This window comes from Dryobates pubescens, chromosome 18, assembly GCF_014839835.1.
Source record: "Dryobates pubescens isolate bDryPub1 chromosome 18, bDryPub1.pri, whole genome shotgun sequence".
NCBI lineage: Eukaryota > Metazoa > Chordata > Aves > Piciformes > Picidae > Dryobates > Dryobates pubescens.
The window spans coordinates 23416588-23475650 of record NC_071629.1 but is presented as its reverse complement, the minus strand read 5'-3'; the positions used below and the strand labels follow the sequence as shown (position 1 = coordinate 23475650).

Below are 59063 nucleotides of genomic sequence, written 5' to 3'. Positions count from 1 at the left end.
TGGCTGAATCCCTGTGCCTGGAGGTGTTTCAGAGAGGCAGAGATGTGGTGCTGAGGGTCATGGTTTAGCACCAGCCATGACAGGGTTAGAGAGTGGTTGGACTCAACAGTCTGGAAGGGCTTTTCCAACTAAAACAAGTGCATGCTGCTGCTGGGGCTCACCCACAGGCAGCCAGTCTCTGCATGAAGTCACAGGACACTGCCCCAGGGAGGCTCAGTACCATGTGCAGCACCAGCTCATTTGAACTGGTGGTCTCTGTGCAGCTTTGCCCAAGCTGTGTCCCTGCTATTCTAGCTGTGTTCCTGTAAGAACAGGCTGGATCCAGAGCAAGATCTTACTACTGACCACCCCCAAGCAGTCAGGTTTGCTACAGAAATGTGCTCTGATGACAGAGGCCATGATTCCATCAGCCTGCCCCTCTGCAAGAGTGCAGTGGAAGAAAGGTTCCTTAGGGCTGAGCTGAAGTCCTGGTCCTTGTTGCTTTGAGCACTGGTTCTAAGGATGATTGTTTTGGAAGTATAACAGAGCTAGAGAGAGCCATTGATCCTTCAGGGCTTTGTATGCCAAGGCCTTGCTTTTAAATCTTTTTACTCCTTTTATTGTGTGCTTTGTCTTCCCAGCAAGACACTGAGTTGGAGAGAGTTGCCCTGCAGTGCTGCTGATGCCATACGATCTACAGGGACCCAGCTGGAATTAGAGGCATGCCAGAGCTCACACAACATGCAGAGGAATGGTTTGAATGGGGAGAGCCAATCTGTAGGGGGTCATGAATACAGCCATTATGAGCCAAAGCCTTCACAGTGTTGTTTGTGACTTCTGAGCATGCCAGCCAGTTCTTGTTCTGCTTTGTAGCAGTTCCCTGAAGGGGCAGTGGGCACCATTTCACAGAATGATAGGGACTTGGAAGGGACTTCTGGAAATCAGAGAGTCAAATGCCCCTGCCAAGGCAGGGTCACCTAGAGAAGGTCACACAGGAACACATCCAGGTGGGTCTTCAGTATCTCCAGAGATGGAGACTCCAACAGTTCTCTGGGCAACTTACTCCAGGGCTCCATCACCCTTAAACTAAAGAATTTCATCCTCATGCTTAGATGGATCTTCCTATGTTCTAGTTCCTACCCTTACCCATTGTCCTGTCACTGGAAACCACTGAATAAAGCCTGGTCCCATCCTCCTGACACCAACCCTTGAAGTATTTATAAGCATTGGTAAGAACCCCCTCAGTCTTCTCTTCTCCAGGCTAGAAAGCCCCAGGCCCCTCAGCCTTTCTTCCTAAGAGAGATGCTCCAGTCTCCTAATCACCATTGCAACCCTTTGCTGTACCCTTCCAAGCAGTTCCCTGTCCTTCTTGAGCTGGGGAGCCTCAAACTGAACACAGTACTTCAGATGAGGGCAGACTAAAGCGGGAGGAGAACCCCCCTCAACCTGGTTGCCACACTTCTTCATAGATGCCAGGATGCCATTGGCCTTCTTGGCCACAAGGCTACACTGCTGGCTCCTGGTCACCCTGCTGTCCCTTAGGAATCGCTCTGAGAACTGCAGTGTTTGCCAAGGGGCTGAAAAGTGCTGTGTGATGACCACTTGACAAGGAATAGAATCATCCCCACAGTCCCCATCCTTTGTTTTTCCAGTCAGGAGCAAAAAATAGTTCCTCCTGAAGTTACGAGCTTGGCTTAGTGCCAGCCGGGGGCTGCTGCCCATCAGCATCCCACTCCACTGAGCAAGGCAGCCAAGGAAGGCCAGGGAACACTGAGGCTGTTTTTTGGAGCTAAACCTGCAAACAAAAGGGAAAACAGAAGCAATATGAAGGACACATCACATGAGAAGAACATGCAGAAAGCTATGTCTCCCTCTCAGGAAGGCCAAACACCAAAGTCTCAAGCACAAGGAGGCAAGACAACAGCAGCCACAGCACCACTGTGACTGTGCAGGGGTAGTGGTTTTTCACCTCCTTTCTCAGAGGGAAGAAAGGTTTCTTCTGGTTCATCAGCAGAAGGAGGGCAGCCCAGAACATGCAGGGGCATTCTGGAGGTGCATGGCCTCAGGTCACCAAACTTTCTGGAACTCCTCCTGCCATGAGGAACTCACAGACTCGCCCAGCAGTTCAACATTCTCAGCTCTCCACGGAGACTGGAGCATTAAGGTCCCCACTGCCACTGTCCTGGGCTCAGCTCTTAAACCAGGGCAGGCATTGTGAGCTTTACAAAGCATTGCTGCAGTCACTGACCCTGACCACAGCTGCAGCTGAGGGCAACGAGGCTGGGGAGGGGTTTGGAGAGCAGGCCTCATGAGGAGGGGCTGAGAGAGCTGGAGCCATTCAGCCTGGAGAAGAGAAGGCTGAGGTGAGACCTCCTTGCTCTCTACAGCTCCCTGAAAGGAGGCTGCAGTGGGGTGGGAGCTGGGCTCTTCTCCCCTGTATCAGATGATAGAAAGCCTGGAACTGGCCTGAAATTGTGCCAGGGGAGGGTTAGGCTGGAGAGGAGGAAAAATGTCCTTGCTGCAAGAGTGGTCAGGGGTTGGCACAGGCCTTGACCAACCTGGGCTGGTGAGAGGTCTCCCTGCCCATGGCAGGAGGGTTGGAAGTAGATGATCTCTAAGGTCCATTCCAACACAAACCAGTCTATGATTAAATTAATTTTGCAGAGAACATCCTCTTGTGCTGACAGTGGAATCCTTCCCAGTCCCCAGCAGCACTATAGCACAGAGGATGCATTAAGGAGGAATTAATCTCTTTAGCTAACATCTCTCTGCCCTGGAACTATATAGAGAGGACTCCTGGACCAGCTTTGAAAACCTCCCAAATGAGTTGAAGGCTTAGCAGCAGACTTTGGATTCTGTTTCTCCTAAGACATCCAAGATAAAAGGCATTTAATAGGATTAAACAAGCATCCTCTGCTTTGCTGCTGCCTTCACTGCTTATCTGTGGGCATTTGCACCATCTGCAAACTGCCCCAGCCCACAGGAACACTGAGCTCTGGGATTACCCTTAAGCTGGCAATCAATCCCAGTGGATAAGGGCCTGCATTCCCCCCGCTGATCGGCAGCACTCAGCGAGCCAGCCCCACACAGGCTTCGTTTGCAGGGGGCAGAGAGAGGATGATAAACACCACTACACCTGCAGTTTGCCTGCTTCAGAAGGCCTCTGAGATACAGCTGGGATGCTCTCAAATACATCAAGATTTAAAACACTCTCAGAGTCATAGAACTATTAAGGTTGGAATAGGCCTCTAAGGTCACCCAGTCCAACCAGCAACTCAACCCCACCATGGCCACTAAGCCATGGCCCCAAGTGCCACGGCCACAGGATTCTGGAACACCTCCAGGCATGGGGACTCCACCACCTCCCTGGGCAGCCTCTGCCAGGCCCTGACCACTCTGGCACCAAAGACATTTTTCCTCCTTTCCAAGCTAAGCCTCCCCTGGCACAATTTCAGGCCAGTTCTTCTCATTCTACCACCTGATCATAGGGAGAAGAGTCCAGCCCCCACCTGGCTCCAGCCTCCTCTCAGGGAGCTGTAAAGAGCAATGAGGTCTCCCTCAGCCTCCTCTCCTCCAGGCTGAACACCCCCAGCTCCCTCAGCTGCTCCTCACCAGCCCTGTTCTCCATAAAACAAGTGGCACAGTTGCCTCTCCTGATACCAAAGCCAAGACACAGACTGCTCCAGGCCACAAGAGAAGCACTCCTTACGTGATGCTTTTATCCTGCCCACTGACCCTTGTCACTTTCCCCTGGAGCTGTCCGTGGACTGTCAGCAAGCAGCTGCTTACTGCTGCCTTCTCCGTGCCTGTGAAGAGAGCCTGCTCTGGCTGGGCAGCAGTGCACTGCTGCTTAACTCAGGGCTTCCAAGCCCTGGCCGTTAAAGGGCTGCCCTCTGCTGCCTTACCCAGGGTTGCATGGGCACAGCTCCTTGAAGATGGAAGCTATGACAAATCACAGAACCAGGGAAAAGATCTCTAAGATTATGTCTCCTCCCCTGTGGGGCCAGGCTGGGAGAGTTGGGGCTGTTCAGCCTGGAGAAGAGAAGGCTCTAGGGAGACCTCAGAGCAGCCTGCCAGGACCTGAAGGGCTCCAGGAGAGCTGGGGAGGGACTTGTGACAAGGGCTGGGAGTGCCAGGATGAGGAACAATGGCTTTGAGCTGGGAGAGGGGAGACTGAGCCTGGAGATGAGGAAGGAATTGTTGAGAGTGAGGCTGGGGAGACTCTGGCACAGGCTGCCCAGGGAGGCTGTGGCTGCCTCCTGCCTGCAGGTGTTGAAGGCCAGGCTGGATGAGGCCTTGAGCAGCCTGTGCTGGTGGGAGGGGTCCCTGCCCATGGCAGGGGCTTGGAACTGGATGAGCTTCAAAGTCCCTTCCAACCCAACCCATGCTGTGACTCTATGATAATGTAACTACTGCACTTCCTCACTTGTGAGCACACAGACTGATGGATTAGTTTCTTAACCATGATTAGAGAAGAGAGCCTGCTGTTGCCTGACATTAAATTCACGTTACAAAGACTTGTAAAGCTGTGTGCTAAGCAGAGTGAAAGTCTGGCTTCTGAACAGCAGAGCCAAAGCCTTTTTTTTTGTTTACACAAAATAAATGAAGAAAGAGTCACAGAATCAGACAATTGTTTGGCTTAGAAAAGGCCTCTAAGAGCATCAAGTTCAGCCATGAACCCAACACCTCCATGGCCATCAAACCATGGCCCCAGGTGCCATGGCCACAGGTTTCTTGCACACCTCCAGGGATGGGCACTCCACCACCTCCTGATTTGAACTCAGTACCTAAGCTGAAAGCAGGATGATGGCACAGAGCAGTGCCAGCCTGCTGCCTGGGGCTGTTGTGTTCAGTGCTTTCCACCAGCCCGGGTCCTGCATGGCAGCCCCCTGCAGACTGCGCTGTACGTGCACGTGGGCCGCAGCCAGGTACAGCAAACACTAAGATAAGGTTGCTATAAGAAAAGCTTTTCTGCTGTAAGGGCACCAGAAAATGTCCAAATGAGCAAAGCTGCCCAGAGAGCAGAGGGAATCTGGGCAGAGCTGAGTGAAGCTTCCATTTTGATTACAACTCTGTCCCCATGATCAATTCACTTCAGAGTGTTCTCAGCTGAAGCCAAGTGCCCACTTCGAGGTATCAGCTCCCAGCGTTCCTGGCTGTTCCACAATGGATCTACTCAGGTCACCATCACTGCTCCTCAGGCAACCACCCACTTCCAGCCCAGTACCCAATGCCTTCAGTCTCTCACAATGAGATCACAGTATCACAGTATCACCAAGGGTGGAAGAGACCTCAAAGATCATCGAGTCCAACCTGTCACCACAGACCTCATGACTAGACCATGGCACCAAGTGCCACATCCAATCCCCTCCTGAACACCTGCAGGGACGGTGACTCCACCACCTCCCTGGGCAGCACATCCCAATGACGAACGACTCGCTCAGTGAAGAACTTTCTCCTCACCTCCAGCCTAAACTTCCCCTGGTGCAGCTTGAGATGGGCCAGCTAGCCCCCTCCTTGGCTGCCCTACCTTTGGAATGAAGAAACCAAAGCAAAACACATGCTGGGCTGCATCAAAAGATCTGGAGAGGTGTTTCTGCCACCTTGCTGTGCTCTGCTGACATATCACTTGGAGTGCTGTGTACAGGCCTGGAGCCCTCAATACAGGAAGGATGTGGACCTGATGGAGAGGGTCCAGAGGAGGGGTCCAGATCAAGGGGTTGGAGCAGCTCTGCTGTGGGGACAGGCTGAGGGAGCTGGGGGTACTCAGCCTAGAGAAGAGTCCAGGGGGACCTCAGAGCTGCCTTGCAATACCTGAAGGGATCCTGCAAGAAGGCTGCAGAGAGACTTTTCCTGAGGGTATCTGGAGAGAGGCCAAGGGGGAATGGTTTGAAGCTGAGGAAGAGCAGGGTTAGAGTGGAGCTGAGGAAGAAGTGAGGCTGGGGAGACTCTGGCACAGGCTGCCCAGGGAGGCTGTGGCTGCCTCCTGCCTGGAGGTGTTGAAGGCCAGGCTGGGTGAGGCCTTGAGCAGCCTGTGCTGGTGTGAGGGGTCCCTGCCCACGGCAGGGGGTTGGAACTTGATGATTTTTAAGGTCCCTTCCAACCGAAACCATTCTATGAATGAACTGTTGAGTTGTGAGGAGGTGGTAGTGGAGCTGTGGTTACAGGTTCTTTGTGCTGATGGCCGTAGCTGCTACATCCCCTTTCCTAGTGACTCACTAACGGTGCTGGCCTGCTGCCAGGGTGCTCTGGAGCCTTTTAGTTCCCTGCACCATGGCAGTGCTTTCAGCTCCCCCCAAACCATCTGGCTGACCAACCAACAGAAGCAAACACCTCCATCACCTCCATCCTTCCTGACCTGAGGAAAACACTGCCTTGAGCAGCATGTGGGAAGCAAGGGTCAGCGTTCTCCATCCACTTGAGCTGCTGGGCTTGTCCCACAAAGCTGGGAGAGAACAGCTTTGCTCCTGTTCTCAGCTGCTTGCTGCCACAATGAGATGTCAGGAAGCAGTGACAGTAGAAATGAGGTGTGGAAGGGAAGAGTTCAAGTGAACTACAACACTCCAGCCAGCTCAGGTCATTGATTCTGGGGAAGGGACTGAGGTCATTCAAGCATCTCCTGCACCCAGCTCCTCCTCTACAGTGATGATTCCTCACTTCTGCCCCCTGGGATTTCTCAGTCATCTTCTGCAAGCAGCAGCATTTTGTCCATGGATGTCACAAGAGCTTCTTAACAAGAGGTTAAGCAGGCCCTTGGAAGCAGCAACCCAGAGAGGAACACTGTAGCACAGGGGGAAGTGTTTAATTAACAGGTCTCCATCCCTGCTTTCCCTGTGCTGGAGGGAACAGCACTTCCCAGCGCACCACTACCTGCTGGCCACCACTGAAGGCACCTGGCTGAACCAAGCAGGCTCAGCAGAGTAACTTGGAGGGTCCAGACAGAAGGAGAACCCAGACAAGATCAGACAGGACACAGCACCACTCAGGTTTGAACACAGCTGAACTGAGGCAGCTTTTAGAAAGAGAAGGAAAGAAACCTGAACCATTCAAATACCTGCAGCCCAGTCCAACTGGGGGAAAGCATCAGTAGCAGATCAGTGAAGTGCTAAAAGCTAAAGAAATCAGGCTTATTCCTGGATCAGGACCAGGAAGTCAGGCTTATTCCTCGGGATCAGCTTTGTTTGCTGCCCAGGAAGATCCTCAATAATGAATAATTGCAACTTTTTTCTGTGCTCACCTGAGCACTTACAAAGTCCAACACTGCAGCTCAGCAGAGCTTCTGCTGCTACAAGGCAAAGCTACAGTGCAGCTTAGGTCTCCAAAGCAGTCATATAAAAAACCCCAATCACTGGAATGTTGTGAGGGTACTGGAGCAGGCTGCCCAGAGAGATTGTGGAGTCTCCTTCTCTGGAGATGCTCAAGACCCGTAGTGAACGGTACCTATGGCCAGGATTGTGCCCCAAATATTTCCAGAACATGTTTCTGCATGTGTGGCTCAAAACCCCCTTCGTTCCCCCTCCCTTCCGGAGGCGGCAGGGGGGATCCGGGCGCCACCGAGTCCGGGTAAACAGCCTGCCTGGGCGGGGTCTGCCCCCTGCGCTCCACACGGGCCAGGCTCTAGGTTTGTTTCCCGGTTCACAGCACACGCTTATGCCGTAGTCGGTAGGTGTCAGTTCGCCGGTTAGTCTGGGGGTTAGCAGCAGATGCTCACCGGGCCAGTATTCACCGGGGCAAATGGTAAGTGGGGGTTGTTTGGTAAATGAGCCCCCCACACCGGTGTTGGAGCCTGGAGCTGTGTGCGTGCCGGCGCTGCCCCGCTCCGCCTTGCCCGGGACTCAAAGCAGCTCCAGGAGGCCTGGCGGTGCTTCGCCGCCGTCACCCAGCTGCGTGCGGTGCCCTGGGCGGTACCCCGTGGGATCAGCTGCTGCGGGACCCGTCGGCGCAGGAGAAAGCCTGGCAGCCCCTGTGAACCAGCGCTGTGCACTGCCACAGCCCCCCCGAGCGGGGACCCTTTGTGCCCCGGGAGCAGCAGCGGCCAGGCGGCACAGTCTGTTTCCTTATTACGGCACATCTGTGCCGCCTTCAACGGACTACAAACATAGATCTTAACATAGCTCAAGCTGTGCCAGGGGAAGTTTAGGCTGGAGGTGAGGAGAAAGTTCTTCACTGAGAGAGGCATGTGCCATTGGAATGTGCTGCCCAGGGAGGTGGTGGAGTCCCCATCCCTGGAGGTGTTCAAGAGGGGACTGGATGTGGCACTTGGTGCCATGGTCTAGTCATGAGGTCTGTGGTGACAGGCTGGACTCGATGATCTTTGAGGTCTCTTCCACCCTTGGTGATACTGTGATAACCAAGGGCAGAGTTCCCAAGTTCTCCGCTGGTGAGCAAGCCAAGCCTTTCTTTAGAGAACTCCAGTTAGGGTAGCACTCAAATCGCTGCGGGCGGAGGGTTGCCGGTCACTGACCGCCCCGCCCCCGCCGCTCTCGCCCTGTTTCGATGCTAAGGTCTACGAATCACCGATCAGTCTGAAGTGCCCGTGCGTGGACAGGCACAGGCAGCTCGATACCGGTGCCGGGTGACTGCAGACGCCCCGCTGCAGAGCGTGTGTGCACAAATAAACCACTGACACACAGTCACTGATGTCTTTGCCGCTCATTTCTCAATGCGTATTCACAACGAGACCCACCCCGATGCGTGCCTGTGGCACCAACGCTGCGTGACCCTGCTCTGGCAGAGGGGTTGGACTGGATGACCGTGAGACCCCGAGGGTCTGGGCTGCCTCAAACGGTGCTGCTGAAGGGTGGGCCTGCACACACAGCACCCTGCACAGCCCCGGGGGCTCCTGGGGAAGCGGGGGGAAGCCGCTCGCTTCCCCACGCCGCCGCTACTGCTCCGCACCGCTCGCTCAGCCGCCCCGGCGCTGCCTGCGTGCCCAGCGAGCTCTGCGGCAGGCAGCCCGCCCGGCCCGGCGCCCACCGCTGCCTGCGGCCCGGCGCCAGGCCACGCGGCACGGCCCCGCTGCCAGCCGCCTGCAGCGGACAAGAGCAATTCTGCTTGATACTCAGCCGCAGTGCTCTATTCCCCATGGCTTTAGAAAGCAAGCTGTAAAAACCAACCAGCCGAAACCCAATCCCCTCCCCCCACACCCAACAACAAACTAAAGACAGACAAATGAAACAAACACAGGAGTGGCAAGATCTGGAGAAGTGTAACGCCAATGTCAATCAGGACACTCAAGATCAATTAGCACAGAACAGCTTGGGTCAGGAGGACTCTCCAAAGGTCACCTAGGTCCAACTGCCCTGTAAACAGCAGGGATGTCCTCTGCCAGATCAGGTTGCTCAGAACATTGTCAAGCCTGACTTTGAATATCTCCAGGGATGGAGCCTCAACCGCTTCCCTGGGCAACCTGTTGAGGGTTCCAGCTCCTTCAAGGTGCAGAACTTGTTCCTCACATCCAGTCTCAATCTGCTCTCACTTCAAACCATTGCCCCAGGTCCTGTCCCTGCAGGGTAACCCCCTAAGGTATGGGAAGGCTGCTCTAAGGTCTCCCTGAAGCCTTCTCTTCTCCAGGCTGAACAGCCACAACTTTTTCAACCTGTCCTCATAGAAGAGGTGTTCCAGCCATCCTTGTGGCCTCTTCTGAACCCTCTCCATCAGCTTCATGTCTCTCTTGTGTTGGGGTCCCCCAGGTGGACACAGCCCTGCAGGTGAGGTCTGAGCAGAGCAGAGGGGCAGGATCCCTCTCTCCAGCTCTGGCCACACTGCTTTGGCTGCAGCCCAGGCTGCCCTTGGCCTTCTGTGCTGCCAGTGCCCATTGCTGGCTCCTGCCCAGCTTCTCCCCCCCAGCACCCCCAAGGCCTTCTCTGCAGGGTTGCTCTCAATCTTCTCATTGCCCCCAGCCTGAACTGCTAGTGAGGATTGTTCCCCCTCCAAATGCAGGACCTTGCACTTGTTGAACTTCACGAGGTTCACCTGGGCCAATCTCTCCAGCTTGACCAGGTCCTTCTGGATGCCCTCCTGTCCCTCTAGTGTCTTGACAGCACCACTCCAAGAAACCACCTAAACAAAAAGCAAAGGTAGGAATTCAAATGGACAAGAAGCAACAATTTCCCAAGTGTGTGACCAAGTTTAATGATCCATCTGTGAAACACTTGACCATCAATAACAATTTCCTGGGCTGTGATGCCCAGGATGTTACTTCATAGGTGTTTTATACCAATATTTACAAAGGCTTTCAAAATTCTGTGGCACTAAACAAAAACCAGGAGAACTTAAAACTTTTAAGCTACAATGCTTAAAAAAATGTAAACAGTTTTATTTTACAGAGTTGTAAAATAGAAGAACTTTCCTAATGCAGCTTAAATTTGCTCTGCAAGGTGAATATGATCCTGGTGCCCATGAAGAAGGAATGAGAGAATCTGTCGTTGGTTTTTTTACACAAGTGTTGTGCTTCAGTGTGCAAAAAAAAACAACAACCAAAGATAAAATTATCTATAAGAAAGGAGTCTAAAGTCCACAACAATTAAAAGACAACAATAACAAAAAAGTTTTCACCTCCTGAAGTTGAGAGAGTTCTAAAAACATTTACAGATGGTTGATGACCTATCAAAAACCTGCAGAACTCAAAACTCCTGAGCAACAGAACAACAGCTACTACGAATTCCAGCTCTCTCAGGTGGAATGTTGAGCAAGGAGTAGGGTAGAACATTCAGCATTTTTCCAGCCATGGCTCCAAACCTTCCCTTGCCCAGCCCCGTTTCTGACAGCCAGTGGCCACAAGCACCACAGCAACCCTCTGACACACAGCCGGATGAGTGCGCGGAACCACAAGGCACACACCCCTGGGAATCCTTTGCAGTGCGGACAGCTGTGCACCATTACCCCAAACCCCCACTTCTTCCCCCCACTTCCCCCTCTTCCTTCCCTCCTTTGTAGGAAGTTCAGAGCCTAACACTTGGCAGGATTATTCTTCCAATTCCTTCCTATTCTACAGGGCCAGGTGTCAACAGGTAGAAGCTGCTCTCCCAAGATCCACCATTTGAGTAGCCTTAAAACAAAGATTCCCAACCAAACCAGCCTGTAGCGTTGTTCCATCACACCCTTGGCTTCTGCCCACATTATTTCTGGAGCTGCAATCCCCCAGTCCTAGAGCTTTCTGCTGGCAGCTTCAGGCCAATTAAAATAGACATTTCTTTTTGTTAATGAAGACTTTGATTGCTCCAGTGAAGTCAGCTGATAAAAGCACTTCTGTGTGATCTGTCTTCAGAGCTCCTTAAGAAGGGAAGAGAAGAAACTCTTAGTTCATGAAATAAAAAAAGTAGTAACAACATAGAATCACAATGTGACTCTGAGCAACCTGCTGGAGTGTGAGGTGTCCCTGCACATGGCAGGGGGCTGGAACTGGATGATCCTTTAGGTCCCTCCCAACCCTGACAGTTCTGTGATTCTATATTAGCTCACGCTGGAAGGGACCTCGGAGATCTCTACTCCAACTCCCCTCTCAACTAACCCAGGTTGCCCAAGGCCTCATCCAGCCTGGCCTACCTCCAGGCAGGAAGCATCCATACCCTCCCTGGGCAACCTGTTCCAGAGTCTCACCACCCTCACACTGAAGAACTTCTTCCTCAGCTTCAGTCTAATCCTGCTCTGCCTCAGTTTCAAACCATTCCCCCCTGGCCTGGCTCCAGACACCCTGATGAAAATTTCCTCTGCAGCCTTCCTTGATGATGATGATCAAGCTCTCATTAAGGCACTTCTGCCTCTATTACATCCTTGTTATCAAGCCAACACCTCAACATCATCTACATCTAGAAGGGCAAGAGAGCTGGGGAAGGGTCTGGAGAACAGGGCTGGGGAGCAGCAGCTGAGGGAGCTGGGGGTGTTCAGCCTGGAGAAGAGGAGGCTGAGGAAGACCTCCTTGCTCTCTGCAGCTCTCTGAAAGGAGGTTGCAGTGAGGTGGGGGTTGGGCTCGGCTCCCTGGTATCAGGTGATAGGAGGCCAGGAAATGTCCTGAAACTATGCCAGGGGAGGGTTAGGTTGGAGAGAAGGAAAAATGTCTTTGGTGCCAGAGTGGTCAGGGATTGGCAGAGGCTGCCCAGGGAGGTGGTGGAGTCCCCATCCCTGGAGGTGTTCCAGAACCCTGTGGCCATGGCACTTGGGGCCATGGTGGGGCTGGGTTGATGATCTTGGAGGCCTTTTCCAACCCAAACAATTCTATGATTCTGCATACTCAGGAAAAGGGCTTTGTCATTATATGTTGGTACAGCTATTATGGCCCTACCACCACAAGAGCTCTACCTCCTAACAGCTCAAATGTAAAAGGAATAATCCTCCAGTAGAGAGGACAGCAGCTGTGGCCCTCACTTCCACTCTCTCAGGATTTAAGAATGCAGCAGCTGTGAAAGCATTCAGCTGCTGAGGAAGAAACAGATCCTCCTGATGCCACTGCAAGGCTTTATCATCTCAAGAGCATCCCCCTCCCACTCTGCAAGTATTCATCAGAATCTTTTCCTCCTCAAGCAGAGCTCATCTAAAGCACCTACCAGAGGGTATGGGATCTGCCGCTTCAGAATCTTCTCCCTTGCTTTCAGCTTCTTGCTTTTCAGACGTTTCCAGTGCCACCATCAAGCCAGGGTTGGGAGCAAAGATGGCAGAAGTGACCACTGCATTGTGTGCTGCAGGGAGACAACCCAGCTGTGGCTACCTTCTTCCAAGGGGTGCTTCACTTGGCAAGAGCAGGCATGCATGGTAGGAAACACCCAAGCACCCCAGTGCTGGTGGCACCAATGAAGCTCAGCATTCGAGGAGGAATTAATTTTTAAGCCTTTATAAGGCTTTATGACCTATTAGGGCTTCTATAACCTGTAAGGTTTATTAGGTTTTAGGGATCTCAGAATTTCCTCTAAGTACCCCAGAAGAAATGGCAAGAGCTCCAAAACATCTTTGATAGAAAGATGGCCTTGCAGTTCCCCAAAACTCCATGAGAGGAGGACACGAGAGCTGCATCATTGCCATCATCATCATTATTCATTGCTACACTTCTAAAATGAAGCTGTGCCAATTGAGCTATGCCAGCCAAGCATTCCACTCCTTCAGAATCTCTGGCTGAAGGGGGACCAATTCTTAGCCACCCTGACTCCTGCCATCCCCACCATGCATCCGTCCTGTGGCCAAGTTTCTCTGACACACCCCTCACCCAAAATCCCCCAAGGGTAAAGCATCTTGCTAATAGCATGCTCAAACTAAACAAACAGCACTGCTGAGCAAATAAAAACCAGGAAACCAATAACTCCTGTTGGAAACCACAATCTGTGCTGAAGCTGAGAGCAAAATCTGCTGTTTACCTTTAATGCCTTCCCAGAAGTCATTCCGATCCCTCCTGACGGATGTAAACTTGCTCAGGTCGTGGTATGTGCTCCAAATATAAACATATTTGTCTTCTGAGCCACTTACAATGTAGGTGAAGTCATGGCTAAAGAGGCAAAGAAGGACAAAGGTGACACTTCTTAGCTGCCCAGGTAACCACCCAGCTTGGCTTGCAGCTTTCCAAGAGCACAACTCAAAGGGATCCCTTGTTTTAGTGACTCAGAGACATCCACAGTGCTTCAATGAAAGTGCATGCAGGCTCCTGAAGCCAAACCAGCCCTCCTGAGGAGCACAGAGAAGCTGTCCTCCTGCAGCTGGAGCATGCACAAGGGTTAGTCTGACAGCTCCACTCAACAACAAGAAGATGGCATCCTCTGCAAGTGCACTTTGCAACTCCTTGAGACTGGGAACTGTGAACACCTGAGCCTCTGCAGCAGGAACTGCTCACAATCCAGACACCAAACCCAAAAGCTCCACAGAGGTGGAAGATGAGAGGCATTCAGTGTGACTGTGGCCAGAGAGGCACACAGTGCACACTGACAGAAGCAAACAGTACCTGCAAAGCCAGCTCAGGGTATTGAAGTTACCTGCTTCATCACTATGCCATGCTGCTGAACTCTGGTGCTAACTATGCTACAGCCCTGCAAGTAGAGATAGACTTACAGAATTGTCAGGGCTGGAAGGGACCTCAAGGCTCAGCCAGTCCCAACCCCCTGCCATGGCCAGGGACACCTCACACCACAGCAGGTTGCTCACAGCCACCTCCAGCCTGGCTGCAAACACCTCCAGGCAGGAGGCTTCCACCACCTCCCTGGGCAACCTGTGCCAGGCTCTCACCACCCTCCTGGGCAACAACTTCTTCCTCACAGCCAATCTCAATCTCCCCACTTCTAGTTCTGCTCCATCCCCCCCAGTCCTATCCCTCCCTGACACCCTCCAAAGTCCCTCCCCAGCTTTCTTGCAGCCCCGTGCAGATCCTGGGAGGCCACCAGAAGGTCTCCTGGGAGCCTTCTCCTCTCCAGCCTGCACAACCCCAACTCTCTCAGGCTGTGCTCACAGCAGAACAGCTCCAGCCCTCTGGCTCCTCCTCCTGGCCCTGCTCTGGACACCTTCCAGCCCCTCCAGATCCTTCCTGGCACAGAGGCTCCAGAGCTGGCCCCAGAGCTGCAGCTGTGGTCTCAGCAGAGTGGAGCAGAGGGGCAGAATCCCCTCCCTGGCCCTTGCTGCCACTCTTAGTGACAACTTCATTTGGGAAATGAATCTTGAGAAGGGGACAAGATGACCTCCAGAGCTCCTTTCCAACCTCAGCCATTCTGTGAAGCACTGGGTTTAAGATGCTTTCAGAGGCCAACAGCTGACCATCAAGACATTATTGCTGAAGCACTGCTGCCCTCCTCTGCTCCAACATCCAGGTTAAACAGACAACCCAGATAACAGAAAACAGGCATTCTTCCCCTGCAGTCTCTGCAAACCTCAGAAGGAACAGGACAAATGCTCCTCTCCCTCTGCTCCTTCTCTTTCACTTGCTTAAACCCCAGAGTTTCCAGGACAGAGCCAGTAAGAAACTCAGAAAAGCATCTTAGGCCAGCACAGAGGAAGGAGGATTCCAGCTCAGATTTGCAGGCTGTTTCCTGACAGAGTGAACACACAGCTTTGGGCAACAGATGGGTAACCAACACATCCATACCACCAGCTGACAAAAGTCAAGGCATGGGGAAAACGTGGAGGCAGCCCCAGCAGTGCTGGCAGAGCTCCTGCATTGCAGCAGCAGTAACAGACTTGCATTGTGCTGGCAGGACAGGAGGATTCACTCCTGCACACAATCTCCCTGCTCACAGGCAGTGTCCTGGCACTGCTGGGACAGAGTCCCAGGCCACCCCACCCATGGGCTGCAGGCCATCAGCAGCTCTGAGTCAGCCAGGACAGTGCCTGGAGTTGGCCACAGTGAGTGCCAGGCCAGCAGCATCACACTCAGTGTGAAGGGGGAAGTTTGCTGAGGAGAGGTGAGCCTCCTGCTTGATTCTGCTGAGCCTCCTCCTGCCCCCAAAGACTCTTTCCCCATTTGTTGTGAACACTGTCCCTTTGCTGGGCTCAATACAGAATCATAGAATGGTCTGGGCCAGAAGGGACCTCCAAAGGTCATCCAGTCTGACCTCCACAAGGTCAGCAGGGACATCCCCAACTAGATCAGGTTGCCCAGGGCCTCATTGAGCCTCACCTTGAATCTCTCCAGGCATGGAGCCTCAACCACCTCCCTGGGCAGCCTGCTGCAGTGTTCCAGCAGCCTCCTGGGGCAGAACTTGTTCCTCACATCCAATCTCAATCTGCTCTGCTCTCATTTCAAACCATTGCCCCTGGGGCTGTCCCTGCAGGCCTTTGGGAGCAGTCCCTCTGCAGCCTTCTTGGAGCCCCTGCAGGTATTGAAATGCAGCTCTAAGGTCTGCCTGGAGCCTTCTCTTCTCCAGGCTGAACACCCCCAGCTCCCTCAGCCTGTCCCCAGAGCAGAGCTGCTCTAACTCCTTGAGCATTCTCATGGCTCTCCTCTGGGCCCTCTCCATCAGCTCCAGGCCCTTCCTGTGCTGAGGGCTCCAGAGCTGCACACAGCACTGCAGGAGAGGTCTCAGCAGAGCAGAGCAAAGAGGCAGAATCACCTCTCTGGGTCTCTGGCAGTGCTGCTTTGGATGCAGCCCAGGCTGGGATTTGCCTTCTGTGCTGCAAGCTCACCCTGCCTGCTCCTGTTCAGCTTCTCCCCCACCTCAAGCCCTTCTCCTCAGGGCTGCTTTCTATCCCCTCCTCCCCCAGCCTGTACTGCCAGTGAGGATTGTTCCAGCCTAGGTGCAGAGCTCTTGTTGAACCTCAGGAGGTTCACCTGGGCACCACCTCTCCAGCCTGCCCAGGTCCCTCTGCATGCCATCCTGTCCCTCTGGTGTATCAACACCACCACACAGCTTGGTGCCATCTGCACCCTGCTGCTGGTGCCTGGATCCCTCCCTCTATAGCACTGAGAGGAATACTGAACAGCACAGGTCCCAGTACAGGCCCCTGGGGGACACCACTGCCACTGCTCTCTAGCTGGACTTGGAGCCACTGAGCACCACCCTCTGGATGTGGCCACCCAGCCAGTTCCTGACCCACTGAACATCCACCCAGCAAATCCACATCTCTCCAAGCTGGCCAGCAGGATGTGGTGGGGACAGTGTCAAAGGCCTTGCAGCAGCCCAGACAGATCACATCTAGAGGTTATCCCTTATCCACTGCCATAGTCATTCTATCATAGAAGGCCACAGGGTTAGTCAAGCAGGACCTGCCCCTAGCAAAGCCATGCTGGCTGTCCTGAATCACCTTCCTGCCCTCAGCATGACATCTAGGAGGGTCATCTCTGTCTGGGAAGATCATGGAACTGAGGCAGTTCACAGGGTACCCCTTTCTACCCTTGTTAACAATGGCTGTGATGTTTCCTTTCTTCCAGTCTCCAGGGACTGCACCTGACTGCCAGGACTTCTCAAATATCATGGAGAGTGGCCTGGCAACTCCATCAGCCAGTTCCTTCAGGACTCTGGGATGTAGTAACTCTCTATACTTTAGACAGACATTAGTATTGGTTTGGCTCTTTCACTGAATCCATTTTTATTTCAACCTGTGAGGCTCTTCTCTCCTTTTCCTGATGCCCCTTCTCTGCAGAGGAGACATCACCAGGTGACAGAACAGCTGCTGGAGTTCAGCCCCCAGATGTGGGCTAAACACAGGCAGCAGAACCTTTACTTCCCTTGGTGCTGTGAGCCAAGTGACAACTGAGTGGCTCATCCTCATGCCAAGGCACACAGATTACCCAAACAAGAAAGAGCCCCTGGGCTACAGCCACAGCACCTCCCAAACCCAACCATGCCACTGGGACCAGGCTATCTTACCTAAAGCTGGCTTTGATTTGGCTGCTGCTGTTGACATAACCTTTGTATTTCATAGATAAAGAGAGATCTCTGAGGTCATACAGCCTGATTCTGGAATCATTGGATGTCACTAGTATCTAAAAAAGAAACAAACAAGAGTTTAGGAGTGGAAGCCAATAGCATGCCCAAGAAGGAGCACCAGAGCCAGTCAGAATTCCAGTTGAGTTTTGAAAGTTATACAGACCAAGGAGAGCCCCAAGGAAGCAGAACAAGGTTTAGAACAGTGACATTTTCCTCTCTTTGTCTTCTGTCAGACAGAACCCAGCTTCAGTGTCTGGAAGATCCTGACTGGTGTGAAGCAGAACAGCTGCTCCTTACTGCACTAAAATGTGGCCTCAGAGCACTCATCAGTCTGCAGAGGGTATTGTGGAGCACAGTGCACAATAATGGAGCTATTCTAGTGAGGGAAATGTCTGTCTCCAATCTCAGGGGCTGGAGAGAGGTGGGGGAGGTCTCTTCTCCCTACTGAGAAATGATAGGATGAGAGGAATTGGCCTCAAGTTGCCCCAGGGGAGATTTAGGTTGGATATTAGAAGAAAATTCTTGCCCGAAAGGTTCTCAAAGCCTGGCCCAGCCTGCCCGGGGAGGTGGCTGAATCCCCATCCCTGGAAGTGCTTTAAAGAGGCAAAGATGTGGTGCTGAGGGCCATGGCTTAGCAGCAGCCTTGGCAGAATTAGAGAATGGTTGGACTGGATGCTCTGAAAGGGCTTTTCCAACCCAAATGATTCTGTGATTGCCTCAGTCAGGAAGCGCTGCCCAGAGGCTGTTAGCTGCCATATGAACAACCTGGGCTCTCCTTGGCTGATGTGAGTTTGCTTCTTCTCCACTCATTCCAGACAGCTGAAACGAATCAGAGCAGAGCAGTCTATGAAAGGGCTGTCAGAAGGCCTAAGAACACTCAGCTGAGCAGCCCTGTCATGGTGCCTTGGAAGTGGAGTAACCTGGAGGTGAGCCTCCAAATGACACTGGGAAGAGCACAGCAGAGTAGCACTCAATTCCTGACCTCTGCTCACCTGATCATTTGAGCAACAAGACTGGGACAGCTCTCAGGACACCTTCACCACCAGATTACAGAACTCCCTCTTTGCTTTCCAGAAAGTTCCTGAAGCCATGCTAGGTATTATCACCTCTCCTACGATGCCAACACAGCATGTGCTGCAAACCCAAAGGCACCACTGATTTCGGAAGCTTCTGCAGGTCTTGGGCATTTCTGTGTACCCTTCTGTGTAAGGGTACAACAGAGGTGGTACCAGCTGGTGATCTGCTCTGATAAAGCCAGCTGTTGGCCCTACAGCATCCATGGAACTTTATGGACAAGTGACAGCTTCAGATTATCAGCTTAACATTCAACAGCATGTTCTTTGCTGGATGAGAATGGGAGCATTTCACAAAACCACGAGAATGGTACAGGTTGGATGGGACCTCCAGAGATCACCCAGTTCAACCCCCCTGCCAGAGCAGGGTCACCCAGGGACACATCCAGGATGGTTTTGAAGATCTGCAGAGGAGATGACTCCACAGCCCTTCTGGGCAGCCTGGCCAGGGCTCCAGCACCCTCACGGTGCCCCTTGTCCTGGCAGTGGGTACCACTGAGCAGAGCCTGGCTCCATTCTGACAGCCACCCTGCAGGTATTTGTAGACACAGATCAGATCCCCTCTCAGCCTCTCATCAGACAGATATTCCAGTCCCTTCAGCATCCTTGTAACTTATATTGGACTCCCTCCTGTAACTCCCTGTGCCTCTTGAACTGGGCAGCCCAGAAGTGGACACAAAACTCCAGCTGTGGTCTAACTAGGGCTGAGTGGAAGGGAAGGAGAACCTCCCTCGACCTGCTGGCCACACTCTTCTTAATGCACCCCAGGATCCCATTGGTCTTCCTGGCCAGCAGGGCCAATTGCTGTCTCATGCACAACTTACTATCAAACCAGGACATTTCACAACATAAGAGTTCAGTTTAGACTGAAGATAAACAGAAGGACTGCTTCTGAAGAACAGAGCACACTTGTGTGGATCACAGCTTCTCAGCTTCCAGCATTTTTTCAGCTCCTTTATGGAAGCTGAAAAAATTGAATATCTAAAGGGATATTAAATTTGAGAGAGGTTCATTGTACCCAAAGAAATGTTCACTGAAAGGCTGGGGAGACTCTGGCACAGGCTGCCCAGGGAGGCTGTGGCTGCCTCCTGCCTGGAGGTGTTGAAGGCCAGGCTGGCTGAGGCCTTGAGCAGCCTGTGCTGGTGGGAGGGGTCCCTGCCCATGGCAGGGGGCTGGAGCTGGATGAGCTTTATTTAAAGTAAAAATATCTATGCCACAGAGCTCACCCAACAGACACCCTGTGACAATATTGTTACATCTCTATTTCAGAGATCCATCACAGAATGGCTCAGGTTGGAAGGGTTCTCTGCAATCATTCACTCCAACCCTCCTGCCATAGGCAGGGACACCTCTCAACTACACTTGGCTGCTCAAGGCCTCATCCAGCCTAGGCCTGAACACCTGGAGGGGGTGTCCACAACGTCCCTGGGCAACCTGTGCCAGAGTCTCCCCAGCCTCACACTGAAGAACTTCTTCCTCAGCTCCACTCTAACCCTGCTCTGCCTCAGCTCCAAACCCTTCCCCCTTGGCCTGGCTCCAGACCCCCTCAGCAAAAGTCTCTCTGCAGCTTCCTGCAGGATCCCTTCAGGTATTGGAAGGCAGCTCTGAGGTCCCCCTTAATGATTTTTAAGATCCTTGATTATTTTTAATGTCCTTAATGATCTTTAAGGTCCCTTCCAACCCAAACCATTCTCTGACCAGTAAGCATTTCTCCACCCTCACATTAATCAGAGCATTATGTCAGAAAATTGCCTGGTTCCCCACTAGTCAGCACTGGATTAATCTAACCCAGCAGAGAGCAGAGCTCATGTTAGACTTCAGTCTAAGTCAGTGACTACAAACAAGACTGAGCACAACCATTAGGCAGAAGTATCAGAGCCAAAGCTACACTTAAAGGCAGTACCTTGTTCTCTCCAGGCAGGGGTTCAATGCCAGTAATTTTCCTTCCAACTCTATTCCTGCCCCTGGTGGAACGTACGTGGATTTGGGTATGGTACTTCAGGTGCTGAAAAGACATTTGAAACATTCTGATTTGAAAGGACCACAGGGAAAAAAATTCCTCTGGCTTCACCTCCTGAGAGATTTGCTTCTTGCTCTTTCCCAAAGCAGAGCTTTTCAGCCTGGCTGAGCCGCAGGCCGAGGCCGGAGCCCGCGGCGGCGCTCACCTCGGTGTCGTAGAAGATGCAGCGCCCGTCGTAGGTGCCGATCACAGCGTACTTCCCGTTCTGGCAGAAGTTGGCTGCTGTGATCAGCTTTGTCTGCCCATCCACCTCGTTCCATAGGGCCACCTTTTTGTCAGGAATATTCCAGAGGCGCAGCTTCCCATCCAGGGAGCCACTCAAGAAGTACCTGTCGTCCTGAGGGGAGACACCGCGTCAGCGCGCCAGGGAGGCCTGGGCTTGAGGCCAGGGCAAAGCTCTTCCCAGCAAGAGAGACTGGCCCTTGGGATGTGCTGCCCAGGGAGGTGGTGGAGTCCCCAGCCCTGGAGGTGTTCAAAAAAGGACTGGCTGTGGCACTTGGAGCCATGGTTTACTTGCAAGGAGGTGTTAGGTAATAGGTTGGACTTGATGAGCTCTGAGGTCTTTTCCAACCTTATTGATTCTGTGAATCATGGTTTGGTCTCACAGCATCCCAGGATGTTAGGGGTTGGAAGGGGCCTCCAAAGATAAAGTTCAAACCCCCTGCCAGAGCAGGAGCAGAGAATCCAGCACAGGTCACACAGGAACACATCCAGACAGGGCTGCAAAGGCTCCAGAGAAGGAGACCCCACAACCTCTCTGGGCAGCCTGCTCCAGGGCTCTGGGAGCCTCCCAGTGCAGAAGTTCCTCCTCCTGTTGAGGTGGAACCTCCTGTGCTGCAGTTTCCATCCAGTGTTCCTTGGCCTATCCCAGGCTGCAGCTGAGCAGAGCCTGGCCCTGTCCCCTCCCTCTTGAACCCCAGCCCTCAGCTATTGATAGCCATTGATCAGATCCCTCTCGGGCTTCTCCTCTCCAGACTGAACAGCCCCAGGGCTCTCAGCCTCTCCTCCCCAGGCAGTGCTGCAGTCCCTTCAGCATCCTTGGAGCCTCCCTTGGACTCTCTCCAGCAGATCCCTGTCCCTCCTGAGCTGGGAAGCCCAGAACTGGATGAAATATTCCAGGTGTGGCCTCACCAGGGCAGAGCAGAGGGGGAGGAGAAGCTCCTTAAAACCTCCCCCCCAACATCTCCTCTCCAGAACCTCCCGAACACAAGGACAGCTCATTTGAACATTTAAGAATGCTGAAAAGACTGAGTTAAAATTACAACACAAGGACCTGGAGCTGCTGGAGAGGCTCCAGAGGAGGCCACAGAGATGAGCAGAGGGCTGCAGAACCTCCCCTGTGGGGCCAGGCTGGGAGAGTTGGGGCTGTGCAGCCTGGAGAAGAGAAGGCTCCAGGCAGACCTCAGAGCAGCCTGCCAGGACCTGAAGGGCTCCAGGAGAGCTGGGGAGGGACTTGTGACAAGGGCTGAGAGTGCCAGGACAAGGGACAATGGCTTTGAGCTGGGAGAGAGGAGATTAAGGTTGGAGATTGAGGAGGAAGTTTTGCACAATGAGAGCAGTGAAACACTGGCACAGGTTGCCCAGGGAGATGGTGGAGGCCCCATTCCTGGAAACATTCATTGTCAAACTTGATGTGGTCCTAAGCAACCTAAGTTGGAGGTGTCCCTGCTGCCTGCAGAGGGGGTGGACAAGATGACCTTTGAGGGTCCTTCCCAACCCAATGCATTTTGTGAGTCTGTGACCAGGGGGATCCAGCAGGGAGGTTTCTGCAGTGCACAAACTCTCTCATGCAATTATATTTCTCCAATTGAAAATGAAGGGGAAGAACTGCTCTAGTTTCCAGCTCTGCCTCTCCAGAAGAAGAGGCTGCTGACACTTACCCGTGGATGGAAGGCTATAGCAGTGACAAAGTCAATGTGCTGGAAACAGCAAAGACATTCTCTTCTTGATATGTGCCATAATCTGACAGTTTTGTCCATGGAAGAAGAAAGCAAGAAGTAATTCTGTGAAACAAAACAATCCCATGGTTATTAACAGACAACAGTAACAGAAAACACAGAAACTGTTTGGTAAAGCCTTAACCATGTTCTTCATTGTCAGGAGATTCAACACTTTAAACCTTCAGCTCAATTCTTTTATTGGACTTCTTGACTGGTGCTTTTCATACCACTGATGCTCAATTACAGAAAGTTTTCTGGAAGAATCTCAGAGAAAATAAATACTTGGAAAGTGTGGCCAGCAGATGGAGAGCCTCTGGTGAAACCTCACCCAGAGTACTGCATCTCGTGTTGAGGCCCCCTGCCCTGGGGGGCCCTCAACGCAAGAAGGAGAGGCACCTGATGGGGAGGGTCCAGAGGAGGGCCAAGAAGATCATCAGGGAGATGGAGAACCTCTGCTATAGGGACAGGCTGAGGGATTTGGGGCTGTCAGCCTGGAGAAGAGAAGGCTCTGGGAAGACCTTAAAGCAGCCTTCCAGTACCCAAAGGGGGTCTACAAGAAGGCTGCAGAGGGACTGTTCCCAAAGGCCTGCAGGGACAGGACCAGGGGCAATGGTTTGAAATGAGGAAAGAGAAGATTTAGATTGGATGTGAGGAGCAAGTTCTTAACAGAGAGGGCGGTTGAGCACTAGATCAGGTTGCCCAAGGAGGTGGTTGAGGCTCCATCCCTGGAGATATTCAAGGTCAGTCTGGACAGGGCTCTGAGCAACCTGATCCAGTGAAGGATGTCCCTGCTGAGTGCTGGGTTGGTCTGGATGAGCTTTGGAGGTCTCTTCCAGCACAACACATTCTGTGATTCTGTGAAAGTAACGGAACTCTTCAAGGAAGAAACAGCACAACAAGCTTTGATCAAGGGGCAACTTTTACTGCACCTGACCTGCTGGACCTAGGTGGGCTGAATTTATCTAGAAAGGGCAAGAGGGCTCTAGCACTGGAGTTGGCAGGGCTCATTGGGAGGGCTTTAAACTAGGGCTGAAGGGGGTGGGTGAGGAAACCAGTCTCTCTGGGGAGGAGAGAGTGGGACACAAATTAGGGTTAACTGAGAAATCAGCAGGCCAGCTGAAGTGCAGGTACACCAATGCACACAGTATGGCTAACAGACAAGAGGAACTGAAGTCTTGGTCCACCAGGAAAACTCTGATGCAGTTACCATCTCAGAAACACGGGGGGACAATCCACATGATGGAGCACTGCACTGGGGGGTTACAGGCTCTGCAGGAGAGACAGGTGAGGGAGAAGAGGTGGAGGGGTGGCTCTGTGCATTAGGAAATCACTAGATGCCACAGAACTTGAGGTTGAGGATGAAAGGGTTGAGAGCCTGTGGGTTACAATCAGAGGGAGGGCTAACAAATCTGACATCCTGGTTGGAGTCTGTTACAGACCACCCAGCCAGGAGGATGAAATATTCTATAAGCCATTGGAGGCTGCCTCAAGATCATCAGATCTTGTCCTTGCAGGTGACTTTAACCTGCCAGATATCTGCTGGGAACTTAATTCAGCAGAGAGGAGGCAGTCCAGAAGATTCCTGGAGTGCATGGAGGACTGCTTCCTGCTGCAGCTGTTAAGTGAGCCTACCAGGGGACAGGCTCTGCTTGACCTGCTGCTCTCCAATAGAGAAGGGCTGGTAGGAGAGGTGATGGTGGGAGGCTGTCTAGGGTTCAGCCACCATGAGCTAGTGGAGTTGTCAATATGCAGGGAGATAGGGAGGAGCACCAACAGAACCTTCACCTTGGGCTGCCAGAGGGCAACTTCAGCCTCTTTAAGAAACTTATTCGGAGAGTCCCCTGGGTAGCAGCCCTCAAGAACACCTTGAGTCCTGTGTCCAGTTCTGGGCCCCTCAGGTCAAGAAAGATGTTGAGATGCTGGAAGGTGTCCAGAGAAGGGCAACAAAGCTGGGGAGGGGTCTGGGGCACAGCCCTGTGAGGAGAGGCTGAGGGAGCTGGGGTTGCTTAGCCTGCAGAAGAGGAGGCTCAGGGGAGACCTCATTGCTCTCTACAACTCCCTGCAGGGAGGTTGTAGCCAGGTGGGGGTTGGTCTCTTCTCCCAGGCAACCAGCACCAGAACAAGAGGACACAGTCTCCAGCTGTGCCAGGGGAGGCTTAGGCTGAAGGTGAGGAGAAAGTTCTTCCCAGACAGAGAGATTGGCCATTGGAATATGCTGCCCAGGGAGGTGGTGGAGTCACTGTCCCTGGAGGTGTTCAAAAGAGGCTTGGATGAGGCACTTGGTGCCATGGCTTAGTTGTCAGGAGGTGTAGGGTGACAGGCTGGACTTGATGATCTTTGAGGTCTTTTCCAACCTTATTGATTCTATGATTCCAAGCTTCAGAGAAGGGGTGAGAGTCTCTCCTGCTTCACATCCTTCAGCCAGAGTGTTCTTTAAATTACAGCTGTGCTTGCAAGTGGAGAGTGAAGTGCAGCAGCTGCATGTGAAACATTTTGCACGGTACTTCTCTGAGGTTTAGATCTGTGGCCACATTCAGCAGCTCTGCATCAGTACACTTTGCATAGAATAGCCAAGGATCATGAAGACAAGAAAAGGGGTAACCTTAAATCAGAAATGATACAGCTCAGTGGCAATTCCTCCTCTCTGCAGAATTTAACTGCAGAGCTGCAATGACTCCCAGGTGGGGGTAATCTGGGTCAGGTTGCCTTTTGGTTTGCCTTGTTTCATTATTTTGTTTTAAGGCAGATTTTCATTTGACAAGTCCAAGAAGTTCATCCACAGAACTGACACTGTGAAAAGCAGAACCCACTGACAGCCCAGGAAAGCTGCCTGGCCTGTAGGAAGGAGCCTTACTTTAGACCAAGAGAGATCAAGCAGGTCTGCTGTGTGCCCTTTGTACTTGCAGAAGGGTCTCTGACGGAAGGGAGCGTTCTTATCATCCGGGTCCTCATCGACTCCGCTGCAGATCTGCCAGGGAAAGACACACAGAGAGAAGACAAATGCTGGCTGGGGAAGCTAACATAAACATCATCACTGCTTACAGAAGAAGGGCCAGGGCCAGTAAGAACTGGTATTAGCAGTGGCCCACTCCTCCCCACCAGCACACGGTGAGCTTACCCCTGCATCGGTGTCAGACTTGGAAGAGTTCAGACTCTCTTGAGACGGGGAGGGAGAGACACGGCCTAGGAAAGAGGCAGAACCACCACAGTCAGCTCTCTGCTCCCAAAGAGCTACAACTCAGGAGCTTTCGAGCTCCAGAGAGATGCAGACCAAGATACCTTCTGTGTTGTACTTCATTCTCATGTTGTTGAAGTAGTCAAAAGCATTCTTTAAGACCCAGATTCTGACCACATTGTCCTGGCCTGCAGAGGCGAGCAAGCGACCGCAGTGAGAAAACTTCATTGTCCAAACAGCGCCCTGGCAAAATGCAGAGAGCAGAGCTGAGGTTACAGAAAGGACCTTCACCCCAAAACCCCTTCCTGCAATGTCAACTGACAAGACTGAGGATGTATACACAACACCACAGCTAAAGTAAATGGTAGATTGAAACAATGAAAAACAATCACAGATTCACAGAAGGGGTTGGGTTGGAAGGGACCTCAGAGCTCATCCAGCTCCAGCCCCCTGCCATGGGCAGGGACCCCTCCCACCAGCACAGGCTGCTCAGGGCCTCATCCTGCCTGGCCTTCAACACCTCCAGGCAGGAGGCAGCCACAGCCTCCCTGGGCAGCCTGTGCCAGAGTCTCCCCAGCCTCACTCTCAACAATTTCTTCCTCATCTCCAGGCTCAGTCTCCCCTCTCCCAGCTCAAAGCCATTGTTCCTCAGCCTGGCACTCCCAGCCCTTGTCACAAGTCCCTCCCCAGCTCTCCTGGAGCCCTTCAGGTCCTGGAAGGTTGCTCTGAGGTCTGCCTGGAGCCTTCTCTTCTCCAGGCTGCACAGCCCCAACTGTCCCAGCCTGTCCTCATAGAGGAAGCTCTCCAGCCCTCTGATCATCTTCTGGACCCTCTCCAGCAGCTCCAAGTCCCTCCTGTGCTGGGGGCACTGGGACTGGAGGCAGTGATGCAGGTGGATTCTCACCATCTCTTCAGTCACTGAACTGATTGCTGTAGGTTATTATCCTTAGCCCAAGGCTTAATGATGGGGAGCTGTTGTCTCAGTTTTTGACTGCAGGAACCAAGAAACCAAATACCTCTCAATACCAAACCTCTTCAAGGAAAGCTCTGTTCCAGCCTTTGAGAACCCTTTCAGGGAAGAAGTCTCTTCCAGTACTCAGTCAAACCTCACCTGGTGCAACCTGAGGCCATTTCCTCTTCCCCTATAACTTGTTACTAGGGAGAAGAGACCAGCACCCACCTGGCTGCAACCTGCTTTCAGGGAATTGGACAGAAGAAGGAGGTCTCTCCCTCAGCCTCCTCTTCTTCCCTGAGTAATTACAGAGTTCTGAGTTTATTTTCAATGAAGATTTGACCAAACCAGCCAAAGTTTCATTTCTGCCCCAAACATTATTCTCCAAGTGAAACTGCTCCTCAGGAAGAATAAAATCTGACAGCAATTTCTGGAGGAGACAAAAAGCTGAATCTGAGGCTGAAGAAATGCAGCAAACCCCACAGCTGCAATTTCAGACCTACCATATGCTCTCCACTGAGATCCTGAACAACTTTGATCTGTTCAAAATCATAAGGTCCCTTGAAGCCATGTGCTGCTTTGAATTTCACTGGTCTTGTGTATGGCATCCCCTCATCATCACTGGAAGAGGGATCATCCTGATCTGTATGGAAGACTAAAACAAACAAAGTTCAGTGGTGTGAATCACAGCTCACATTTCATCTATCACTGAAAACATCTGACAGTACTTGCTGGGAGCAGATCAGTCCTGAGTTAGCAAATTTGCACAGGAAATTTTAAGCTCTTAAAGCAAAGCAAGATTGTTGTTGCAGTAAGGTCTAAAAACATAATCACAGATTTCATTAGGTTGGAAGAGATCCTCAAAGGGCATCTTGTTCAAGCCCCCAGAAGGCAGCAGGAACATCTCCAGCTGGAGAAGGTTGCTCATGGCCACATCAAGTCTGATCCTGAATGGCTCCAGGGATGGAGCCTCAAGCACCTCCCTGGGCAGCCTGTGCCAGTGTCTCCCCAGCCTCCCTGTGCAGAGCTTCCTCCTGATGGCCAACCTACCTCTGCCCTGCTCCACTTTCAAACCATTGTCCCTTGTCCTGTCCCCACAGCCCCTTCTGAACAGTCCCTCCCCAGCTGCCTGCAGCTGCCCTGCAGATATTGAAATGCAGCTCTGAGGTCTCCCTGCAGCCTTCTCTTCTCCAGGCTGAACAGCCCCAACTCTCCCAGCCTGTCCCCATAGGAGAGGTGCTCCAGCCAGCCTTGTGGCCTCCTCTGGACTCTCTCCATCAGGTCCAGGTCCTTCCTGTGTTTAAGCCTCCACAGCTGGACACAGCCCTGCAGGTGAGGTCTCCCCAGAGCAGAGCAGAGGGGCAGGATCCTCTCTCTCCAGCTCTGGCTACACTGCTTTGGCTGCAGCCCAGGCTGCCCTTGGCCTTCTGTGCTGCCAGTGCCCAGTGCTGGCTCCTGCCCAGCTTCTCCCCACCCAGCACCCCCAAGGTCTTCTCTGCAGGGCTGCTCTCAATCTCACCACCCCCAGCCTGGGTTGGTTTCAAGGATTGCTCTGGCCCATGTTCAGGACTTGGCACTTTGCCTTATTGGACCTCATGAGGTTCTCCTCAGCCACCTCTGCAGCCTGTCCAGGTCCCTCTGGATGGCTCCACCCTGTCCTTCAGTCTTATCAACTGCACCACTCAGCTTGGTGTCACCTGCAAACTGCCTGAGAGTACCTCAATATCATCATCCACATCTCTGATGAAGACACTGAACAGCATTGGTTCCAGTAGAGACCCTTCCATCTACACTAAGTTTAGGCTGCAGTGAGTCCAAAGACTGAAGACTCAAACCAAGAGCTGCTGTCCATTGCTGTCCTGCCCTTTCCTTTGCACTGGGTCTAACATTTAGCACATCCTGTCCTAAGTGCTATCACTTTAACGTGTGCTGAAAATCATCACATTGCTTTCTCCTGCCCAAACACCCTGAAGTGCCCTCATGATCTGCACATGAAGAAAGGCAAAAGAGCTGGAGCAAACAGCCACTGGCAACACAAGATGCTGAAGTGCAGAGGTTCTGTGGCAGTATCAGATCTCTGAAACAACACTGATGTAAGAAAAAGGGGAGAACTCAGCTGCAGCTGGGAAATCATCTAACAGGAGTTGAAGCTAAATAATTCTAATGGTGCCACTGGTTCTCAGAAAAGACAATCACAGCATGTTAGGGGTTGGAAGAGACCTTGAAAGATCATTGGCTCCAACCCCCCTGCCAGAGCAGGGTCACCCAGTGCAGGGCACACAAACACATCCAGACAGGGCTTGAAAGTCTACAGAGAAGAAAACTCCACAGCCTCTCTGGGCAGCCTGCTCCAGGGCTCAGCAACCTCACAGGGACAGTTTTCCCTTCTGTTCCCATGCCCCTAGTACCCCTTGTTGCTGTCCTTGGACATCCCAGGGCAGAGCCCTGCACATCTTTATCCCCAGCCATGAGGGCAGCCCTCAGGCTCCTCTGCTCCAAGCTCCCAGACCCAGCTGCCTCAGCTGTGCTCACAGGGAGATGTTGCACTGCCTGCAGCAGCTCTGTGCCTCTGGGCTGGGCTCTCTCAAGCAGTTCCCTGAGCTCCTTCTTGACCTGAGGGGCCAAGAACTGTACACAATATTCCAGCTGTGGCCTCAGCAGAGCAGAGGGGCAGGAGAACCTCTCTGAACCTACTCACCACAGTCCTTCTAATCCACCCCAGGTGCCTGTAGAGAACCCCACTTCTACCTTTGATGGAATAACCTTCCAAAAATGCTCACCTTCTGATACCCAGACAGCTTCCTATCAGGACAAGAAAACTCAGAGCTGGAAAGGTCTCTCAACTGCTGCTTTACAAGAACTGATCCTCATAACCCCCAGTTCTCAAAAGGCCTACACCAAGCTACAAGCATCAACAGCACAGTGGGAGAATGCAGCAGCGTATGGCTGGCTTGGATTTCTGGCAAATGGAAGATAAAGGAGGTATTGCAATAGAAATAAAAGCAACACAAAGCAGCTGAGCTCAGCTGGGTGTCCCTCACCTTCATCCCGGACGCTCTTCACCTTGTTGACGGCGCGCTCGCCGTACTCTTCCGCCAGGTGCTTCGCTCGCTTCACAGACTTCCCAAGGAACTTTTTCAGCTGGGTCCTGAAAAAGCCAGGGAGCTTTTCCAACACTGAACACTGGGGTATTCTCATTTCTTACTACTGTGCATCAATACAACTGCTTTGCAGATCTCTTTAGTGCTTCTTGAAGTCAGCACTTAATTTGCCTGCAGGCATGTATCATCAGAGAATGGTTTGGGTTGGAGCGGACCTCAAAGACCATCCGGTTCCAACCCCCTGCCATGGGCAGGGACACCTGGTTGCTCAGGGAGCACAGGCTGCTCAAGGCCTCAGCCAGCCTGGCCTTCAACATCTCCAGGGAGGGCACATCCACAGCCTCCCTGGGCAACCTGTGCCAGAGTCTCCCCAGCCTCACTGCCAACAATTCCTTCCTCATCTCCAGGCTCAGTCTCCCCTCTCCCAGCTCAAAGCCATTGTTCCTCAGCCTGGCACTCCCAGCCCTTGTCACAAGTCCCTCCCCAGCTCTCCTGGAGCCCTTCAGGTCCTGGCAGGCTGCTCTGAGGTCTGCCTGGAGCCTTCTCTTCTCCAGGCTGAACAGCCTCAACTCTCTCAGCCTGGCCTCATGGCACAAGTTTTCCAGCCCTCCACTCATCTTTGTGGCCTCCTCTGGACCCCCTCCAGCAGCTCCAGATCATCCTTGTGTTGGGGTCCCCAGAGCTGGAGGCAGTGCTGCAGATGGGCTCTGAGGGGAGCAGAGCAGAGGGGCAGAATCCCTCCCTGTGCTGCTGCTCAGCCTGCTTTGGGTGTAGCTCAGTTCAGCTGCAGAGCAATGGCCTCGTGCAAATTCAGGCTTCACTTGTACTTAGAAAGGGAACTTGTTCAGAGGTCAGAAGGGCAGCTCCAGCTCAGGAAAACCAAACCTGCCTGTTCTTTGCAGAGTATGAAACAGCATCTTACGTTTTCTGTTTCAGCCTCCCTCCATCAGTGTCAGTTTGCTGTGCCTGCATTTTGTCTTCGTCGTCAGACTGCGCCGCGTCGTTGCTGGGAAATGCGGAAGGGAGCGGTTAGCACAAGTCACAGCGGAGCTCGACTCACTGCACACCAGGGAAGCAGGAGCTGCACTTTAGGAGCAACCTCTGTTTCTGCATGTAACACACTGGAAAAGCATGGCTATGGCACCAAGCAATGAAAGAGAGATTTCAGTTCTTGGGCACCATGATACTGAAACTGCCCCCAGTGTCTGGGCACCAGATTCGTTACTCTGAATGGCTCAGGGTGGAAGGGAGCTCAGAGATCATCTACTCCACCCCCCTGCCACAGGCAGGCCCAGGTTGCCCAAGGCCTCTTCCAGCTTGCCCTTAAATAACTCCAGGCAGAGGGCATCCACAACCACTCTTGGCAACCTGTTCCAGAGCCTCACCACCCTCACTTCTTCCTCAGAACTTCTTCCTCAGCTCCAGTCTAACCCTGGTCTCCCTCAGCATCAAACCATTCCCCCTTGGCCTGTCTCTAGACACCCTCAGGTAAAGTCTCTCTGCAGCTTTCCTGGAGGATCCCTTCAGGCTGCTCTGCAGTCCCCATGGAGTCTTCTGTTCCCCCACTTTAAGCTCATTGTGAGGCATTGCAAGCTAAAAGAGACCAAATACGTTACAGGAGCAGGAACTGGGAACATGTCACCTTGTCCTCATACCTTGCTTTCCACAGATCAAATTAATTAACAGCATTTCATTCTGAAACAGAATTTTGCTTTCAATGACAAGAGAACAATGCAGAACATGCCCCCATTGTCTGCTGTATCAACCCCCCCCACTGACAAGCCTTCCTGAGCATTAAGGAACTGGTTTTTCCTAGCCACCCTGACAAACAGACTCAGTTTTAAGAGAGCTTTAGACGTTTCTCCGGTTTAAGAGCAGGAAAACCTCAGCTATACTGATGGCAACATGTCTTCAGAGGAGCAGTCTACTGAATCAGACACTGATACAGCTACTGGCTTGTTGAGTAACTTTATAGCATCATAGAATGGTCCAGGCTGGAAAGGACCTCCAAAGGTCATCCAGTGTGACCTCCTCACAGTCAGCAGGGACATCCTCAACTAGACCAGGCTGCCCAGGGCCTCGTTGAGCCTCACCTTGAATATCTGATGTTCCAGCCATCAGAATTCAGCATGAAACAGCTCTCAGAGCTGAGCTATCACATTCATTTCCCACTCAGCTGTTGTGGAGAGAAGTAGCAGAGGGTTCTGTTTGTGGGGAAATGTAGAAATACTCACTTCCAAGTGGTATCTATTGTCTGAGATACTTTCAGAGCAGAGCTCTGGCTTGTAGGGAAGAGACCCAAAGGAGAGTTTGTGTGCTTGAAGGCTTGCCTGTTTTATCTCAGTCACTCCTCTGGGTCTACAAAAAGACACTCTGAGCCTCCACAGCTTTGTCTCACTTGCACACTTGAACTCTCAGAGCTACACAGCTGCTCCTTTCAGGCCAGAGTTGCTTTTGAAGGGGACAGTTTTTAAATGGCTTATCACTTGTGTATGGGGAAGGTGAAGACAGAAGACTCCCTCTCTTCCCTGTAGCTGATGTGTGTGCAAGTCTCTAATGACCTGAGTTCCCATAACACAGAGCTGGCTTTTTATGGCCCTGTCACTACTTCTCCTATTCTGCCTCTCAGCTCTTTCCCAGAGGCGGCTCAGAGTTAAAACTTACTTGACCACAAAGAGAGGGAGGACATGATGACATTCTCCTGCAACAAAGGCAGCTAACTTAATTCCCAGTTAACTTAAAAATGTTCAGCTACCAGCCTAGTTCATAGACAGCTGGGAAGCAGACAGATGGATTGGGACTCTCCTTACCTACACAAGAGCAGCCTCCAGGTGTGTGAAAGCAAGGGGCTCAAAGAGCTGACAGCTCTCAGCGTTCGTACCTGACATATTCTTTAGTCCTCCTCATGATATGCAGAGTCAGGGGATTAATCCCCGTGGGCAGCTTCTCTTCTGCCAAGCTCAGGGGGATTTCTTCACCTGTGTCAAGGTTTTTGATCATGACACTTGCTAGAATTTCCTGTGGAAAAAAAGAAGATGTGAAATCCAAATGACTCCATTGGTCTCCAAAGCTCAGAGCAAAACAGAACTCACCTGGTCTTCCGTAGCTCACTACAGGTTCATTTTACAAAGACTCACTTTAAGCTGACATTGCCTTCAGCATGCTAGCACAGCAACCACCCACACAGAGGGACAGCTGCATCTCCTCACAAGCTGCAGTTTCAGAAACCAGAAATGCAGCTGTAGAGACATCAGCCACTGCCTGACACCGTCCATGCTACCATCAAACACGCTATGTGATGCTGGGTGCTGCACTTGGGTCACAACCACCCCCTGGAGGCTCCAGGCTTGGGGCAGGGTGGCTGGAAACTGCCCAGCAGAGAAAGACCTGGGGGTACTGATTGACAGGCAACTGAACCAGGAGCCAGTGTGTGCCCAGGTGGCCAAGAAGGCCACCAGCATCCTGGCCAGGATCAGCAATAGGGTGATGAGCAGGACCTGTAGTGGGCACTAGTGAGTCCTGGGTTCAATTTTGGGTCCCTCTTTCCAAGAAGGACATTGAGGAGCAGGTCCACAGAAGGGCAAGAGAGCTGGGGAAGGGTCTGGAAAACAGGGCTGGGGGGGAGCAGCTGAGGGAACTGGGGTTGGTTAGTCTGGAGAAGAGGAGGCTGAGGAGAGACCTCTCTACAAATCTCTGGAAGGAGGTTGCAGTGAAGTGGGGGTTGGTCTCTTCTACCTAGTAGGTGATGAGAGGAAATGGCCTGAAATTGTGCCAGGGGAGGGTTAGGTTGGAGTTGAGGAAAAAGGTCTTTGCTGCAAGAGCAGTCAGTGATTGGCACAGGCTGCCCAGGGAGATGGTGAAGGGATTTAGAAGTCAGCTAGATGTAGTGCTTAGGGATGTGGTTTAGTCAAGGACTTGGCAGAGTAAGGCTCATGACTGGACTTGAAGATCTTAAAGGTGTTTTCCAGTCTAGGTAATTCTGTGATGAAAACACACTGAAGCCTTCCCCTTTCAGCTGTGCTAACAGTTGGAGTCCAAGACAACTTTTACGCAGAGAAGCAGCATTTAGAGGTCCCTGGTAGTACAGAAAGGGAAAGGTATTTTTCAGCATTCATAAACACGCAGAGCTGCCAGCAACAGTGGGAAAAGCTGCAAGTGATCAATAAAAATGAGAGCTGGCAGCACCCAGGCAACATCATCAGGGATAACAGATGCTACTAATGGGAGAAAGTACTTTTTAATATCAGGAAAATTATTCTATTAGTGACTCCTCCCCCTTTCAGATGCATGACAAAGCACTAAGGTTGCTGGAATTCCCTCACACTGATGTCTTGCCACGTGTTTGCATAGCTAGAAACACCAACTCATACTATCAGAGCTCCCACTTGCAAAGGCCAATCCCACATATGACTGAAGGACCAGAGTGCTTAGGTGGACAAAGCCAGCCTGCCACCACTGCTATTTGTATCCTTTGTCACAGAAGGTAGTGGAGCACAAGCAGCGACTGTGAACAACCCCGTGGCCCAGTATAGGTTGGGGGCTGACCTGTTAGGAGAGCAAGCATAGGGGAAAGGCATCAGGGGGTCCTGGTACACAGAAGGATGACCATGAGCCAGCAATGTGCCCTTGTGGCCAAGAAGGCCACGGGCATCCTGGAGTGGATTAGAAGGGGAGTGGTGAGTAGGTCAGAGAGGTTCTCCTGCTCCTCTACTCTGCCCTGCTGAGGCCGCAGCTGGAATATTGTGTCCAGTTCTGGGCCCTTCAGGTCAAGAAGATGCTCAGGGAACTGCTGGAGAGAGTCCAGCACAGAGCCACAGAGATGCTGCAGATGAAGGAACATCTCCAGGCTGGAGATTGGAGCAGAGGAGCCTGAGGGCTGCCCTCATGGCTGGGGATAAAGATGTGCAGGGCTGGAGCCAGGCTCTGCTCAGGGATGGCCAAGGACAGCACAAGGGGCACTGGGGGCAAGCTGGAGCAGAGCAGGTGCCAGGGGAACAGGAGGGAAACCTTTGTCCCTGTGAGGCTGCTGAGCCCTGGAGCAGGCTGCCCAGAGAGGCTGTGGAGTCTCCTGCTCTGGAGCCTTTCCAACCCCACCTGGATGTGTTCTGTGTGCCCTGCCCTGGGTGACCCTGCTCTGGCAGAGGGGTTGGAATAGATGACCGTCAGTGGTCCCTTCCAAGCCCCAACATTCTGTGACTACTCCAATTCATCCAACAGACTGGAAGATCAAGATGCATTATGATGTACAGACCACCATACCTCATCTGTGAGCTCTCTTCCAGAATTAGACCTGGGTCTTTGTGGTCCAAGTACTTCGTTTGTTGTTTGGCCATCAGCTGCCTTCCCATTTTCCTGAGAACATGCAGACAGAGCACATCATCAGGACATTACTGCTGCTGAGACACTAAGCAAGAAAAAAATGTTACAGCTCTTGGACTTGTAACCACTCCCCAATACCTGTGCAGTGACGACCTTCTCTCCACTGGTGGCGCTGGCCAAATCCAAAGAAGGCTGAGAATCTTTGGCCATGGCTTCTGTCACTGTACTTGGAGTTAAGAACCCACCAGCTGGGAAGCTCTCTCGAGAAACTGAAAAGAGATTTGTAGTAGAAAGGAGATAATAGCACTTGCCACAGGCTGTGGATTGCTGGAATTCTAGTATCAGGGCTGCAGAACCTCCCCTGTGGAGCCAGTCTGGGAGAGTTGGGGCTGTGCAGCCTGGAGAAGAGAAGGCTCCAGGGAGACCTCAGAGCAGCCTGCCAGGACCTGAAGGGCTCCAGGAGAGCTGGGGAGGGACTTGTGACAAGGGCTGGGAGTGCCAGGCTGAGGAACAATGGCTTTGAGCTGGGAGAGGGGAGACTGAGCCTGGAGATGAGGAAGGAATTGTTGAGGCTGGGGAGACTCTGGCTGCCTCCTGCCTGGAGGTGTTGAAGGCTAGGCTGGATGAGGCCTTGAGCAGCCTGTGCTGGTGGAAGGGGTCCCTGCCCATGGCAGGGGGCTGGAACTGGATGAGCTTTAAGCTCCATTCCAATCCAAACCATTCCATGCTTCTATGCAATGAATATTCTCAGACCTGGTCAGTGTAACAGGTTCCAATAAGAAGTCCGTTTACACAGAACGAACTGCTGCAGATCATCCCCTGCCCTCCCACTGCTCTGCAGCATTGTCTGAATCCCTGAATGACTCTTCCCTCGAAACACAAAAATAGCAACCCAGTTGTTACCTGAACCCACCCACAACAGACTCCTTACCCTCTAAACCAGGTTTCTGCACTTCAAACTCCAGCTCACTCTTCTTCTTGCGGGGAGGGGGCGCCGGCCGGGCGGGGGGCGGCGGCCTCGGCGGAGGAACATTGGCTGGAGGCGGTGGTCGTGCTGGGACAGGCTTCTTGGTGCTAGCAACTATATCAGGCTCTACAGTAAGCTGCCTTGGTGGCTTTGCTGGAGGTATCTCTTCTGTTGTGGAAAGGTCTTTGGTAGCTAAATCTGAAGCCATTTGTTCTAAAGTGTTTGCCTCTTTTTTGTCCGTTCCATCCTCACTCTTTGATGTTGCCTCCTGTGCTTCAGTTCCAGCTGCTTTATGCTCAGTTGAATTTGTTACTTTTGTTAGTTCATCAGTTTTCTGTTGCTCAGGAGTCAACAGAAGCTTCCCTGAGTCCAATTCAGCATCCTCACAGGCAGGTTTTCCAGGATCTTCCTGCACTGGTACTTTAGCAGCTAAAACTTCTGGGATAGGACTAACAATACCTGCTTCAGGAACCAAATCCTCTGCATCTGCAGCTGGAACAGTCAGTTCTGTTTCTCTAGAAGCCAGAGAGTCACCATCCAGCTCCTGTGCCTTCTGGCTTTCTTCTATAATACTGTCAATGATCTTAAAGAGATAAAACCATTCTCTGTTAATCACCACATCCTCCTAGGGCACACTTAGCAGTCAGGCCATGCAACACCCACAACAACTCTTCTACTGAAGAGTTGCTTTGGATGCACAAGGAACTTGGTTTAAAAATTCTGGAGACTAGACCCTAGGCTCAGAAATAGGCACATCAGGAAAACAAAGCCAAGTGGCTCATTTCCATTTCTCTTCAATATACTTTGAAAGAAAAGTTAGGAAGCAAGAGCTGTGCACTCTTCAGAGCTCTCATGCACCCTAGGTTGGGCAAACCTCAACATCAATCCAGGCTGAGGGTGATGAGATTGAGAGCAGCCCTGCAGAGAAGGCCTTGGGGGTGCTGGGGTGGGGAGAAGCTGGGCAGGAGCCAGCAATGGGCACTGGCAGCACAGAAGGCCAAGGGCAGCCTGGGCTGCAGCCAAAGCAGAGATGGAGAGAGGATCCTGCTCCTCTGCTCTGCTCTGAGGAGACCTCACCTGCAGGGCTGGGGCCAGCTGTGGAAGCTTCAATACAGGAAGGACCTGGACCTCATGGAGAGAGTCCAGAGGAGGCCACAAGGCTGGCTGGAGGGCTGGAGCACCTCTCCTATGGGGACAGGCTGAGAGAGTTGGGGCTGGTCAGCCTGGAGAAGAGAAGGCTCCAGGGAAGCCTCAGAGCTGCATTTCAGTATCTGCAGGGGAGCTGCAGGCAGCTGGGGAGGGACTGTTCAGAAGGGGCTGTGGGGACAGGACAAGGGACAATGGTTTGAAAGTGGAGCAGGGCAGAGGTAGGTTGGCCATCAGGAGGAAGCTCTGCACAGGGAGGCTGGGGAGACACTGGCACAGGCTGCCCAGGGAGGTGCTTGAGGCTCCATCCCTGGAGCCATCCAAGCTCAGCCTGGCTGTGTCCCTGTGCAGCCTGCTCTGGCTGGAGCTGGCCCTGCTGCCTGCCCTTCCGACTTGATGCAATCTGTGCAGTTGTGACTGTGGTTCTGTGAATTACACCAGTGGTGAGTTCTGTGGTCCTGCAAATTCCAACACTGGCGGATCCTGAATGTTTTTAGGAGGCTTAGTTTGATCTTTACCCTTTAGATGACCATTCTTACTTCCAACACTGACAAATTCTAACCTGTATTAATCAGTCTTCATCCTGAAAGTACTCAATGATTTCCTATTGCTGGTGGGATGCTGGAAGCACAAAACAATCTTGAACTAACCTCTTTTGAATCATCTTGTTTCATTTCTTGTCCAAAGGTTTCTTCTCCAGCTTTGTGTAGTTTGTTGTCTGTATCCTATGGGGAAAAGAATTAGGTAAGTTGATGGCAGTAAGCTCTACAGTAAGGTGATCTAACAAAGTTATGGCTACAGTAAATTATAGACCATGAAGGACTGGGGAGGGGATTTCTGCCCCTCTGCTCTGCTGAGACCCCCCCCTGCAGCACTGCCTCCAGTTCTGGTGTCCCCAGCACAAGTAGGTAGAACTGCTGCACAGGGTCCAGAGGAAGCCACCAAGATGAGCAGAGGGCTGCAGAACCTCCCCTGTGGGGCCAGGCTGGGAGAGCTGGAGCTGTTGAGACATGAAGAAAAGGCTCCAGGGAGACCTCAGAGCAACCTGCCAGGACCTGAAGGGCTCCAGGAGAGCTGGGGAGGGACTTGTGACAAGGGCTGGGAGTGCCAGGCTGAGGAACAATGGCTTTGAGCTGGGAGAGGGGAGACTGAGCCTGGAGATGAGGAAGGAATTGTTGAGAGTGAGGCTGGGGAGACTCTGGCACAGGCTGCCCAGGGAGGCTGTGGCTGCCTCCTGCCTGGAGGTGTTTCAGGCCAGGCTGGATGAGGCCCTGAGCAGCCTGTGCTGGTGGGAGGGGTCCCTGCCCATGGCAGGGGGCTGGAGCTGGATGAGCTTTGAGCTCCCTTCCAACCCAAACATGGTTTCCCCATAGGAATACATCCAGGTGGGGCTGGAAAGTCACCAGAGCAGGAGACTCCACAACCTCTCTGAGCAGCCTGCTCCAGGCCTCCAGCAGACTCACACCAAACAATTTTTTCCTCATGTTGAGGCAGAACTACCTGGGTTCAAGTTTGTGTCCACTGCCCCTTGTCCTATCACAGGACACCACTGAACAGAGGCTGGCTCCTTCTTCTTGACACCCTCCCCTCAGATATTTATAAACATCAATAAGGTCCCCTCTCAATCTTCTCTTCTCCAGACCTTCCTGTCAGCCTTTCCTTATCACATAGATGTTGCAGTCCCTTCATCATCCTCATAACCTCCATTGGACACTCTCTGGTATATCTCTGACCCTCTTGAAGTGGGAGCCCAGAAGCAGACACAGTGCTCCAGGTCTAACAGAATCCTTGGTGGTGGAAGGGATCTGTGCTCAGAGATGTGTACAGCCAAGTTCTGACTGTATCCAAGGACAGAGACTGCACACATCTCCATGCAGCCTGTTCCACTCTGCCCATCCTGCAGAGCCCATTTGGTGAGCAGAGCTGCAGCCCCCACAGGCCAGCTGCTACCATTCTAACCCAATGTTGTTAGGCTTTTCATTTATCTCTGCTTCCATGGGTTTTGCTGTGCACGAGGTTCCTGAGCTCCATATCAAGCTGCCATTTGCAAATACCGGATGGGATCCATCCTAGGGTGCTGAGGGAGCTGGCAGATGAGCTGCCAAGCCGCTCTCCATCATTTTCCTCCAGTCCTGGCTCACTGGAGAGGTCCCAGGTGACTGAAACTGGCCAAGGTGGTCCCCAGCCACAAGCAGGGTTGGATGGAGGAACCTGGAAACTCCAGGCCTGGCAGCCTGACCTCAGTGCCAGGGAAAGTGATGAAGCAGATTATCCTGGGGGCAATCACTGCACCTGAAGGATGGCCAAGGGCTCAGGCCCAGCCAGCAGGGATTTAGGAAGGGCAGGTCCTGCCTCTCCAACCTGATCTCCTTCCATGCCCAGGTGACTGCCTGGTGGATGTGGGGCAGGCTGTGGATGTGGTCTGCCTGAACCTCAGCAAGGCCTTTGACACCGTCCCCCACAGGAAACTCCTGGCTAAGCTGTCAGCCCCTGGCTTGGACAGCAGCTCTCTGAGCTGGGTTAGGAACTGGCTGGAGACTGAGCCCAGAGAGTGGTGGTGAATGGTGCCACAGCCAGCTGGCAGCCAGGCACCAGTGGTGTGCCCCAGGGATCAGTGCTGGGCCCCATCCTCTTTAACATCTTCATTGATGATCTGGAGGAGGGGGTTGAGTCAGTCATCAGCAAGTTTGCAGATGACACCAAGCTGGGAGCAGAGGTTGGTCAGTTAGAGGGCAGAAGGGCTCTGCAGAGGGACCTCGGCTGACTGGACAGATGGGCAGAGGCCAACAGGATGGCATTCAACAAGTCCCAGTGCCAGGGGCTGCACTTTGGCCACAACAACCTCAGGCAGAGCTACAGGCTGGGGTCAGAGTGGCTGAGAGCTGCCAAACAGAGAGGAACCTGGGGGTGCTGATTGACAGCTGCCTAAACATGAGCCAGCAGTGTGCCCAGGTGGCCAAGAGGGCCAATGGCATCCTGGCCTGCATCAGGAACAGTGTGGCCAGCAGGAGCAGGGAGGTCATTGTGCCCTGTGCTCATCACTGGTTAGGCCACACCTTGAGTCCTGTGTCCAGTTCTGGGCCCCTCAGTTTAAGAAGGACATTGAGAGACTTGAAGGTGTCCAGAGAAGGGCAACAAGGCTGGGGAGAGGCCTTGAGCACAGCCCTGTGAGGAGAGGCTGAGGGAGCTGGGGTTGCTTAGCCTGGAGAAGAGGAGGCTCAGGGAAGACCTTACTGCTCTCTCCAACTCCCTGAAGGGAGCTTGGAGCCAGGTGGGGGTTGGGCTCTTCTCCCAGGCACCCAGCACCAGAACAAGAGGACACAGTCTCAAGCTGTGCCAGGGGAGGTTTAGGCTGGAGGTGAGGAGAAAGTTCTTCACTGAGCGAGTCGTTCGCCATTGGGATGTGCTGCCCAGGGAGGTGGTGGAGTCACCGTCCCTGGAGGTGTTCAAGAGGGGACTGGATGTGGCCCTTGGTGCCATGGTCTGTCATGAGGTCTGTTGGGACAGGTTGGACTCTGTGATCTTTGAGGTCTCTTCCAACCTTGGGGATACTGTGATACCTCCCCAGGGATTTTTTGGACCTTGGCAAGTTTTCGACTGATTTCCTGTGACAGTTCAGTCTGTGCCTTTAAAAAAGCTGGAGAGCAAATCTACAGTTGTGTGTAAAAAGTAAAACAAAGCTTGCTCTAAACACATTTCCTCGGTCAGATGAGTGGGATGCAGTTTTACAATCTTGTCTCATTCTGCTCTCCTCCTCCTGGCTGCTGGCAGGGCAGGGCTGCTCTGCCGAGGAGATAAGCATCACTGACTTCCTAACCACGCTTCTGAGCTAACTGAAATTCCCCTAACATCTCTCCCCTTCTCTTTTCTTCTACCTAACCAGAGGGAAAAGGGAGGGAGAGGCTGGGGAGGCTTTCTGTGCTGCTTGTTTTTGCAGAAGCCTGTATGCTGCTGTTTATCCTGTGTATGCTGTACACCTTCACTGCATTCCCTGACTGCTTGTAAAATACAGCTCCTCCATTTGCTTCCCAGACTGGGTTCAGCCAAGCTTCTCTTGATGTAGGTGGGTTAAACCACTTCCTAGCACAGGCGTCCAAGAAATTTCTCCCCAGACTCTTTTCAGATGCTTAACTAGTCAAACAGAATCACTACAGCAGAGTAACCTATCCCACTGTAGCTGAAAAGCCCCACGCAACCCTTGGAGGCTTCCAGCTTGGAGAGTTCTGACCACACCATGCAGACATAGCTGCAGCTATGCAACAATTCTTCCTCCCTCTCCACCCCCTCCTTCCATGAAGTTTTTCAGATCTCAATGCAAGTTCTGTTTTGCTTCATCACTAAAATCTGCCCTCAAAGGCATGAGGACTGGAGCCCTGCAGGGTAATCAGCAGCCACAGGAGCCCATTTCTATTCATTTCTAATTGTGTTGACATTAGACTCACACCCCTGTTAAACTTTGGACTTCAATACTTCTTCCCCATTCCAAGACAAACTATACCTTTAGTCACACACTCACTCCACTGATGTGGTACCAAGCAGAGAAATCCTCTTTCCACCTTCCAAAAATTACTTTGCATGAGCTTTGGGCAAGTGACAGAGGAAGAGACTTCCAAAAAATAGAAAAAACCCTGCAAGAAGATGGAGAACTTCACAGCCCAGAGTTCAGTGAAGGCAGTAAAGTTAGTTTTGCAGGTCAGTGATTGCACTGATTGGAAATGACCTCCAAGATCATCCAGTCCAATCATCAAGCCAACATCACTGCCATTAAACCACATCCCCAAGTGCCATGGCCACAGGTTCCTTGAACACCTCCAGGGATGGGGACTCCACCACCTCCTGGGCAGCCTCTGCCAGTCCCTGACCACTCTTGCTCCAAAGACATTTTTCCTAGTCTTCAACCTAACCCTCCCCTGGCACAATTTCCTCTCCTCCTATCACCTGAAAAGAGGTAGAAGAGACTAACCCCCAGCTCACTGCAGCCTGCTCTCTGGGAGCTGTAGAGAGCAATGAGGTCTCCCTCAGCCTCCTCTTCTCCACACTGAACACCCCCAGCTCCCTCAGCTGCTCCTGCCCAGCCCTGCTCTCCAGACCCTTCCCCAGCTTGGTTGTCCTTCTCTGGACCTGCTCCAGCCTCTCAATGTCCTTCTTGGAGTGAGGGGCCCAAAACTGAGCCCAGGACTCAAGGTGTGGCCTCCCCAGTGCTTAGTCCAGATGGACAATCCCTGCCTTGCTCCTGCTGACCACATCATCGTTGATCCAGGCCAGGCTGCTGGTGGCCTCCTCACCCACCTGGGCATACCCTGGCTCACCTGCAGCTATTGTCAACCAACACCCCCAGGTCCTTCTCTGCTGGGCATATTCCAGCCACTCTGGCCTGTGCCTGGAGCCTTCATGGGGTTGTTGTGACCCTAGTGCAGAAAACAGCACTTGACTTTGTTGAACCTCATCCAACTGACCTCAGTCCACTCATCCAGCCCATCCAAGTCCCTCTGCCAGGAGCCTTCCTACCCTCCAGCAGACCAACACTGCCACCCAACTTGCTGTCACCTGCAAATTTTCTGAGGGAGCACAACTCCTCTTCTGCAGTTCATTACTGAAGTCATTCAAGAGAAGAGGCCCCAGCAGGGAGCCCTGGGGAGCCCCACTGCTGCAGGGGCTTTTTTGCAAGGCCTGTAGATGTCACACTGGTACTACTAAAGGGACATTAAACACTGCACAAGGGAGGGGTTACAGCTCTGCTCTGTAGGATGCAGCATCCATGTAAAGAGCCTGACCAGAGCAGGGTGCTGCTGACACATCAGCAGCACTCTTTACACTGCCATCTCCTAACACTCTGCAGACCCAATCTCAAGCTTTGTTCTGTGGAGTAGTGGTGCTGTACAGTATCACCTTTGGCCCTGCTGGGCCCAGCAAAGGAGTGGTGTTTGTACAAGGCTGCAACTCCTCACCTAGCTGCAGCTGCACTCTCACTGTGCCTAGGTGCAGCACACCAATTACCTGCGTGGGACGTGGCAACGCTGCCTCGGGAAGCTAAATATAGTGTTTGAGCCTCACAGCTCCTGAAGGGGAGGCTGTGCAAGTACAGACACTGGGAGTCTGCTGAAGGCAGAAGAGAGCCAAATCCACCCTTTCATAGACCTGGAGACCAAAAGCCAGATTCTGCAGAGACTTGCTTGCTACTCCAACTACTTGAGAGAAGGTAGCCCTAGTAATTAAGGAAACCTCAACTGCATGGCACAGAGGTGGTTCAGGATAAAATTAGCTTCAAGTCACAGTAACAGGGCCTAAAGAAAAGGAAAGCTGGAGCTTGAGACACAAGCAAGTGTTGCTCCCTACAGCAAAGCAAGCCCAGGATTTCCTGTTGTGCAGATGGCAGAGCTGTCACAGCACCTCGGCTATGAGGATAGGTTGAGGGAACTGGGGGTGTTCAGCCTGGAGAAGGCTCTGAGGGACCTGATAGGAGTCTTTCCACAGCTAAAGGGATCCTACAGAAAGGCTGCAGAAGGACTTTTCCTAAGGGTATCTAGAGACAGGACAAGGTTTGAAGCTGAGGGAGAGGAGGGTTAGACTGGAACTTGGGAAAAAATTCTTCAGTGTGAGGCTGGGGAGACTCTGGCACAGGCTGCCCAGGGAGGCTGTGGCTGCCTCCTGCCTGGAGGTGTTGAAGGCCAGGCTGGATGAGGCCTTGAGCAACCTGGGCTGGTGGGAGGGGTCCCTGCCCATGGCAGGGGGTTGGAGGAGATGATCTCTGAAGCCCCCTCCGACCTGAGCCATTCTGTGATCCATGATCTTCTTTAGGTCCAAATGCTCAAATGCTGTCTTCATCAGCAAGCATCTGATTGATTTTTAAGAAGAAACTCACCTTTAATACATGGGATCCAATTTTCATTGGTGACCTGAAAGAGAACACAAACTTACATACAGCTCAGAGAGAAAGAAGTCCTCTTGACAGTCAGCTTCACATTAACCAGCCTGGAGTGCAGTCCTCCTTGGCAGTCGAGTACTGCATACTTCAGACAAGCAACCAAGTGAATGCTTCTAAGACCAAACAGCTTCAAATCAAGTCCCCAGCAGTCTACAACACATGGCTCCACAACTTTAACAACCCCTGAAAGTTTCTCAACAGCATCTTCCAGTAATCCTGTTCCTCTCACCCTTTTTCTGAGGCAATTCTAAGCACAGACTTCAAGATGCACTGCCAAGAACTTCCAATGTGCCAGCACAGGGAGCATCAGGTAGGCAAAGAAACCAAATTCTCAGCAAGCAGAAGCACAAATGCCCCAGGAGGTTGCAAATCAAGTGCCTGAACTCCAGTCTGTAGGAGCAACACTTTGGGAGCCATTCTGCCCTTTAGCCTTTCGAGTAGCACAACATCTTGTTACAGACTCATGAAATGGCCTAGGTTGGAAGGGACCTCAGAGACTCAGAGATCATCTGCTCCAAGCCTCTTGCCACGTTCCTGATCGTGACCCTCAGTACAAATGTGTTTTGGTTACCTTCTGAAAGGAGGGAACAAGCTCTGTGCAGCTTTCCAGAGTGCCTGTTCTGACCCAGGCAGCTTGCCATGAGCACTCACACATACCCTCTCATTTCACTAATTACATGAGAGAATGAGGTGTCCTGGGGGAACGCTACCAACTAATTACCTCTCTTTGGGTCACCACTCAGCACAAGGAGTGAGCAGCCAGCTCTTAATATCCTGAACCTACATTTTCCACAAGACTTCATAGAATCGTCAGGGTTGGAAGGGACCTCAAGAATCATCCAGTTCCACCCCCCCTGCCACGGGCAGGGACACCTCACGCTGCAGCAGGTTACTCACAGCCACAGCCAGTCTGCCTTCCACCACCTCCCTGGGCAACCTGTGCTAGTGTCTCACCACCCTCATGGGGAAGAATTTCTCCTAACACCCAGTCTGAATCTCTCCACTTCTAGTTCTGCTCCATCCCCCCCAGTTCTATCATTCCCTGACACCCTCAAAGTCCCTCCCCAGCTTTCTGGTAGCCCCCTACTGGTACTGGAAGGCCACGGGAAGGTCTCCTCAGAGCCTCCTCTTCTTGCACAACTTCAGAAGGTTACTTCTTACTTACTCTGCCTACAGGATCTTACTCCTATATACACAAGGTGAAAGGTTGGCTCAGATGGTTTTTCAAGGTCCCTTCCAACCTGGGCTGTCCTATGAATCTATTAGTCACAAGCTGAGACCAAGTGACAGCTCACTTCCTTAAAAGCTTACTCCCAAGGAACTACAAGCTGGATTCTACAAACATGCCACCTGGCTACCAAGCTGAGTGACACTCAACACCTTTGAGCCTTACAGACAAAGCCCTCAGTCTAACTGGGGCCTCCTGTCTCCAAAACGATGGGGCAGTGCCTTCTGAAGAAGAAAAGCATTCCCATTTCATTTCAGACGTTCAGTTCCTCTCTTCACTGTCTGAAAGCTTTCCAACCACAAGAAGAAAAGATCCCATTTCTACAGCAGGGTGAAGCACAGGGTGCAAGCAGCACGGGCTGGGATACACAGATGGCAGCAGTAACTCATTGAACACCTGGAACCCAGCTGCTCCTCTTTGGACACTGACATTTAAGATGCACAACATCCTTAACATTGCCTCAAGGCATGATCCTAACATGCAAAATCCAGCCTTAATGTTGCAAAAAAACCCACCCCAAAACCCAAGAGGAAGCTAAGTGTTTTGCCCTGCAAAATGAAGACATCTTTTGGCTCTGAGAAGGCCCTCCCAGGGAAGGCTACAGCCCGTGTGGAATTGCTGGCTCCTGAGCTATTGCCAGATCTCCTCAGACCCGTGCGCAGGAATCGTGTGCAGCGAGTGTGTCACTTGTGGAAACACAGCACAGGTGCCTGGGGCTCAGTCAGGTGCAGGGCCTTGCTCTGAAGGCAGTGCTCAGAGGTTGCAACTCAAAATGCAAAGAGGTATTTGAGTTCTGTCATGAGAATTGCCACCACCGAGCACACCGCCCCTGGCACAGGTGAAGTATTTCTCCACAGGCAATGAAAAGCACAAGTTCGAGAGACACTGCTACTCTTTTAGACTCCTTTAGCTAACTAGTTACATGGAAAACCCATGCTTCCCCCTGCTCAAGTGAAGATGGTGAGCAGAAGGCTACAGAACCTCTGCTGTGGGGACAAGCTGAGAGAGTTGGGGCTGTGCAGCCTGGAGAAGAGAAGGCTCCAGGGAGACCTCAGAGCAGCCTGCCAGGACCTGAAGGGCTCCAGGAGAGCTGGGGAGGGACTTGTGACAAGGGCTGGGAGTGCCAGGCTGAGGAACAATGGCTTTGAGCTGGGAGAGGGGAGACTGAGCCTGGAGATGAGGAAGGAATTGTTGAGAGTGAGGCTGGGGAGACTCTGGCACAGGCTGCCCAGGGAGGCTGTGGCTGCCTCCTGCCTGGAGGTGTTTCAGGCCAGGCTGGATGAGGCCCTGAGCAGCCTGTGCTGGGGGGAGGGGTCCCTGCCCATGGCAGGGGGCTGGAGCTGGCTGAGCTTTGAGGTCCCTTCCAACCCATTCTGTGACTGTGCTAAGGGGACCAGAGCTAGAAGGTGTACAGCTGGTACAGCACACACTTCTCATGCCAAGGTGACATTTCTCACTGTAGCTACACCCTTTTAAAACACTGCAAAGCTGCCACAGCCCTTTGGCAGTACCACCACCCTCAGAGACATTTATGATATAGCCAAATAAATGGAGTGGCTTGCCTGAGATTGTTGGAGTCACATATTCACAACCAGCAACTGATCACGACTAAGGTGCTTCTGAGCTATTGTATTTATACAAAGTCAGTCACAGAGTAAGTTTGGTGACTGAGGGCTCTTGTAGTTCAACATGACCACAAAATGCCTTCCCAGCCACCTCAAGGTGCCAGAGTTCTCCACTCCTCAGTTTTACTTTTAGGCCACAATGTTTCTGGAGACAGTATCTGAGAGGCTTTTGGAAAGCAGATACAGTGGAAAGAGAGTCTGGCAAGGCTCATCAGTCCAGTGATCAAAAGTTGATTTTGCTTTGAGAGGTCTGCAGCTCTGCAGGACATGAATACAGACAGCTGCACCTGGGTCCCTCACTCCGAGAAGGACATCGAGGGCCTGGATCAGGTCCAGAGAAGGGCAAGAGAGCTGGGGAAGGGTCTGGAGAACAGGGCTGGGGAGGAGCAGCTGAGGGACCAGGATTTGTTTAGTGTGGAGAAGACAATGCTGAGAGGAGACCTCATTCCTCTCTACAACTCTCTGAAAGGAGGTTGCATTGAGGTGAGGGTTGGCCTCTTCTCTCTAGGATCTATTGATAGAACAATAGGAAATGGCCTAAAATTGTGCCAGGGGAGAGTTAGGTTGGAGGTAAGGAAAATCTTCTCTGCTTCAAGAGTGGTCAGGGCCTGGCAGAGGCTGCCCAGGGAGGTGGTGGAGTCCCCATCCCTGGAGGTGTTCAAGAAATGTGTGGCCATGGCACTTGGGGCCATGGTTTGATGGCCATGGTTGATGGTTGGACTGGGTGATCTTGGAAGTCTCTTCCAACTGCAACAGTTCTCTGATTCTGTATGCCACAGAAATGAAAGGCAACTCCTTACTGTTGTTGTCTAGCCTGATCAGTTAGTAAAGAGCAGGGTTTAAAAGCTACTTCTGCCTTAGTATTTCTTACATGAGATCAGTGTAACCCCAGTTTAGCGGAGGAGAGCTTCAAGTTTATCCACAGAGAGTAAACCAAGCACAGAGAAAAATCCTATTTCACCTGCCCAAACACAACTAGGCCCCTGGCTAAGCTGGAAGTCAATCTCAGGAAGAGATTGTTATTTACTCAGCTGTCAAACTCACTGCTGCGGGGACCAGACCCCAGGAAGCAGCCACTCCCGCTTCAGGTAGCTCCAACCTATTACCCATTTGAAACGCTCCACATTGCAGCGTGCTTTGGGACAGAGAACAATGGCAGGAACGGCTGCAGGCCCAGCAGCCTGCTTCCCTGGGTCGATGTGCATTGTTCCACAGCAGGTGTGCTACCAGATGGGAAGAGCTTCAGCTGGGAGGGGTGGCTGACACCCAGGCAGGCCCTGCGGCTGCCCACTCAGACCTGGACAGGCTGCAGAGCCGAGCAGAGGGAAGCTCATGAAGTTCAACATGGCTAAGTGCAGGGGTCCTGCCCCTGGGGAGGAACAAGACCAGGCACCAGGACAGGTGGGAAGCAGCTCTGCAGAAAAGGACCTTGGAGTGCTGGTGGACAATGAGTTCTCCATGGGACAGCAACGTGCCCTCGTGGCCCAAGAAAGCCAGCAGTGTCCTGGGGTGCTTCAAGAAAAGTGTGGCAAGCAGATCAAGGCAAATCCTTCTCCCCTTCTCCTCTGCCCTGCTGAGGCCAGACCTGGAGCACTGTGTCCAGTTCTGGGCTCCCCAGTCCAAGAGGGACAGGAAACTACTGGAGAGAATCCAGTGTAGGCCACAAAGATGCTGAGGGGCCTGGAGCAGCTCTGTTAGGAGAAGCTGAGAGACCTGGGACTGTTGAGCCTGAAGAAGAGCAGCCTGAGAGGGGATCTGATCAATGCTGACCAATAGCTAAAGGGTGGGGGGCAAGAGGACAGGGTGGTCTCTCTTCAGTGGTGCCCAGTGCCAGGACAAGGGGCAGCAGATACAAACCTTCAGAGAACATTTCACTTAAACACGAGGAGAAACTTCCTTGGTGTGAGGGTGCTGGAGGCCTGGAGCAGGCTGCCCAGAGGGGCTGTGGAGTCTCTTCTCCAGATGGAGACATTCAAAACCTACCTGGGCACTGCTGCTGTGTGATTTATTCTAGGGAATGCTGCTCTGGCAGGGCAGATGGACTGGACACCCTTCAGAAGTTCCCTTCAACCCCCTGTGATTCTGTAAGGCATATGTTAGCAGCAGCACACCTACAGACCATACAGGTTCAACCAGCAGCCCAGCAACTGTTTACAGCTGCCCTTCAGCCTGCACAGGCACATGGTTATGGCTGCCCTGGAAGCTCCAATTACTCTTGCTGCAGTTCCCTGGGGCAGTCCACACCTTGAGAACCACAAGAATTCATCACTGCAGTGCACTGTTTGGTGTGGGCTGCTCTTGGGAAGTGTTTGGGAATTTCAGCTAAGCTCAGAGCACAGAAACTTTCTGCAGTGCTGCAAGACACTACAGCACCACCAACCCTGCACACTGCCTCTGCTTGCTGCAAAGAGCCCTGCTGCATGTTGGCTAAAGCACCTCTGAACAAAAAAGTTGTACAGAGCATGTTCCACGTGTCAACTGCACATGAGCAAGCTGCCTACACAGAACAGAATCACAGACTGGGTTGGAAGGGACCTTCAAGAATATCCAGCTCCAAGCCCCTGCCATGGGCAGGGACCCCTCCCACCAGCACAGGCTGCTCAGGGCCTCATCCAGCCTGGCCTTCAACACCTCCAAGCAGGAGGCAGCCACAGCCTCCCTGGGCAGCCTGTGCCAGAGTCTCCCCAGCCTCACTCTCAACAATTCCTTCCTCATCTCCAGGCTCAGTCTCCCCTCTCCCAGCTCAAAGCCATTGTTCCTCAGCCTGGCACTCCCAGCCCTTGTCACAAGTCCCTCCCCAGCTCTCCTGGAGCCCTTCAGGTCCTGGAAGGCTGCTCTGAGGTCTGCCTGGAGCCTTCTCTTCTCCAGGCTGAACAGCCCCAACTCAGCTTGTCCCCACAGCAGAGGTTCTCCAGCCCTCTGCTCATCTTTATGGCCTTCTCTGGAATCTCTCCAACAGTTCCTTGTCCTTCTTTTTCTGGGGGCAAAACTCAGTTCTTCAGGAAAAGCAAAGATGGTTGTGAAAGACAGGACTACTGAAGGTGGAATCCAAGAATTGAATTGAAGGTATCAGAGGCTAGTTCTGATTCTCTACACCGCCTCCTGAATTCAGGGCCTTTTGGTTGGGTCTTCATAACAACTTTTAGCATACATTAGGAAAAGCCTTACCCCTTACTGTCAGGCACAGGATGTTCAGACTATCAGCTTTGGCAATTGCTGATTTGGGGGGGGGGGGGGAAAGTCTATAAAGAGGGTCTATCATATGCTTGCATCCAGACCTCACTTCGTATTCTCCTTCTCTCCAAAGTGACTTCCTCCTCTGGTCAGGATTTGTGGCACTACATGTTAGGCTCTTTTTCTGAGGCTATTCTGTGGTCACAGTCTTCAAAGCAATGTGACAGAGGTTAAGTAAGTGCAGCTTCTGTCAGACTGCCTTTCCCTCTCCACTCCCCTGACTCCCCCACAAATAGGTTCCTTCACCAGCCAACCCACCAAGGCACCTAGATGATTTATCTAGCACCTAGAACCAGAAAGCCTTGAGAGACAGCTATCTGACAGGTGGACACTCCCCACACATGTGAAAGGCAGAAGGGAAGGACCCAGGGCTGGCCACAGGGGATACAGTCAGCTCCCAATATCTGCTTGAAGCAAACTTCACCTCACTCAAGTCATCAATTCAGAGGCACCACCTCAGTCCACTACCATCTCAAAGAGTCATCTTGTAGCAAATGTCATAATTTTTGCTAATTAATGCTAATTTGCATTTCTAACGCTAATTGGCTAATTCTTAATGAGCACAGGTCACAGGAATGGCAGGGGCTGGAAGGGACCTCTGCAGATCTTCCAGCCCAAGGCACTCATGGCAGGCTGCCCAGATGGGTTTGGAATCTCTCCAGAGCAGGAGACTCCACAGGCTCTCTGGGCAGCCTGCTCCAGGCCTCCAGCACCCTCACCCCAAAGAACTTTCTCCTCATGTTCAGATGGAACCTCCTGGGCTCCAGTTCACGTCCACTGCTGGCCACTGCTGGAAAGCGTTTTGCCCCTTGCCCTTTAGCTACTGACCAGTCTCGAGTCCATAGGTCCTTGAAGACACAGACATGGTGCTTCTGCTAGGAGGGGGCTTAAGCATCAGCTCCTAGTGACTTACAGCAGGAACTGGGAGCTCACAGCCAGCTGGAAAACTCCCCTCTCGCACATCAAGGAATAAACCAAATACCAAAGAAGTCAACAAGTTTATGTAAACAGTTGTCATCCCTTGCAGAGTTTCTGTATCAGCAGCTATTAAACTTTCCCACATGGAACTCAGGGCAAGGGAGAGGAAGCTCCAAACCCCACACTCTTAGAGTTTATCTACAGCACTCAGCTAAAAATTTGCTACAGTATAAACTGCCTCAAAGGATTCCCAAGTGTTGTCTGCTGATCATCAGAACACTGAATGGACCAGGAAATGCCTCCCACCACACAGGGCAATGCAAACTTCCTTTCAGTTGCCCCTTCCACAAAGAAGAGGTGTCTGGGGCTGGATTTCCCTGTGGGTCCCAACTCGATGGAGCTTTGAGACCCATGCATGTCTAGCGGCAAGCCCGAGCCTGCTTCCGAGAAGTGTTTGCTGCACACGAGATCAGCTTCCAAGAAATCTCAGAGTTTACTTAGAGAAAACACTCTCCATGTTGTCAGCACAGCTTCACCAGCAGGCTGAGCTACAGTCTATACTGCAAACTAAGCCCTCTTAACTCAAGCTGACAGAATTCAGTAGATTGCATCGATGCATCCTTGCAGGTCACAGAAGAGCAATAGCAAAGCAAAAAGCATCTCCCTTTTTAATGGCTAGCCAGTGACTTCAGCCTCTCAAGTTCTGCTTAGCTACAGGTGCTGGCACCCTGCAAATTGCAGACATGTGGCTTTCTCTGTACCAAATAAAAGACAGGATGTGCATCGAGGCCAGACTGAATGGCTCACTTTTACCAAAAGGTCTGGTTCCTTCTTCCTGCCTGTGGCTTCTAGCTACACAACCCCCAGGCCTTCATCCTCTCCTGTCCCCACCCTGCCAAGTTCCAGCTGGTTTCACTTACTGGACAGTTTTGGCTATTTCTAGCTTTCAGCTGTTTTCAATTACTCTGAGTTAAAGCAACTGGTAGAAGAGCTTCAGGATCACCAGCACCAGAGCAAGGTGAGCAGCTGGAGTAAAAGCTCACAAGCACTGATAATTCACCATGTGAGGAAAGGCTGAGAGCTGGCCTTGTTCAGCCTGGAGAAGAAAAGGCTGAGGGGAGACCTTATCACCACGGAACAGCACATAAAAGGTAGCTACCAGCCTCCTTTTTTACAAGGAGTGCCATGGAACAGACAAGGGGGGAAAGGGACAAGTTACTGATTGGGACATTCCCATTGGACCCCAGAAGAAAATGTGTCCCTTGAGAACAGTCAGACACTGGAAACATCTCCCAGAGAGACTGGAATCCCAGTGGATTCCCCTACACTGGACACTTTTAAGGCTCAGCTTGGCAGGGTCCTGAGCCAGCTCATTTCAGCTCTGCTATCACCTAGAGAGGTTGGAGCAGATGATCCTTGGGATCCCTTCCAAGCAGGCAGTCTGGGATTCTGTGAATTTGGCTCACCACGTCCTGCAGAGCTGCCCACAAAGATGAGCTTTTCACCGGGCCACAGAAAAAGCTAAGGTCACAAAAGCTTTGCCCCAGGGTGTGTGGGTGAGAACAGATCTAGCCTTTCCTCTCTGCTCCAGGCATCAGTGACCACTGACGCACAGATCGAGACAAGCCCTCAGTCAGTTGTTAGCGCTCCAGAAGAGCAGTGCCACGATCCACGTCCTACTGCTCTTTGAACAAGCTACAGGAAACCTCAGACTGCACGATCAAACAACGGAGAGGTTTGGTCCAGGCTACACAAAAAGCCGAATTGACACAAGCTCCAAACTGCTGCACACACACCTGGAATGAGAGACTTAAAATTGACAGAGAGGGAGCATTATTCAGCTAACACCAGCAGGGCAGTGACCCCGCTCGGAGGTTAAAGCGCCAGGAATCCACATCAGGAACGGTCACAGCTTCACTCACAGAGACAGGCACAGGCTAAACACAAGCAGCACCACCAACACCAACAGGTGACAGAGCTCGCCACAAGTCACTCTGCACGCAGCAACAGTTAGCCCGTTGCTGAAGAACCTCCTTTTTCTTCTCTTTTCTCACAAATCAGTAATTTTTATCACATTTCAGTCTCCACGAGCCTTTTCCAAGAGCTCCCCGCTGCTGCCTCAGGAAGGCAGGTAGGATCTCGGCCAGGTAATGGCTCCGGCCATACCCCCACGCCTGAGAAGGTACAGCGGGAACTGCTCCCTTCCCTCGCATCCTCCCGACTTTGGGGCTCGCCCCTCGCACCCCCAGCCCCGCCGAGCGCAGCCCGTCCGCCTGCGGCCAGCAGGGCCCAAGCACCCCGCTGCCGGCCGCTGAGCCTCTTCTCCCAGGCTGGGGAGGCGCAAGGCTGGGAGGCAGATCCTGCTCCCTCTCTCCACTACCCCAAGTGCTTTCCTACAGGGCCGGGGGCGGCCGAACTCCCTCAGGGCCGCGCTGAGGGATGGGATGGAAAGGCAGGGCAGGGCGGCGGCGGACTCACGGCGCGGGGGAGGCACCCGCCAGGTGCACGTCCTCGGGCGCGTCGTAAAACTCCTCGGTGTCGCTGTCGGAGGCCATGGCGGCGCCGAGCCGAGCCAGGCCCAGCCGCCGGCAGCGCAGCGCAGCAGACGGCGGCCGCCGCCACCTCAGGGCACGACGGGCGGGGGCCGCCTCACTCTCGCGGGAACGGCGCAGAGCCCACCCCCTGCCGGGCGGAAGTGAGAGGGAAGACGGGCACGCCCCCTACCGGGCGGGAGTGCCGGAGGATCTCTCGTAGGGCCCGCCCCCTGCCGGGCGGAAGTGCCGGATCTCTCGTAGGGCACGCCCCCTGCCGGGCGGAAGTGCCGGATCTCTCGTAGGGCCCGCCCCCTGCCGGGCGGCAGTGCCGGAGGATCTCTCGTAGGGCACGCCCCCTGCCGGGCGGAAGTGCCGGATCTCTCGTAGGGCACGCCCCCTGCCGGGCGGAAGTGCCGGATCTCTCGTAGGGCCCGCCCCCTGCCGGGCGGAAGTGCCGGAGGATCTCTCGTAGGGCCCGCCCCCTGCCGGGCGGCAGTGCCGGAGGATCTCTCGTAGGGCACGCCCCCTGCCGGGCGGCAGTGCCGGAGGATCTCTCGTAGGGCACGCCCCCTGCCGGGCGGCAGTGCCGGATCTCTCGTAGGGCACGCCCCCTGCCGGGCGGCAGTGCCGGATCTCTCGTAGGGCACGCCCCCTGCCGGGCGGCAGTGCCGGAGGCTCTCTCGTAGGGCACGCCCCCTGCCGGGCGGCAGTGCCGGAGGATCTCTCGTAGGGCACGCCCCCTGCCGGGCGGCAGTGCCGGAGGCTCTCTCGTAGGGCACGCCCCCTGCCGGGCGGCAGTGCCGGAGGATCTCTCGTAGGGCCCGCCCCCTGCCGGGCGGCAGTGCCGGAGGATCTCTCGTAGGGCCCGCCCCCTGCCGGGCGGGAGTGCCGGAGGATCTCTCGTAGGGCACGCCCCCTGCCGGGCGGGAGTGCCGGAGGATCTCTCGTAGGGCACGCCCCCTGCCGGGCGGCAGTGCGCACGGAGGTCGGGTGTGCCCGCGGGCCGTGCTGTTGCGTCCCCCGCGCAGGTGCCGGCGGCGCCGTGCTGTGGCTGTGCGTGAGGCGGGAGTCGCTCCCTTTGTTGAAAGGGACCTGGCTACAGCCTCTGCTTCGTGATTCGGCTGCTCTGCAGACCACAGCTGATCTCCACCACGGCAGGGGAGGGGCGGATCTCAGGAGGAAGGTGCAGGGGGCTCTGCAGCACCAGGGTACTCCCTGCAAAAGGCAGCAGAGGGAGCACAGGGCTGATCCTTCGGGAGATCCCCGAGATGGACTCTGCCTTTGGGATGCTTAGTAGGGTGAAGGGCCACGAGGAGGAGCGGAGGGCTGGAGCTGCTCTGCTATGGAGACAGCCTGAGAGAGTTGGGGTTGTTCAGCCTGAAGAGGAGAAGGCTCCCAGGAGACCTCCTTGTAGCCTTCCAGGATATGAAGGGGGCTCCAAGAAAGCTGGGGAGGGACTTCCTTGGGTGTCAGGGAGGGATAGTGACTTCGAGAAAGACAAGAAACTCTGTAAACAGTTCCTTGTATTATGCTTCTATTTCCGTGGTGGGCACAAGTTGGATCTCTCCAAAAGACCTGTGTGCCTTCAGAGGGGTTTGTGCAGGCTTGGATACAAAAGTCACTCATCAAAAATGACAGTGGCATGTTAATACTTTACAGCAGATACAAAGGTTATCTATCTAACAGAAGTATAACAGAAGGAGAGGCTGAGGGAGCTGGGATTGTTTAGCCTGGAGAAGAGAAGGCTCAGGGGTGACCTCATTGCCCTCTACAACTACCTGAAAGGTGGTTGTAGACAGGAAGGGGTTGGTCTCTTCTCCCAGGCAACCAGCACCAGAACAAGAGGACACAGTCTCAAGCTGTGCCAGGGGAGGTTTAGACTCGAGGTGAGGAGAAAGTTCTTCACCGAGCGAGTCGTTCGTCATTGGGATGTGCTGCCCAGGGAGGTGGTGGAGTCACCGTCCCTGGAGGTGTTCAAGGGGAGATTGGACGTAGCACTTGGTGCCATGGTCTAGTTGTGAGGTCTGTTGGGACAGGTTGGACTTGATGATTCTTGGGGTCTCTTCCAACCTTGGTGATACTGTGATACAAAATGTCCAGGTGGTGCCTATCTGTATGTCTACTCCTCTCCCCACTTCCTGCACTGCAGCTGACAGTGGGGAGTTCCTTATCAGCTCTGTTACTCCCTTAAACTTGATAAACATTTTAAAAGAATTTCCTGCTCATCAGTAGGACTGGGGGGGATGCAGCACAACTAGAAGTGGGGAGATTGAGATTGGCTGTGAGGAAGAAGTTGTTCCCCATGGGGGTGGTGAGAGCCTGGCACAGGCTGCCCAGGGAGGTGGTGGAAGCCTCCTGCCTGGAGGTGTTTGCAGCCAGGCTGGAGGTGGCTGTGAGCAACCTGCTGTGGTGTGAGGTGTCCCTGCCCATGGCAGGGGGTTGGGACTGGCTGAGCCTTGAGCTCCCTTCCAATGCTGACAATTCTGTGATTCTATGATTCTCTTGAATGGAGGTTTGTTATCTGCTCTTTTGAACAAGGAGTACTCTCTGATGGATTTTCCGCTATTCTGGTTCATCAAATCTTCAAGGAACCATGGCAGTGATTCAGTGGAGAAGAACAGAGAAGTAAGAAAGTTCCCAAACACCCAGCAGAGATGATCTCTACCCTGTTTACAGGCCCTGACTGAAGAGAAAAGCTGGGCTGGTCAAGTTCTCATTGGCCAGACCTCAAGATGAGAGGGAATCTCTCTTGTGTCTGTAACAGGGTATATCGCAGAGTCCCAGCATGGTAGGGTTGGAAGGGACCTCTGGAAATCATCCAGTCCAACTCCTGTGCTGAAGGAGGGGCACCTACAGCAGCTTGCCCAGGATCACAATGTCCAGCTGGGGTTGGAAGCTCTCCAGAGAAGGAGACTCCACAAGCTCTACAGGAGGCCTGTTCCAGGCCTCCAGCACCCTCAGACCACAGAAGTTTCTGTTCAGATGGAACCTCCTCAGTTCCAGTTTTTGCCCACTGGCCTTGTCCTGTCTCTGGGCACCAGATAACGAAGGCTCCAGCTGATGCTGATGACAGGACAAGGGGTGATGGTTTGAACTCAAAGAGGGAGATTCACACTGGAGAGAGGGAGAAATGTTTGACACTGAAGGTGGTGGGATCCTGGCCCAGGTTGCCCAGAGAGGTGGGAGGTGCCCCATCAATGCCTGGAACCATTGCAGATCAGCCCCATTGTTTGGGGCTCTGAACAACTTGCTCTAGTTGCAGATGTCCCTGCTGACTGCAGGGCTTGGACTGGATGAGCTTTAAAGGTCTCTTCAACCCAAACCATTTCATGCTTTGATGAAATTAAGGTTTGTTCCTCCCCAGCACCTCCAAGAGCACCCACCTCTTCTCCTCTGCCCTCTCTGCCAGAAGACGTGTCCCTTCCCCATGGCTTGCTGTGCTCATCTTTCTGCTGGACCCATGTTCCAGGTTACACCCATCATTGATGGGGGCTGAAAAGAACCCATCCCCCCAGGTGGATGAAAGAAACCTGATCCAGGTAGGCAGAGAGAGGGAGATTAGGTCTTCCCCCTCTGAGGAGGAGGGGTCTGCTGGGTTAAAGGTCTGTTCCACTGCCCCTTCCTGTCCAGCAACCTGTTTTAAGGAGAAACCCCTCTGAGCTCTTGCTCCTTTCCCTGCCTCTCATGCTCCAGAGAGGTCATCTGCCTCTTCCTGCATCAACCAAGGCCAGGCCTTCCCCACTTCCATGCTGCATCCACACTTTCCAAAGAACTGAATCCGTTTGCAGCAAGGGAATGCAATGCCAGCTGGGCTGGGGTTTGTATATTTTTCTATTTAGCCTTTACCTTATACCTTTGTAACCTTCCCTGTTACTGATATATATTACCTTTTTACTTCCAAACTGATTCCAGACCATTTTTTGTTGTGATCTTACCTCTCCTTTCTCGTGCCTAATTTGCTTTACCTTACCAGGAAAAAGGGAGAAGGGCAGGGAATCTCAGTCTGTTTCCATTTGGGCTTTTGGCTCAAACCAGCACAAGCCCTCAAAGGCTTCTTCTGATGGGGACACGTGGATGAGGGCAGAGGGAGAGGGAGAACTGCAGAGGGCAGGCTATAGACCTCTTTCCATTTTCCCTCTTGACTTTACTTTTCCCCTTTCTCCCCTCACTTTTCTCTACCCCCATGAGCCTCCAGCATAGCTCACATAGACCATTCCAGAGAATGGCAGAGGGCAGACAATCAGGCCCCTGGCACTTTAGGAAGCACAGTGGCAAGGTGTTCCCCTTGATGATGTTAACATTATCTCCCCCTCCAACAGGTCCCACAGGCACCAAGCCTGCACGTGTGCAGGGAAAACTGCAAGGGCCAGAGGTCAGGAAGAGGGCCTTGACTGGCAAGGACAGGGGGAGAGAAGTCCTTCCAGAAATGGCAGCGAGTGCTTCCAAGCTGGCAGCCCAGCAGAAAAAGCCTCTCTCTGCTGTGCCACCATGGGAAAAGGCCACAGCTTCTGCAGGCTTCATGAAGCAAAGAGCTGTACCATGAAGAGCTGCCCCACGAGGACCTGCCCCACGAGGACCTGCCCAACAGGCCCCCAGGTTTATCATTGTGAAAGACAACTCCCTCATGAAGGAGTCTGTGGAGGAGCTGCTGCCTGGGGTGCTCTGGGCACACAGTTCACAGAACATTTGTAGTCCCAAGGCATTAACCTCCATGACACGACACAGATATTGATCTTTGAGCATTCTCAACACAGCAGCAACCAGGCTCCAGCAGAGACCTCTGGGCACCATGAAAACAGCAGCAACCAGGGCTGGTCTCAGCAGTGATTCAGGACCTGCATCTCCAGGAGGGTGCCCAAGGGCCTGGCCAGGCTGGGCAGTGTTTCCTCAGGGCCTGCTGCATGTCAGGGGAACACAATGAGTAGCAGAGGTGCTATAAAAGGGGGTACAGGCTCAGAGGGAGCAGGCAGTCAGCAGCTTCACCATGTCTGTCGTGACAAAACTCTACATGTTCACACTTGTGGTGTATGCCCTGGTGGGATTTGTCCTGACCTGCACACTGAGTCCATTTCTGTTGCTATATGTAAGTGACCACTGCACCCAGCAGGGTGCCCTGCACAGCAGGATGGGCTGATGGGGAGTGGGTTGTGGTGGGGTGGAGGAGAAGTCAGGTGGGGCCAGGGGCATGGCCAGGAGTGTCTCAGTGGAAGGTGGGAGCCAGGCTGCCTTTCCAAATCCCTGCCTCTCTCCTTCCCCATCTGCCTGCAGAAGTTCCTGTGTGACCTGTGCCGGCCATAACAGAAGAGGGGCAAAGAGCCCCAAAGGCCAGAGCCAAAACACCACCACAGAGTAGGAGGAGCTGAATGAGTGAACATGCTGGGGACAGATGTGGATGAGGGAGAGGGAGAACTGCAGAAGCAGGCTAAAGACCTCTTTCCCTTTGCCCTCTTCACTTTACTATTCCCCTTTCTTCCCTCCTTCTCTGAAGGGCAAACAATAAAGTGGTGCTGCTGACTGCAGCCAAGCCCCTGGCAAAGGCCTGAGTTCTCTGCTCTTTGAGAGGACAGTAAGCAACCCTCTCGAGCCCATTG

The 59063-nt window shown here is 52.9% G+C and overlaps 1 protein-coding gene across 1 annotated transcript; it reads right to left on the bottom strand.

The window, feature by feature from the left end:
* Positions 1-10897: 10897 nt before the first annotated feature.
* WDR44 (WD repeat domain 44) lies at positions 10898-53578 on the bottom strand. The gene is made up of 20 exons (XM_054169618.1): positions 53417-53578; positions 43871-43904; positions 37659-37733; positions 35827-36445; positions 35034-35164; positions 34836-34928; positions 32458-32594; positions 30499-30582; positions 29517-29623; positions 26979-27130; positions 25628-25766; positions 25467-25531; positions 25203-25316; positions 22289-22411; positions 20554-20745; positions 20292-20393; positions 17256-17371; positions 13326-13453; positions 12525-12656; positions 10898-11253 (listed from the first exon to the last, which is right to left on the bottom strand). Exons 1-20 carry the CDS (start codon positions 53491-53493, stop codon positions 11159-11161), a joined length of 2715 nt encoding a protein of 904 aa, XP_054025593.1. The 5' UTR covers positions 53494-53578; the 3' UTR covers positions 10898-11158.
* Positions 53579-59063: the final 5485 nt, after the last annotated feature.

Coding starts and splice junctions, on each gene's coding strand:
- WDR44 (XM_054169618.1), bottom strand. CDS start 53,493: ATGGCCTCCGACAGCGACACCGAGGAGTTTTACGACGCGCCCGAGGAC. Junction 36,446..37,658: donor AACAAGATGATTCAAAAGAG/GTTAGTTCAAGA, acceptor TATCTCTTTAAG/ATCATTGACAGTATTATAGA. Junction 20,746..22,288: donor CTATAGCCTTCCATCCACGG/GTAAGTGTCAGC, acceptor GTCTCCCCTCAG/GACGACAGGTACTTCTTGAG.